At 49.0% G+C, this 70,052-nt stretch overlaps 5 protein-coding genes across 5 annotated transcripts; 1 reads left to right on the top strand and 4 right to left on the bottom strand.

Annotated features, from left to right (window-relative positions):
* Positions 1-16,723: 16,723 nt before the first annotated feature.
* Positions 16,724-18,227, bottom strand: LOC120651707 (expansin-B2-like). The gene is made up of 3 exons (XM_039929306.1): positions 17,929-18,227; positions 17,701-17,810; positions 16,724-17,510 (listed from the first exon to the last, which is right to left on the bottom strand). The coding sequence occupies exons 1-3, from the start codon at positions 18,122-18,124 to the stop codon at positions 16,995-16,997; spliced, it is 822 nt and encodes a 273-aa protein (XP_039785240.1). The 5' UTR covers positions 18,125-18,227; the 3' UTR covers positions 16,724-16,994.
* Positions 18,228-24,070: 5,843 nt separating this feature from the next.
* On the bottom strand, positions 24,071-25,943 carry LOC120651706 (expansin-B3-like). The gene is made up of 4 exons (XM_039929305.1): positions 25,656-25,943; positions 25,386-25,495; positions 25,035-25,219; positions 24,071-24,700 (listed from the first exon to the last, which is right to left on the bottom strand). Exons 1-4 carry the CDS (start codon positions 25,849-25,851, stop codon positions 24,379-24,381), a joined length of 813 nt encoding a protein of 270 aa, XP_039785239.1. The 5' UTR covers positions 25,852-25,943; the 3' UTR covers positions 24,071-24,378.
* A 6,696-nt stretch (positions 25,944-32,639) lies between these two features.
* On the bottom strand, positions 32,640-34,442 carry LOC120651705 (expansin-B3-like). The gene is made up of 4 exons (XM_039929304.1): positions 34,142-34,442; positions 33,916-34,025; positions 33,614-33,798; positions 32,640-33,281 (listed from the first exon to the last, which is right to left on the bottom strand). Exons 1-4 carry the CDS (start codon positions 34,326-34,328, stop codon positions 32,960-32,962), a joined length of 804 nt encoding a protein of 267 aa, XP_039785238.1. The 5' UTR covers positions 34,329-34,442; the 3' UTR covers positions 32,640-32,959.
* Positions 34,443-53,695: 19,253 nt separating this feature from the next.
* On the bottom strand, positions 53,696-58,342 carry LOC120648041 (expansin-B3-like). The gene is made up of 4 exons (XM_039924820.1): positions 58,034-58,342; positions 54,771-54,824; positions 54,491-54,675; positions 53,696-54,307 (listed from the first exon to the last, which is right to left on the bottom strand). The coding sequence occupies exons 1-4, from the start codon at positions 58,340-58,342 to the stop codon at positions 53,986-53,988; spliced, it is 870 nt and encodes a 289-aa protein (XP_039780754.1). The 3' UTR covers positions 53,696-53,985.
* Positions 58,343-65,971: 7,629 nt separating this feature from the next.
* LOC120651704 (expansin-B4-like) lies at positions 65,972-68,838 on the top strand. Its single transcript, XM_039929303.1, has 4 exons — positions 65,972-66,550; positions 66,676-66,785; positions 67,110-67,294; positions 67,969-68,838. Exons 1-4 carry the CDS (start codon positions 66,328-66,330, stop codon positions 68,309-68,311), a joined length of 861 nt encoding a protein of 286 aa, XP_039785237.1. The 5' UTR covers positions 65,972-66,327; the 3' UTR covers positions 68,312-68,838.
* The last annotated feature ends 1,214 nt before the right edge of the window (positions 68,839-70,052 follow it).

Genomic DNA, 70,052 nt, shown 5'->3' with positions numbered 1-70,052 from the left:
GCGTACCTGGTGGCCAGCATCACCTCGACGCAATGAAATCGAGCACCGGTCCGCCGCTTGAGCTCCGTGCACAGATGGGGAGGGGTAGGCGCGACATGGCGATGCGGATCCGGAACCTCCGCCATCCATGTACCATCATCATCGTAGATCCCCGGCCCGTGGCCGCGTAAGGCACCGTGCTAGCGTCAGGCCCGGTGGTCGATCACCGGCGCGATCCGGCAGCCCCGTGGTTGAGTGTCGCAACCGTGGTCGAGAGCGCGACGACAGGCGCCGTGCTAGCGTCAGGCCTGGTGGTCGATCACCGGCGCGATCCGGCAGCCCCGTGGTTGAGTGTCGCAACCGTGGTCGAGAGCGCGACGACAGGCGCCGTGCTAGCGTCAGGCCTGGTGGTCGATCACCGGCGCGAACCGGCGGCGTGAGGCGCCGTCGCACGCCGTGATCGCGGCAGCCACAGCGCTCGTGATAGCCGTGAACACCGTGGAAGTCCGGCACCGGCCGTAGTCGTGTGGACCAAGGAAAAGAAAAGAGAAAAGGGAAAGGAGAAGACAAAGATGGAAACCTACGACAAACATGGAAACATTAATGCCGTTGATTTCCAGCCATTCCATTAAACACTACGCGGGAGCTAAAAAATCACGTGTGGGTATAAGCAGGCGGGTAAACCGGGCCGCGGTAACAAAATATTTTCGTTTTAGGCGCAATCATTTTTTCTCTCTATTTTTTCGGTCCACCCTAATCCTGTCAAGCACCCAGCCTTACATGTGAGCCATTAAAATGTGTTTTGTGAGGCGGGTAGATAGATTAGTCTTGGTGAGAATTGTATCTCATTTTTCATCCTTTATAGTTGAAGCGTCTCCTCATAAAAGGTGACTTAAATGTGATACAAATATCAGTCCCAAGAGGCTGATAACACATTTATTATATCAGATGGTACATCACCGTACAACTCTACACGGTAGTGGGCAATGAAGCGCCACTATTGCAAGAATAAGAACTAAAACCCAAACAAGAACGTGAACCATGTCGAGGTCATCAGAGTCTTGCGTCATACGAAGCTTCCTGTAGGTGACCCTAACCACAAGCAAAGGTTGGGTGCAGAACGAAACCCCTACTCAACGTCCTCAGGAACGAATTCTGGATCTTCCTCAGTAAAAATTAAGCAAGGGTGAGTACAAACGTACTCAGCAAGTCCAACCCCACCCACGGAGGGGGATAACACAGAATACATGCAGGGGATTAATCAAGGATAAGGCTATCGGTTAATTTGCGGTAAAGCCAATTTTATGCAAGGGTTTATTTTGAAAGGAGAGTTTTCATAAAGCAATTCTTATCGTAACCGAGTAACAAAATGTGGTTGATCCTCACAGAAATCAAGTTTTAAAAGCTGCTACCGGACTCCTCATCCGTCGTAGTACACGGCACTGCTGTCCGATACTTTTCCAAAACAACGCACGCCATCCCAACCCTCCCTAGGAAAACGCTAGTTATGTGACCAAAACCGTAGCCCGCTCAATACCGTGAGCACGGCTATTCGGATAGGTTTTACACTCAGCAGAGGTTGTACACTTTACCCACAAGTGGGGTACCGTAGCACGTTTACCTTAGTGCTGGTGCAGATCCCAACAAAGTCATTACCCACGTTAGTTAAGCCTGGCTAGCCAACACGGACTCCACCAAGGGGTTAACCTACCAACGAGGTCTAACTGGGGCATAAGTCATCAAGATCTTAAGCCGTCTCCTTGGCCACCCGTTACTCTCAGCTCTCCTGATGACTAACAGACTAGCTAGTGGGATTTATGCTAAGTCGTTGCCATATACAACGGTCGAGTGGTTGCACGATGGATTGGGTTAGGCAAGACGTCACAACAACTCAGTCCTTAATTGTGACAAGATGGACATCTCCCAACCTTGCTCAACCACACTAGGTCAAGCACACCTTTTGGCACAGAAATGCCATCCATCTTGTCAAAACACATCTTTCATTTATTTTCCAACAAATCCACCTTTTCCCTCCCCACACACTCACACATTTTCTTTTATAAACAATCACACCAAATATAACAAATTATATTTAGACATTAATCTAGGTGATCACGTAATGGTTATAACAAGTCAAGGGGCGGCTATCCAACCATGTTTCATCTGTAAAAGCATATGCAATTTTATAAAACAGGCCAATAGGTTGTGTTTATAAAACTGGGACAAAATATACATCAAAGGATGAGATTGAACTTGCCGTCTTCGAAGCCTTTCAGGAGGTCCTGCTCGTGGTACGGGTCTTCTGGCTCCGGCTCGCGGTACTGCTCGGCAAACTCCTCGACAGGTTCTCCCTTGTTCACACCGTGATCTACGGCTCACACAAGCAATCACACAATAAAAAAAAGAAATAAAAATTTTATGGTTGAGCTCGAATCAGAGGAAATTAAGATATGAAGATAGGAAAAATATTTTTGGAAGATTATTGGATAGCATCGGCCAGAATATTATTGTGGTCGAGTTTCGGAATAATTGGAGAAGTTTTGGCGCATGAAATGATGTGTTAACGAGGTGTTTAAGGGCTAAACAAGGATCCAAGGGCCCATTTGTAAATAGTTTTGAGATGACAGGGGCTTGATTAGAATTTTAGAAAGTGTTTGGGCTACTCTAAAAAGAGGCAGGGGTTTATTTAGAATTATTTTCATATAGTGGAGGGACTAATTCTTGAAAAGAAATCAGGGAAGGGCTTCCCTGGAAATTGGCCTAGAGAGGTGGGAGGACTCTTAATAGAATAGAAAGAAAGAGAGGGGTCTCTGGGCAAATCTGCCCTTCTTCCTCCTCACGTCGCAGCAACCAGAGGGGTACCATCTCGGCCGCTCGGGGCACGGGGGTGGCCGGGGAGTGGGGCAAATCGGAGAAGGGGCAATGAGGATTTGATTCCCCTACCTACCTCGAGCGGGGGCGGCTTGTGGAGGGCGGGCTACTGCGGCGGGCGGAGGTCGCCGACGGCGGCCTTGGTGGCGGCGCTGCGGAGCTGGAGGGGAGACGCGCGGTGGATGGGTGGCTTGTGGTGGTCGAGGGCTGTGCGTCGGCCTATTTATAGGCGCTGGGAGGCGGTGGAGAGGGCGGGGCACAGTGGCCGGCGGCCGGCGAGCATCTCGGCAGCTATTAATGGCGCTCGCATAACGGAGCGGCGGCACGAGCCGCGAGGCGGCACAGGGCGACTGGACGGGTCAGGCAGGGGCCGAGCGGCGCGGCGAGCATCCCGGGCACGTGAAGCGCGTGGGCGCACAGGGAGCTGCGCGTGCCGCGCGTGGGCCGAGAAGGAACGAGCGCAGCTAGGGGAACTGGCCTGTTAGCTTGCACGCGGCGTGGGCATGGTGTAGCAAGCTAGAAAGCTAGCCGCGTGCCTGTTTGCTGCAGCTTGCGTGCATATATGCGTTGCTATGGCTTGCTTGCCTGTGCATGCGTAGCTTGCTCGTGGACTGGAGCGGTAGCACTGCTGGGAACATGCTGGCCGCATGCTATTGCCATGGCTAATGGTTTGCTTGTGCACCCACGTAGGTGCTGCTCGTCTGGACCAAGCAGGAAAAAAAAATTAGCAAGAACGAGGCTCTGTCGATGGATTAAGGGAAGAAAAATAATTGGATAAAGATTAAGCAAAAGATTAGAGAGGGGAAATAAAGAGAGGTACCGGCGGGATTCGCGGCAACAGTCGCGAGCGCGCGGCGGCTTCGGCGGGAAGCGATGCACGCGGAACGAGAAAAAAAAGAGCCGTGACGGGGATTGGCACTGGTGTCGGGACGGCGGGATCACCGGGAAACATTTCGGGGGATTTGGAGTTCGGACAGAAAAGAATTCGAAATGATTTGAGCTCAGCGACGAAACAAGATTTTGAAATAATTTTTAGCGAGTGATTTATCTTGGTGAATTTTTTGGGATGTTACAAACCTACCCACTTAAAAGGAATCTCATCTTCGAGATTCGGCTGGTTTCTAAAGAGATGGGGAAATTCCTTCTTCAGCGCATCTTCGCGTTCCCACGTAGCTTCTACTCTGTGTCTGCTCCATTGCACTCTGTAAATTCGTACTTCTAAGTTTCTTGTTCCTTTTGTGATAGTGTCCAGAATTTTGACCGGTACTTCTTGGTATCGCAGGTCCGGCTGCAAATCTATTGCCTCTATTAGCATGTGTTCTGTCTCGGGTACCCTCAAACACCTTCTTGATTGTGAGACATGGAACACCGGGTGTATGTCTGACATTTCTTCTGGTAGTTGGAGTCGGTAGGCTATTTTTTCGACTTTCTTTAGCACTTGGTACTGTCCAATGTACCGAGTGGCTAACTTTCCGTGTACTTGAAATCTCCGGGTCCCTCAAATAGGTGAAACCTTGAGATAAATGAAGTCTCCTGGATTGAAACTTATTTCTCGTCTCTTCTTATCCGCGTAGCTCTTCTGTCTGGACTGGGCTGCTTTAAATTTTTCACGAATTTCTGCTACTCTATCTTCTGCTTTTTTTATGAGGGCTGGTCCAACTAATGAACGCTCACCTACTTCTGACCACATCAGTTGGGTTCTGCACTTCCTCCCATAGAGAGCCTCAAATGGTGACATGCCTAAACTTGCCTGATAACTGTTGTTGTATGAGAACTCTGCATAGGGCAGACTTTGTTTCCAATCTTTACCATAGGTAAGAACACATGCCCTTAACATATCCTACATAATTTGGTTTACCCTCTCAGTCTGTCCATCAATCTGCGGATGATAGGCCGAGCTAAAATCCAATTTGGTCCCCATGGTCTTATGCAGACTTTTCCAAAACTTGGAGGTGAACTGGGTCCCTCGATCTGAAACGATTCTACTAGATACACCATGCAACTTTACTATATTATCCACATAGAGCTGGGCTAGTTTTTCTCCTTCATAGTTGGTCCGTACGGGTAGGAAGTGAGCGACCTTGGTGAGCCGGTCCACTATTACCCAAATGGAATCATAACCTTTCAGGGTCTTGGACAATCCTACCACAAAATCTATTCCTATCTCATCCCATTTCCAAACTGGGATATGCAGGGGTTGTAGTAATCATGCTGGCTTCTGATGCTCAGCCTTGATCCTTTGACATGTGTCGCAATGGGCAATGAACTGGGCAATGTCTGACTTCATTCCATTCTACCAATACTTTTGTTTTAAATCCAAATACATTTTGGTGGACACTGGGTGGATGGAATATGCCGAGTTATGAGCCTCGTCCATTATCAATTGCCGGAAGTCCCCTTCTTTGGGCACACAAATCCTATCTTTATACCACAAGGTTCCCTTGTCGTCCACTCGAAAATCCGGTGCTTTGTTCTCTCCGGTATGTTTGTGGATTTTCATTAAATCCTTGTCCGAACCTTGAGCCTTTCTGATTCTATCCTCCAGGGTAGGTTGGACACTCAGCTTGTGGCTGGAGCCTTGAGGGACAATGTGCACATTCAATCGTGCCATTTCCTCTTACAGATGGGCATCCTTGGGTCCATAAGGTTTCCGGCTTAATGCATCTGCTACCATGTTAGCTTTACCAGAGTGGTAAAGAATTTCCACATTATAATCCTTGACCAGTTCTAACCATCTTCTCTGCCTGAGGTTTAGATCTGGTTGGGTGAAGATATACTTCAGGCTCTTATGATCCGTGTATATCTCACACTTGTTTCCAATCAGGTAGTGCCTCCAAATCTTGAGGTCATGCACTACGGCTGCAAAGTCCAAATCATGTGTTGGGTAATTCTGCTCATGAGGCTTGAGCTGTCGGGAAGCATATGCAACTACTTTCCCATCCTACATAAGTACACACCCTAATCCTTGTCGGGATGCATCATAATAGATGACAAAGTCCCGATGAATATCCGGTAGGGTTAGTACTGGGGCGGTTGTCAATCTTCTCTTCAATTCTTGGAAACTTCTTTCACATGACTCTGTCCAAGTGAATTTCTTATCCTTCCTAAGTAGCTCTGTCATGGGTCTAGTTATCTCAGAAAATCCTTCAATAAACCTCCGGTAATAACCGGCTAATCCCAGAAAACTTCTGATTTCACTAACATTTGTTGGTTGCTGCCAATTGGAAACCGCTTCGACTTTCTCAGGGTCGACTGCTACTTCTTCTGCGGTCAGAATTTGACCAAGGAAAGCCACTTTCTCTAGTCAAAATTCACATTTGCTGAATTTAGCATAGAGTTTGTGTGCTCTCAACTTTTCCAAAACTACCCGCAGATGTTGCTCGTGTTCCTGGACACTCTTGGAGTAAATAAGTATGTCGTCGATGAAGACTACAACAAACTTATCCAACTCATCCATAAACACCTTGTTCATGAGGTTCATGAAATAAGCAGGTGCATTAGTGAGTCTAAAAAGCATCACGGTGAACTCAAACTGCCCGTAACGGGTGACGAAAACTATCTTTGTGATGTCACTTTCCTTAATCTTGAGCTGATGATACCCTGACCTTAGATCAATTTTGGAGAAGTATTTGTCTCCTTTTAGCTGATAAAAAATATCATCAATTCTGGGGAGAGAATACTTATTTTTTTATTGTAACCTCATTTAGTGCACGATAATCTACACACATCCTCATACGCCCATCTTTTTTTTGACAAATAGGACTGGGGCTCCCCTCGGGGATGAACTAGGTCTGATAAAACCACTTTGTTGTAACTCTTCTAGTTGTTTCTTCAGCTCTGCTAGTTCTGAGGCTGCTATCCTATAGGGTCTCTTGGCTATAGGAGAGGTTCCTGGGACAAGGTCAATGGAGAACTCTATGTCCCGGTCTGGTGGCATTCCAGAGAGTTCGTCGGGGAAAACATCAGGGTATTCATTCACAACTGGAACTCCTTTTAAGGATTTCACATCCATACTGAAAACCATTGGGTCTGGTCCACTTCCCTGAGTATGGAAGGTCACTTGCATCCCATCTGAGTTGGTTAGGTGTACTACCTTGTCAGCACAACTTATGAGACCATTGTGTAGGCTTAACCAGTCCATTCCAAGGATCACATATATTCCTTTAGACCTAAGTACTACTAGATATGCTAAAAATTCTACCCCACTTAAATTGATCCTTACCCGGGAACAACCCAGTTGACACCTGATGTCACCTCCAAGCGTTCGGGTTAATAGGGGTGTTTTTAGTAGTATTGTAGGTACATTATGCTTATCCACAAAACTTGACGATATGAATGAGTGTGATGCTCCAGAATCAAATAATACTGTTGCTAGAGTTGAGCTGACTAGGAACTCACCAAGTACCACTCCTTGTGCACCCTGAGCCTCCTGCGCGTTGATATGGTTGACGCGGGCTCGTCCGTAAGGCTGTTGGTTGTTGCTGTTGCCTTTGTTGTTGTTGCCGACGGGGACACGGTTGGCTCCAGATACAGGTGGCCTAGGCCCATTCACCGAGTTGGAGAAGGCCGATGCAGCAGGCTTATTTTTGGTATATTGGCAGTTGGCAATGTAATGCCCTGTCTCACGGCAGTTGAAACAGGCCCTAGCATTGTTGTTGGTGGTGGTGACTTGGCTGGCATTGCTCTGTGGAGCCTTCATGACGTTCTGAACTATGTGTTAGGGGCCTGGGGACCTGTCACTTGGGACTGGGTCCTATACTGTATTGGGGCCTGAGATCGTAGTGCAGTATAGCTGGAGCTTCTTGGTTTCTGGAAGCGGTCCTGCCGGCGGGCCTTGCTTTATAGGAACTTGCGCTTGTTTTCCTTCCTTTCTTCAGTTTTGGCCCTTTCTATGAGAATGGCCATGTTCATCAGAGTATCGCAGTCCGAGTAGATCTGAGGGGTAAGCAAGATCCGAAGTTCTGGGTTCAATCCCTTCTTGAACATATCCTGCTTCTTTTTATCCTTGTCCACTTTCTCTGGTGCATAGCAGGCAAGCTCCATGATCTGGTAGGTGTACTCCACCACTGACTTGTTTCCTTGCTACAGTTCACGAAAATCATCCAACTTGTGCTTCATGGTGGCCGTGGTGATATGATAGTGGCGGAACTCCTCCACAAATTCCTTCCAAGTGTTGGTAGAGGCATTTTTGGCAGCGGCACAATAATTCTCCCACCAAGTTAAGGCAATTCCGGTGAGTTGGTGAGCTGCCAGGAGGACCTTGTCTCGATCTTGGCACTCGAACGGCTTGAGCTTCCTTTGAATCACACGCAGCCAGTCATCTGCTTCCAAAGGGTTGCTGGATCCTGCAAAAGTAGGTGGCTTGGTTCTTAGGAAAGCTGTCAGCTTGTCATTCATGGTCTGCTCTCGTGGCCGCTTATTGACGAAGGCATTGGCCATGGCTTCCACTATGAGGGTCTGATTGTTTATCGCCTGTGCCAGGTCCCCGAAAGGTGGAGGTGGTGGCAGTGGCACTTCTCCTTGGTTTCCTCCTCCGTTTTGGCTCACTTCCTGTTCTTCCTGAAGAGGGTCCTGTCCGTTAGGCAGTCCTCCCGCACCAGGGGCTGCAAGGGTCCGACTGTGGGAGGCTCTTGAACCACGTCGGGAAGACATCTGTAGATTGGGTAGAGTCTTTGTGAGACTAGAATTAGGGTTAAGTGATGTTTAAGTTATTTAGTTCGTATTTTAGAAAAGCAGAATCCACCTTCTACCAAAAAGCACATGGACTAACAACAAACACATAGATTAACAAACAACAAGCACAAACAATTTCATTACTGCAAGGGGGGTACAACACTGGGGCAACGCCAAAACACGTACTACACGACCGGGTACAAAGCTCACAACTAAGGGTACAACTTAAGCCAAGGGGCTGGGAGGGCTTCTTCTAGGTTGGCTCCGGGGCATGCTACTCAAGGGGCGAGCCTTCTTCTGGGATGGAGTGTGCCTCCAGGAAAATGAGCAGTCCTTGCTCGCCATCCTCTTGGTTTCCGTTTTCCCGAGATTGCTCAGTAGGCTCTCCTTCAACGGCAGCAGTAGTCCCTTCAGGGTTCTCGAGTGGGGCTTGTGGGGTTCCCAAAAGTGGTCCACATCCTATGACGGGCGTCACAAGTAGGATATGAGTTTTCCCAATTGCCGGAACAGACGTTCCACTTCTGGTCCATTCTTGCATTCGTCGGTCATGTGTCTGCCTGAGGCTCTCCTGGGAAACCGCTTTGCTACTGACAGTGGCTGCAGCTCTTGCCTCGGCTTGGGCCACTCGGATTTGATGCATTCTTACCGCGAGCTCTGCTTGCTCGGCCCGGTGGACTTGCTCCCTTAGGATGCTGGCTTGCTTGTCAAAGAGCTGATCCAAGGAGGCTAGGTAAGTAGCTACTTGGTACAGAGGGTCCTCTTCATGGCGGCGCCATTCCAGGCTTCTCATGCGAGCTTCCCAAACTGGAGTTCTGACGTCCGGAGGAAAGAACCTCATCGGTATGGGGGCGAGGTGTCCTTCAAAAATCCGGCACAGATAATGGAGCACCTTTCTGATGACAAAGAGATAGGTGTCTTGGTACCTAAACCCCGTGGCGGTCACTCGCCATGACTGGATGTCTGGGTAGCGCTCACTTTTGGCGATGACCAGGATCACCTTGCAGCGGAGTGTACCATGGTGCTCGTACTCCCTGTTGTAGTACCTTGGGCGTTCTGTAACATCAAGACTCTCCAGGGCATGGATCAAAAGGCTGGGGAAGCCAGGTGCAGCTTGGCAAATGCCCTGGGTCCAACCATCCTCAGCCATCTGAAAACAAAGATAGGGTGAACAAGCTTTGCACAAATACTTGGATACAAAAGGGGATAGACGGTCCTTATTATTACAACATGGTGGGGTACATTTTCTATAGATACACGATTATTAGGATAGAGACTCTAGCTTAGATGTGCTACTCTCCTATCAGGGGGACTCTTTCTCGATCTGGATAGGGCGCTTCTTTTGTGGAAGACACTGCTCCAACACCTCATCTTCGGTCTGAGTACCCTTATCCCAATGGATTTCTTCGGGTTCTTCTTCTAACATCACAGCTTCTGTCCTGAGCGCCTCATAGTTTTGCTATTGGGTTTGGAGAGCGGCTAGGGAGTTCTCGGCTTGTATGGCTCTTTTCCGTTGTGACTCCATCTCTTGGATTGCCTTTTTTGCCCTGCGGATTTTGGTGTTTTAGTTGTGCTGCCTGCTCGCGGTAGAGTTGGTCCAACCCAGTGAGGTAGATGGATAGGTGGGAGACTGTATCTTCTAGTTCTTCTTCCCTCCCAAGTCCTCTCATCCGGGCAATCCATGAGCGTCCTCTTCCTCCAGTGGGAGAAAAAAAATCCCATAGGAGTCCGCTGAAGATGATGTTTATAAACCACACGCATATGTTGCATAGCTTTTCGGGCGGCCTTTCGGTAGGTGTCTGGGAAGCAAAAGCCAGTGGTGGAGATGAACCAGGGTTCCACGTCAGGATAGCGGGTGCTTTTTACCACGAAGATCATCATGTCGCATCGAAGGGTGCCCCTGGAGTCGTACTCCCGGTAGATGTACTCTGGTGGGTCCACAACTCCGACGCGTTCTAGGCTGAGTAGCAACAACTTAGGGAGGCCAGGCTCTGCGGGGCAGATTCCGCCACTCCATCTGTCGTCAACCAAAGGTAAGTGTTGTGTGGGAGGATGGCTAAGCAGGGAAAGATCTTGTGGAAAACTGGCTTAGAAAAGGTCCTCGGTCCTAAGAGTCACGTCCAACGGCTAACCTACGGCTCTGATACCACCTGAAGCGTCTCCTCATAAAAGGTGGCTTAAATGTGATACAAATATCAGTCCCAGGAGGCTGATAACATATTTATTATATCATATGGTACATCATTGTACAACTCTATGCGGTAGTGGGCAATGAAGCGCCACTATTGCAAGAACAAGAACTAAAACCCAAACAAGAACATGAACCATGTCGAGGTCATCAGAATCTTGTGCCATACGAAGCTTTCTGCTGGTGACCCTAACCACAGGCAAGGTTGGGTGCAGAACGAAACCCGTACTCAACGTCCTCAGGAACGAATTCTAGATCTTCCTCTGTAAAAATTAAGCAAGGATGAGTACAAACGTACTCAGCAAGTGAGGGAGATAACACAGAATACATGCAGGGGACTAACCAAGGATAAGACTATCGGTTAATTTGCGATAAAGCCAATTTTATGCAAGGGTTTATTTTGAAAGGAGAGTTTTCATAAAGCAATTCTTATCGTAACCGAGTAACAAAATGTGGTTGATCCTCACAGAAACCAAGTTTTAAAAGCTGCTACCGGACTCCTCATCTGTCGTAGCACACGGCATTGCTGTCGGACACTTTTCCAAAACAACTCACGCTATCCCAGCCCTCCCCAGGAAAACGCTAGTTATGTGACCAAACTGTAATCCGCTCAATACCGTGAGCACGGCTATTTGGATAAGTTTTACACTCTGCAGAGGTTGTACACTTTACCGACAAGTGGGGTACCGCAGCACGATCATCTTAGTGCCAGTGCAGATCCCAACAAAGCCATTACACACCTTAGCTAAGCCTGGCTAACAAACACGGACTCCACCAAGGGTTAACCTACCAACGAGGTCTAACTGGGGCATAAGTCGTCAAGATCTTAAGCCGTCTCCTTGGCCACCTGTTACTCTCAGCTCTCCTGATGACTAACAGACTAGCTAGTGGGATTTATGCTAAGCCGTTGCCATATACAACGGTCGAGTGGTTGCACGATGGATTGGGTTAGGCAAGACGTCACAACAACTCGGTCCTTAATTGTTACAAGATGGACATCTCCCAACCTTGCTCAACCACACCGGGTCAAGCACACCTTTTGGCACAGAAATGACATCCATCTTGTCAAAACACATCTTTCATTTATTTTCCAACAAATCCACCTTTTCCTGCCCCACACACTCACACATTTTCTTTTATAAACAATTACACCACATTTGATGAGTATAAGTCCTAACCGATTCTAACAGCGATTAATATCCAAATATAACGAATTATATTTAGACATTAATCTAGGTGATCAAGGAATGGTTATAACAAGTCAAGAGGTGGCTATCCAACCATGTTTTATCTGTAAAAGCATATATAATTTTGTAAAACAGGCCAATAGGTTGTGTTTATAAAACTGGGACAAAATATACATCAAAGGATGAGATTGAACTTGCCGTCTTCGAAGCCTTCCGGGAGGTCCTGCTCGCGGTACGGGTCTTCTGGCTCCGGCTCACGGTACTGCTCGGCAAACTCCTCGACGGGTTCTCCCTTTTTCACACCGTGATCTACGGCGCACACAAGCAATCACACAATAAAGAAAAGAAATAAAGATTTTATCATTGAGCTCGAATCAAAGGAAATTAAGATATGAATAATATGAATAATATTTTTGGGAGATTATTGGATAGCATCGGCCGGAATATTATTGTGGTCGAGTTTCGGAATAATTGGAGGATTTTTGGCGCATGAAATGTTTAAGGGCTAAACAAGGATCCAAGTGCCCATTTGTAAATAGTTTTGAGATGGCAGGAGCTTGATTAGAATTTTGGAAAGTGTCTGGCTACTCTGAAAAGAGGCAGGGGTTTATTTAGAATTATTTTCATATAGTGGAGGGACTAATTCTTGAAAAGAAATCAGGGAAGGGCTTCCCTGGAAATTGGCCTAGAGAGGTGCGAGGACTCTTAATAGAATAGAAAGAAAGGGAGGGGTCTCCGGGCAAATCTGCCCTTCTTTCTCCTCACGTCGCATCAAACGGCGTCTGGGATTCGGCCGCTCAGGGCACGGGGGCGGCCGAGGAGTGGGGCAAAACGGAGAAGGGACCGTGGGGATTCGATTCCCCTACCTACCTCGAGCGGGGGCGGCCTGTGGAGGGCGGACTACTGCGGCGGGCGGAGGTCGCCGGCAGCGGCGCTACGGGGCTGGAGGGGAGGCGTGCGGTGGCTGGGCGGCTTGTGGTGGTTGAGGGCTGCGCGTCGGCCTATTTATAGGCGATGGGAGGCGGTGGAGAGGGCGGGGCATGGTGGCCGGCGGCCGGCGAGCATCTCGGCAGCAATTAATGGCGCTCGGCGTCGTGGAGCGGGGCGCGAGCGGCGAGGTGGCACAGGGCGACGGGACGGGTTGGGCAGGGGCCGAGCGGCGCGGTGAGCATCCCGGGCGCGTGGGCGCACAGGGAGCTGCGCGTGCCGCGCGTGGGCCGTGCAGGAACGAGCGCAGCTAGGGGAACTGGCCTGTTAGCTTGCACGCGGCGTGGGCATGGTGTAGCAAGCTAGAAAGCTAGCCGCGTGCCTATTTGCTGCCGCTTGCGTGCATGTATGCGTTGCTATGGCTTGCTTGCCTGTGCATGCGTAGCTTGCTCGCGGACTGGAGCGGCAGCACTGCTGGGAACATGCTGGCCGCATGCTGTTGCCATGGCTGGTTTGCTTGTGCACCCAGGTAGGTGCTGCTCGTCTGGACGAAGCAGGAAAAAAAATTAGCAAGAACGAGGCTCCGTCGATGGATTAAGGGAAGAAAAATAATTGGATAAAGATTAGGCAAAAGATTAGAGAGGGGAAATAAAGAGAGGTACCGGCGGGATTCGCGGCTACAGTCGCGAGCGCGCGGCGGCTTCGGCGGGAAGCGATGCACGCATAACGAGAAAAAAAAGAGACGGGGATTGGCATTGGTGTCGGGACTGCGGGATCGCCGGAAAAGATTTCGGGGGATTTAGAGTTCAGACATAAAAAGAATTCGAAATAATTTGAGCTCAGCGACGAAACAAGATTTTGAAATAATTTTTAACGAGTGATTTATTTTGGTGATTTTTTTAGGATGTTACAATAGTATAATAGATAGATTCCATTAAACACTACGAGCGCGGGAGCTAAAAAATCGCGTGTGGGTATAAGCAGGTGGGTAAGCCGGGCCGCGGTAACAAAATATTTTCGTTTTAGGCGCAATCATTTTTCCTCCATTTTTTTCAGTCCACCCTGATCCTGTCATGCACCAAGCCTTACATGTGAGCCATTAAAATGTGTTTTGTGAGGGTGGATAGATTAGTCTTAGTGGGAATTGTATCTCATTTTTTCATCCTTTATAGTATACATTTAATTTGTTTCCCAATTAATCGATTTCAACCTCATATATAGCGTATCAAGCTAATCTATTATTGTATTGAACCATATGGTAGATTATTATCACATTTTTAGATTCCAATCATGATCTCTGCTAACCATAGAATCTCACAACCTCTGGTTATGATTCATTACGCTGCCAAGCTACATGCAGGGTTTTGACTTGAATTAAAAGATTTTCACCTATACTTTTCATGTTGGTATGCTCATTATAGGAAGGATGATTTTCGGGGAATCAAAGGAAGAACTTATTGTCGTAATAAATGAACCTATGAGTATGGAGGAATTGGAGGAGAATCTTTTATTTTTTGAAAAAAAAATCCATAATTGATCATAAAAAGTTGTAGTCAAGCAAACTGAGCTTCATTTGAACTTTGAACTGGGCCACGGCCTACATGGCTACATAACAATACAACACACTACAAAAAAAATTTGCCCGCATCTCATCGAACCCGGTCAAAATCAAAGTACAATCCAACCTAACCCAAAACATAGATAAGGGTACAATCTGTTTTACTAGGCTGCCGATTTCAGCCCAAATGGGTCATCACGCTAGATGTCCTCTTGTTTTAGAACTACCCCGCATCATTTTAATTTTAGAATGAAACTTTGAATCAAATATTTATTTTCAAAAAATCTTAAGATGGTGTCGACCTTATTCCAAATAACAACACATTGCAAGAGAAACTAAGTAAACCTGAAGGGAGTACTACATCCATAAAAATAACAAATGAAGCAGGTTTTCCTGCTGGGCCTTGGACTGATCTGGCCTTTTGATTAAGACCATTTACCATTTTATTAATATTTAATACATGGACCACTCAAAAATCCAATTAATAACGTTAAGGGTATTTGGTCCCACTTTTTTTTGTACTTGGTCCCATATTTTTGTACCACAAGGTACTTTAGTCTAGGTACTTCATACCTTGACCACCGTTCGATTCTGTCAGATGGACGACTCAATTTTTCTCAAATTGTAAAAATTCTCTAATAATAAATTTAGTTTTCTGTAGCGGAGTATCCACCATAGTGGTTGAAGCCTTCATGCATCACTCATGTAGTATTTAGTTTAAGAAATGATGAGGCGATTGTCATTATCTCATTCCTTATACTTTTATTATTTGGTCCAAGGAACAAAAATTAGTTGATTTTATCACCACACGTTCCTCGCGCACAAATGATTAATATAAATATGGAGATTGAAATCACCATTGCACCAAAGTCGAACAACTCATGATGTACTATCCCGCCTAGAGCAAGCGCAATACTTTTTTTATTTGTACCCCTATTATTAATATTGTGTGTAGCCCGTCCGAGATGATATATTTTTAAGATTGGACCTTTTGATCACGCCAAAAACATTAGACATAGTACTTTGTCATGTCATATGGTCTAGCATGATCAAAAAGTTAGTTTTAGAAACACTGTATTTTTTTTTAGAAGCACAGTACAGACGCAGACGCTCACAAACACGCACGCACACTTATCCCTATGAATACACGCATGCAACCCTACCCCTATGAGCACCTTCGAGAGACTGAGCCGGCAAATCCTCAAGATTGACGAGAAGTCACCACAAGTGCTTCGCTGTCGACCAGAACGTCGCCTACCACTGAAAGCACAAATGCCATTAAATCCTAAAAAATTCGCTTCCACGGGGAGTCGAACCCAGGACATCAAGTGCTACTGAGCCCTTATAACCACTAGACTACATGTCTTTTGCAGAAACACTGTATCGAGTGGATGAAAATAAAAAAACCAGATACAAAAGGGTTAAAAGTAACGAAGATACATAAGGACATGAGGTGAGTCAACAAACCAAACACTTGATGGAATAGTAGACATCTACTAATATAAAACAATGCAATGTGATTTTTAAGTGATCTAACAAGCCATATGTTGCAGGCATCGCGCCGTGAATAACTAAATATGCATCAACTTGAATAATCAGAAATATGTGATTGACAAATAATTAAGTAGTTAATAATAATCCATTGACGAAAATTCAACAAGTCGATCCAGTTTTCAACAAGTTCCGCCTACCATGCACAGTTCCTATAGGGGCAATGAGTACCAACTTCAACCAAATCATTTGGTTAGCGCGGGCACCCCAAAATGCAAATTCTTAAGTTGGCTAGCAGTTCAAAATAGAATTCGGACGGGGGACAGGTTGAGCACAAGGGGCTGGTCACATAACCCAACCTGTTCACTTTGTCGTAGATATCTGGAGACAGGAAATCATTTTTTTGTCGATTGCAGGTTCACGAGGCGCATTTGGGCCGCCTTATCCTTTTGGCTTGGGGAGCCACGTGACAAACTAGAGATGCATAAACTCGGTCCACGAGTGGTGGTCGGAGGTGGCTGCAATAAGAGGAGTTTCGCACAAGGATTTAAAATCTCTTGTCATTCTCGTATGCTGGGAGATTTGGAATGAGCATAATGCACGTATCTTCAATGGTACAGAAGCGCCTTCATTTGTAGTGGCAGAGAAGATTAAGGGAGAGGCTTCGGCTTGGATGATTTTGGCCGAAGCGAAGCACCAGGCGTGCCTAATTCATGGAGCTTGAGTTTCGCCTATTGAGCTCAAATACGGGCTCTCTATGTAAAGTGCATTTTTTTTTGTTTGTTCCAATTTTGTACTCTGGGCTTTGCTCTTCTTTTTTAATACAACACAACAGGCAGCTCTCTTGCAGGTTCTCTTTAAAAAAATCCATTGACGAGGCATACCCCACGAATTGGTTACACACTGTATCAATCTATTCATCAAAGCACATACTACTTGTATACACTTTCGTCGGTGGACGGGAGAGCATACATGAATAAAACACTCTGCCTCCTCCATTTCACACGCGACCCAAGTGCGCGCGCACAAAAGACAACATTGTCTCTTAAAATCGTCAAACACATTGCAAAACGAACTTGCAATCACACCATACCGTAGATATGTTTACGAAGTGACCGATCGCTTAGCTAAACTGGACGTAGGAGCGGTAGTCGGTGTTGGGCCTCCAGTTGGCCGGGATGACGTTGTAGGCCACCAACGTCTGGCCAGACTCGCCGCGGACGCGCAGCGAGAAGGGCGCCCGCAGCGGGTGGTTGGAGTCCAGCCGCCAGACGGAGCCCCAGGAGCGCCGCATCGGCGTCCAGTAGCTGGAGCCGGACTCGAGGAGGTCCATCTGCAGCACGGTGCCCGCCTTGTCCGCGTACTGGACCAGCACGGCGAGGTAGACGGGGTTGGAGCCCTGCTCCACGTGGAAGTTGACAGTGAGCCCCCGGTTGTCGCAGGGCACCCGCCGGAACTGGATGTCGATGATGCCGGCGTGGCGGAGCCTGTCGTTGAGGCCCGGCATCGCAAGGGCGCCGAACGCCGTGCCGCTGAGGTCGAAGTGGTACCTGGCCACCGGGTAGTAGTTCATGTCCGTGATCATCACCCGCTTGGGCTGCCCGGAGCAGGCGGGGTTGTCCTTGCTGGTGCACTTTATCTGAAGTTCAAGGCAGAACGTGAAAAGATGCGTTATGCATAAGTTTGACCTCACGAATTCAAGTACACTCGTAGTACTGAACAATGCAAAATTGTCAACTTCGAGGAAGAGATGGTTGTTGGTAGTAGTACATTTGATGATCAGAATCAAATGCTCCGGTCAAGAGGACTGGTAATTTAACCGTGGTTACCTCGTAGCATGCGCCGCAGCCCTGGCCGTCCTGGAACAGGGGCTCGTTGCCGCACGACGTCATGGACATGAACGGGTACTGGTTGGTGCCCTTGAAGCCACACGCGCCACCTGCAGAAACCGGATGCACACAGCACAGTGTTAGGCACAGCATTGCTTCTCGGATGGCATGCATGCGAAACCGGCCTGCTAGTTAACACGACAGCAACAGAGCAGCAAGCGTGCATACCGTTGTCGTCGGGGCCGGCGCCGTTGGGCGCGCCGTACCAGGTGGCCTTGGCCGGGAGCCAGCCGCCGCCGGAGCCGAGGAGTTGGCGGACGGCGGGGGAGGTGTCGTTCGCCGACTGCGCGCGGGCGCCATGCGCGACAAGCACGGCGAGGAGGAGCCCAAGAACGAGCGCAGCAGCTGCCTGGGCGGCCACCATATCGATGATCTCAGCTTCGTTCTACTACTAAGCTGCTCGTATGTATGTACTCGTTGGATGTCAGGAGGATGTGCTGTGTGTTTGCCTGCTGTTTGGTGGTGATGGAAAGGGACGAGACTGCCGGTCTTCTTATAGGAGTGCCGGGAGTAAGCCAAGGCAGAGGAGTTTGAGCATGCAGTTGGGCATCGGTATAGTAGTCGTCGTGCCGATGTTAGATGTAGATGGTCACATGGCACAGTATCCATGGAGCTAATCATGGTGGAAACCGAGTACTCGGTCCGCGTGCCAATCTGCCATTGCAAAATAAATGCGTTTCTTGGCAGTTACTACCCACATGCATCATGTTTTAGGGATCGTACGCCTCTCGGCAACCCTACCGTACGCCGCCGGTGCGGCGGCAGGCCCCCGGAGCCGGTACTGTCTCGCGCCGCTATCAGCGGAACACGGCCACCAACCTCCTCTCAAGAATCGTCGGACGGAGAAATCTGAGCCGTCAGTTCGATCGGGATCCAGACAACAACGGCCGGGACCACGAATCGGTGAAGGTGGGCCCTACGCTGCGAGTAGGAGGCTAGGAGCGCCGTGGTGCGATGCGAGCAGTTGACCTTGACTTTGGCACGCATCGGGATGCAAATAAAGTAGTGTGGCCAAATTAACTAACTGAAATCTGTCCGATCCACCAACTTAACTGATGCAGATCATTCGATTGGATTATACTGTATTATTGGCGCATCCTGGAAGTGCTGGGGGTAGTAAATCAGCATATTCGTTGGAGCACAAGCAACTGAAAACCAAACGGCTGGTGGTGATCGATCTGGTGGATCAGATACACCCTAGACAGCATTCTCCGTATCATTGCAAGCAATCATGCGGCAAATCCACCGGTCTATTGTTCTAGGCTAATTTGACAAATTTCATGGTGTACTGTAAGGATCGGGTGCTCTAGTCTAAGAGGGGGAGGAGGTGAATTAGGCACTCTAAAAATTTAGACCTATGGTTCCAACTAGTTTGCACAAAACTTAAACTAAAACAAGCTATATAGATGTGCAACTATGGTTGTTGTTCTAGTGTGAAACTCCTATCCCAAAAGAGTTTAGCAACATATAGACTTTCCTATCAAGAAACTACTCTATGAAAGTAAAAGCACAAAGGTTGCAAGTAATAAATGCGGAAGCTTAAAGAACGGGATAGGAGATAGCAAACTCTTGACGCGGGTGTTTATCCCGTGGTTCGGTTAGCCACAAAGGCACACCTACATGCACGTTGTTGTAGCACTCACTAAGAGTATTGCTACTCGGCCAACAAGTCTCTTCCGTGAACACAATCACGGTCACCTTGGCCCCGGGTTCCACTAAGGAGCTTCTCCACAAAGGATGGGGGTCTCCACGTCCCCCGCACAAAGATGTCGTCGCCGCTCCACACCAAGTCGGAGGGTCGATGACGTTGCCGGCGAGCTTCATGCTCCAAGGTGCCGGCGCACCAAGCTCTTGTTTTGGTTCACTAGAGAACCATAGCACAAAGGCTCAAGGCCTTGCAATCACACTCACTTAGAGCTAACATTTACACAACACTCTCAAAGTGTGCTAAGGGCTAAGGATATGATCTTGATGCTTTTGTATGGCTTGTAGATGTTCTTGGGTGTGTGTGGGATGTCCAACAACTCCAGCAAACTTCAAATGATCGGGGTGAGGCATATATATAGGCCACCAAGTCTTGTAGCCGTTGCTCCAACGGTCAGCTGAAAATCTACGTATCACCGGAAAAACCGATGCCTCTGGCTGAGGTAGCGTCGGTTCTTCCGGTCACTCATAACTCGAAGTAGCCGTTGAACTCCTGACAGCTGACGCAGTGATCACCGGTTGAACCGATACTTTGTACCGATGCATCACCGGTTCATCCGGTGCTTAAGAATTTTTTCCTGAGCGCTGACGTCATTGCACCGACGCAATACTCCGATGCACCGTCGGTTGAACCGGTGCTGAAGAAACTTCTCCTGGGCACTTGACATCGTCTCTGGTACACAGTAGGCCCAATGTACCGATGCCCTTTCTTGGACCGTCGGTTCAACCGGTGCCTATAGGCTGACTTGGCTTCGATTCCCTTCTGCACCTAAATTCCATAGCGTCGGTTCTTCCGACTACCGTCGGATGCACCGATGACTTTGGCGTCGGTTCTTCCGGTGCTACTGACTGAAGAGCTTTAAGGGCGCTGCCCTGAGACCCGTGAGGGGCGGCTCCCCCTCGACCCCCGTCCGCTAACCGGGTAGCGGAACCCCCGTAGGGGCGGCCCTTCGGGCCTTGCTACGCCTATCTTTTCTTTCTCTTTGTCATCACTTGAACCTAAAAGCCTGATAATGGTCATCTTAACAATCATATTAGTCCAAGTGTTGTGTTGTCATTCGATCACCAAAATCACTCGAAATGGCATAAATGGTGCCATGTTCCTTACATGTACGTATCAGCATCGTTTGTGTCTTTATAAAAAACAAGGAGATTATTTGTCTAAACACGTTTCGGTTGATGGTTTGATACACATACATGTGTACATGTCTCAAAGTGCTACGGTAGTTACAACTTACAACTTCCACATGCAAGTGTGAATGGAGAAGCCGCTGTGCACTGTGCAGGCCATACGAGCTAGGCACAACCTGCGCAGCAGCAGCTGACTTTCTCATCGACGCCCTTAATATAAATTAGACATCTATCTATCCGGCCCTCAATTCTTGAGCTGTGCATGTTCGGCTCATCGGCCACCATGTATTTTATGGTTGTATCAGCGGATTATTAGTTTATCGCCGGATCAGAGGACTCGCGCGCATCTCGTCAACTTGGATCTGTACCCGATCAGCAGGATTGTTTATTGATCGGAGCATTCTCAATTCTAGCATTTAATTAATTTTGCAACACGGGAAAAGGCCATGGCGATCGAGGGAAGAAGAAGAAATGGGGGGCAGATCCCGGGCGCCTATTGCAGCAGCAAGGAATTGCGCTCAACATTGGGGCGGCATGGAGATCCCAGATACTCCGGTGGCAGGCGCCGCTTTTATTTTCGTTATCCCATCATGCTGATCGGAGTCGAACGATCCATCGGCGATAAGCCGAAAATGCGTAGCGTAGACGTTCAGCATGTAGCCATGCACCCAGCGGAACGGGTCATCATTTGCAAATTGCCAACAACGATGTGCTGCAACTGCAACTCTGCAAGCAAGCAGGAGATGGAGAACGTGATGCTGCCTTCCTTTTCCTCACGCGCGACATATGCCGTGGCGTCCGCCCTTGCGTTCCTCGGCTGACCGTCGACGATCGTGCTGAACTGCTGATCAATGATCAGACTGGCACACTTGCTCATCAGTTGTTGGTCGTCGTTCAAACTCATTTCTCGTCCGATCCACCGGCAAACTGATCGGAAGCAACTACGGAGTAGCTAGCACGAAGAAGCACCACCCGGGAAACGGGCAGCGAAACTCGGGTTGGCCCAGCCAGAACAGAAGCTTAGGCCCTGTTTAGTTCCCAAAAAAAAATTCTACAGTATTCGTCACATTAATCGAATGTTTGGACATATACATGGAACTAGCATTACATACAGTTGAAAAAAATAACTAATTACACAGTCTAACTGATTAGCACGAGATGAATCTTTTAAGCCTAATTAGTCCATAATTAGATATTATTTGTCAAGTAACAACGAAATGTGCTACAGTACCAAAATCAACAACTTTTCACCAACTAAACGGGGCCTTAGCATGGAATGGCACTGCACATCAATTTATCTGGACAATGTCATGAGTCGCACAAACCCTCGAAACGTGCGCCGCCGGATTGACCACTGGCTGTTTGCATCTGTAGAAGATAAACTGCTTCTCACAAAACAAGTTTTATGGAAAGCTTTACCTGCAGTAATTCTACTCGCTCGTGCCCCGCCGGTAGAACCACCCCCGTCACGAACTGGCTGGCTGTTAGCTTAGGTAGCTACTAGTACTCCGTATTACGGTCACTAACTCGTAAATGATGAGAAAATGTAACGGGTCCGATACAAACCACAAATTGGTCGTCGTCATCAAATCCTCCGGAAAGCCGGCTAGATCCTATATATCACGTATTATCATCAATCCTGCTTGCTGAAGCAGAAGAAAAACAGCGCTATGTGGAATAGATAGCGCGAAGCAGTCGTCGTCATATATCCGGCGTGCTCCACTCCACGCAACCATACTTCTCGCATTCGGGCTTTCAAAACCTGGGTTGCAGGTTCCCGGTTTTTTCGCTTCCATCAGCTGCTGTTTCCTCTCCATGCCCGTCACCTTCTTCTTCAGTGTTGATCAGTAGATTTCCGATTAGTGACACAACCCCTCTCCCGTCCTCCTTCCATCACCGTCGTTGTGTCCACCGTACCCAATTTGAGTACGGCCCAATTTGAGTGCCAGATCCAGAAGGCCAGAAATCCTATGCAGGGCCTCACTCGGTCGAAGTTAACAGCCCAAGCCCATTGGCGGGTGACATTACTTTCCGCAAGCCCAAAAGGCACGGGATAATTGAGGTCGTTGTTTAATTAGTATACAGTGATCGTTGTTGTACTACTAAAAAGAGGACAACCTTAATCTCAAAAAAAAAAGAGGATACCCGGAACCTGCATGCTGATGCAGCAAGGCTAATCAGAAGCCTATTAATTTGGCCCATTGATGGAGCAAGTGCCTGCATGTGTACCCTGTTCCCTTAATTTGGCGCGAGCACTGTAAGTGACCGGAGGAGCACAGTTTGACCCCAGTAATTACGCCAAGAATCCAGTCCAGGCCAGGCCACTTTATGCGCGCTGCCGGCGGCGACCTATTCGCCGGCTTGGCCGCCTGGCTCTCATCAATAGTGGAAAAAGCGATGGATCGTTTGTGTCACACGGTAGATTATACTACTAGTAGTTACGGGGCACAATGAAAATTAAAGGGCCGGCTTTGGGCTGAAAGGGACCTGTGCTGGAGGATTAGCATCCTTTGCGTTCAACCAACGCACAACTAGCTAGTCACTGTGATTAATTAGTACTGCTTTGGCCGTTGCAGGAATTATGATGGTGTTCCTTTCCCGGATTGCCAAATCTGCGGGAATGTAGTGCCATCAGAAAAAGGGCAGAAGACTAGCAGCGTTTAGAGTTCAGAAAAAGGTGCAGGTGGTACGTGCTAGGTCAGCCGCAGAACCGTACCGTCGGTTTGGACTGCTGGAACGAAACACAGTCCTTCTAAACGTCCAAATCTTAATTGTCTGACTTGGAAGCCATAACCCACAAGCCCACAAGTCTTGTTTTTGTGTGTGTTTTGACGGAAGAAGTCACGAGTCTACGGCAAATGTATTGCCAGAACAATTTAAAAATTATTTTGGAACAAAATAAATTTGTTCTAAAATAAATTTGACTATGAGCCAATTTATTGGATCAGTTTAAGCCCAACAACATAAAATCTGTAGTGGATGACAAGTCTGCTGAGGGTTACCCGTGTGACCCCAGCAGCGCCCGTCTTTACACAGGTACCGCTGTTGTTGGTTAGCAAGTTATTATCAACTCCTCTAGTTTTCTTTTTTTCAGACGAATTTAAGGTGCAACGTCCGGCCTTCATCAGGCATGCAAACAGCTATTGAAGTCTAATGATTTACTTCTTCAAAAAAAAAAAGTCTAAGGATTTGAATCATAGTCGGTGGAGTCATGTACCCACGATTCTACCACTACACTAATAGTGCCTTTTCACACAACTCCTTTAGTGCATCTTGATTTCCTCAGGAGTCAGGAGTCGAGAGGATTCTCACATTTAAACAGGGTCTTATTAGAAAATCACAGATAAATTAAAATGTGACAAAAAAACAGCCTTTTGCTGTATAATTACACCCAAAAATGGCGCACAAAATAGTGTTGTTAATAATTATGCTGAAAATGTAAAAATGAAAGAAAATACAGAAGCACGTTTACTTACTATATAATAACACACAAAGTACTGTTAATAATTTATATTCTCGATCACACTGGTACAAAGCATTGACAATGGGCGGGAACACATGCAAACTTTGCCTCCTCCATTTCCCAGTCGTCAAATCTCCGACACAGAGACACACTCACACTCACGCACACAAACACCACACCTAATTAATCAATAACTACTAATTAAGAAGGCACATCATCAATCCCATGCAAACGATACAGTACCGTGCTAATAATGATCTCGAACTATCATCGTATCCACTCCCGTGCCCAGCAGCAGCAGAGACGATCGTCGTTGGTTGCTAGAACTGGACGATGGAGCGGTAGTAGGTGTTGGGCACCCAGTTGGCCGGGATGACGTTGCTGGCCACCAGCTGCTTGCCGGACTCGTTGGTGACGCGCAGCGAGAAGGGCGCCTGCAGCCGGTGGTTCGAGTCCAGCCTCCAGATGGATCCCCACGACTCGCGCATCGGCGTCCACGACCCGGAGCCGGCCTCCATGAGGTCCACCTGCACCGCGTCGCCGTCGCCGTCCTCGAACTCGACGAGCACGGCGAAGTAGACGGGGTTGGAGCCCTCCTCGACGTGGAAGGTCACCTTCTGCCCGGGGTAGTCGCAGGGCACCCTACACGACGAACAAGCCAGAATGTGAGACGTTTGGATTTGGATTATTATGCCTGCGAGATCAACGGCGGCCAATGAGCAAACGCCAAATTGATTGTGAAGTGGGGGAATTAATTAAGTGCTGCTAATTTTTGTTGCCATCGAATCTGCTTAATCATCAGGTCGTTGTCGTCGTTAAAGTTGGTTGGGCAAAAGTACAAGGGCTCCACGGCAGAGCAGGTAGCTAGACGGTCAAGATACGATTCTGTTCGTGCAGGGCCCCTACTGCACTACATTATTTGGTCGGTCTGTGATCGATTCCACGAAACGAGCGATGCGTGTGTGTCGTTACAGACCTCTTGAACTGGATGTCGATGATGCCGGCGTGGCGGAGCTCGTCGTTGCGGCCGGGCTTGGCCATGGCGCCGAAGGCCGTGCCGCTGAGGTCGAAGTGGTACTTGGCGACGGGGTAGTAGTTCATGTCGGTGATGATCACCGTCTCCGGGTTGCCGGAGCACGCAGGGTGGTTGGTACATCTTATCTGAAAAGATTATAGCAACAGATGAAGGAGGGTTAGGCGGGAAAACTGTGCCTAAACTTAATTAGTTTCTTCCCTCAGTCTATCTCCATTTCCGTTTCCACTAGGGCACACGACAGCACAAGCGTGCCGTCCTGGAAATAGCATCTCTGACCAAGTAATGTACTACCTGGTAGCAGGAGCCGCAGCCCTTGCCGTCCTTGAACAGCGGCTCGTTGCCGCACGACGTCATGGCCGAGAACGGCGGCAGGTTCACGTTCTTGAACCCGCAGGCGCCGCCTGCACGCACATCAAATGGAGCAAACTTAAGTTTTTTTTCAAATAGGGAATTTTTATTTATTAATTCTAAGCACTGTTACATTCAGGTGATACAACCATACTTGAAAAACTCCCAGCCTCTGCTTAAGTTGGTGATCGATATACATATGTATATACGTACCGTTGTCGTCGGGGCCGGCGCCGGTGGGCGCGCCGTACCAGGTGGCTCTGGCGGCCTCCCAGTTGGGGTCGGCGGTGAGGGCGGAGGCGTTAAAGTTCACCGGCGGCGACCTAGCGCACGAACCGTACGAGACGAGGAGGGAGAAGGTCATGATCGTCAGTGCACGGATGGACGAGCCGGCGATCAGGGACGCCATCGTCGTCGACCTTACTAGCTACTAGCTCGTTGGTTGCTAGAACTGGGCAGACAGACAAGAAGCTCTGTGTTTAGATGCTGGTCGGGGTACCTTGCTTTGCCGGGTGTATTTATAGGCGGGAAACTAAGAGAATCGAAAGAAACGCAGCGCGCGCCGGCGACGATCGCCATCGGTGGACGTTGCACCCGACGACGTGTCCTTTGGTAGGGGGTCACATGGCTCCGGAGCAAATCATGGGAGGAATGGAGGCTCCACGGGTCATCCTGCACTGTTTTAAAAAAGCAACGGCTCCTTGACAGTTATCGCATATTCGCATGTTATAGATACAGTAAGTATGAAAAGGACCTGCGTACCTGTGTTTCTTCTGAAATTTTGGTACTCTCTTCTCTTCAGAAATGCGCAGTTCTCTACCGATGATCAGTGTTAGGAAACGAAGAATATAAGGCAGGTTTGCAACCAATTCACGGCCGGGTATCATGATAATTATTGTTATACCAACGCCATCATTAGTTAGTTTGTGTACTGAATCAGTTAATCGTAGGAAGCTGCGCTGGAATTGAAGATAGGTACCTAATCCCTTTTAGTTCCCTGTAAGCAAAGTGATACTATGTGCCATGTTGATGAGATATAGTAAAGTTACAATGATGTGGTGAGTATAATGTTTAAGCTTAGCAAATCCTTGGTAGTTGAGATACCTTGTGAAGTGAATGGAGAAACCGCCTAAGATTTGTAGGACATGTGAATCAAATAAACAATTTCTTTTACAACCTTCAACTACAGAATCATTTAGCTTTCAGCCCTAAACTACTAAAATCATTCACTTTTCAACCTTGGCTCAAATCTAATGTGGTTTTGGTGACATGGCACTGATGTGGCCAATGGCGGAGCCAAGGGGGCTAGTAGGGGCCATGCCCCCCCCCCCACCCCACGCACACACAAAAAAAAGGAAATTAGGAAATGTTTGGAAGTTCTGATTTTTTTTCTATTGCACCATGAAGACTTTTCTTGTGGCAAATTAAAACCTAGCTATCCACTCATATTTGAGTCTCTGACTTAACTTTGCATGTATGTTTACATCTATTTTCTCTCTTAGTGATACTTAAGATATTCAGCTCAGTTTTTCAGATGTGCTTATATATGGCTTATATATGTACTGGATATGAGTGTTTGGGCGAAAAAACTGCAATTAAATTAAAGCTATTGTCCAGTATTACAAATAACCTAATTTTGCAGAAAAATTGTGTGCATACTTATTATGCTATTAGTACTATATATGAAAAGCTGGTGTATATTTTTCCTTTTATTTTGTGTGGTCATTTCCGTATTATTTATGATCAACTTATCTTTTGAGAGTGATGCAAAATCTTGGTTGTGTACGGTTGTAGAGGCCGTATTGTCTCATCTGTAAATTTATAAAACTTATGCCCTCTTAAAATTGCAAGATCACGGGCTGATGGTCCATACCGTTGTACTCTTGCTGGCATGATCTCCGCCACTTCCAAAGTCCAAACTGGCATGTGATGCTGCGTGCAGGATCGGACTTGGTGTGCTGGTTCCTTTTCCTTCACGCGTGACATATGCCTCGCGTGCGTGGCGCGCGTTTTCTGATCGGAGATCATTGAGCAGGTCAAGTGGCCTGGTACTGTGTGTGAACCTACTAGCACTCGCGCCCAATCGGTTTCGCGCGTTTCCTAGGCTGTTCAAACATTTCGTCCACCGGCGGACGCAAGAAAGCCGAGAGCGGCAGGGATCAGCCTCTGAAAAATAGGCAGCAATCTGGGCTGCTTGAAGATTGAATTTCTGACCGGCAACTCATTCATCTCTGCTGCGGGTACCTAGCTAGCTACAAGGCCACAGCAGGTCAGCAAGCTGCTAGAAACCTGAAATCCAGAGCCGATCCCGCTGACCGGCCGCACCCCAACAAGTCGGTATCCCATCGATCATAGCCGAAGCACGGAGCAGAGCTGCCCTGGTTATGGGATTAGCGTCGCCGCGGAACACTACTCATCTCGTGAAGCGTGCGCAGGGTGATGACGAGGAACCCATGCCGGGCCGTGCGCACGCAACCGAAGACATCCCCGCGGCTCCAGAAGTCGCCCGTCCGCCCGCAACTGCGAGGCGCCGCCACACAGGCCACGGAGCCGACGAGACCCCGGGGGACCGGCCGGGCCGCGCGGCAGTGACGCTGAGCGCTGAAACCGGGAAGCGAGAGCTCACAACCTCAGGTTCGGACAGGGCCGGCTTAAGGGGAGGGCAGCCGGGGCGACGGCCCGGGGCCACGGAGGAAGGGGGCCCAACATCTAGTATGTTGTAGGTAGTAGTATTTGGCTCAATTCGGAGTATACGAGCAGACAGGCAGACACATAGGTCTTCCATCAAATATTAGGAGTCTCACGTGTGATTGGCAATCAAACAATCACATATGACGGAATAATTTTTTATTCCGAAAAAATTATTCCATGTTAAAAAAGTGTTCCAATTTTTTTTATATTTACCACGAACTGATATATTGGGCCAATCTAACTTCTTATTTTCGACCCATCTAAGAAGAAAGTAGCTCATAATGCCTTCTGTGATGGATCCATTCGGGGTCCGAGTAGCACCTGGTCTTACGGATTTCCGCCCTTCCACGCCGCAATCGCGATTCGGTGTTTGGCGTTTCGTTTTCATCTTCTTTCGCCGGACCCAACGTCGGGTGTTCTCCTTCTCCAGACGACCCGACACTGGAGATCGGAGCCCAACGCACTCACGCAAACGCAGGCCGGCCGGCGTGGCGGCGCCGTGGCCCACACAAGCATCTGCTGCCTAGGCATTAGCATTAGCGCTCTAGCAGGTTGCAGGTAATTCTAGTTTTATGTTTCTATCATTTTCGTTTGTAATATCGGCATTATTTTTCATGAATTACATATATTATTAGAATTTATACCTTCTTTCTGCCATCACAAATGAAAAATAGCTAAACCTGAAGAGCCCATAGTATCTAGCTCGCCTGGGGCCTTTGAAAACTGTGAGCCGGCCCTGGGTTCGGAGCGGCACGAGCCGGCCAAGCGCGCGGCAACGGTAGGCGTGGCGTGGCGTGGGCGCGTGGCGACGGCGCTGGCTCTGGAAATCTGGTGCGGGAGGCCGGGGCGGGCTGTGGTGATCAGGGTTTGAAATTTCGGCGAAATTTCGCCGAAATCCGGCGAAAAATTTCGTTTTCGCTACTTACCGGGAAAAAAAATTTCGGTATTTTTCGGAAAATTTCGTTTGAAAATTCAAAATTCAAAAAATTTCGGCCAAAAGTCACCGAAATTCGCCGAAATTTACCGAAATTTCGGAACGAAATTTCGTTTCCGCTAAACACCGGGATTTGCAACGAAAACGAAATGGTTAACCCTGGTGGTGATCGGCTGCTGATCGCTGCGTTTCGCTTGCCGGCCGCTGGTTCGGACGACGGCACGGGCCCCGCACCTCACATGCGAGCAAGAATGCGGCGGAGCCGTCGGCCCGTCGGCATCCGATTCCCCCCGCGCGCACATGCGCGCTGGATTCGCCGCCGTGCAGCGTCAGTTACTCCGTCCCTTTCCTCCGTTCCGGAGATAGTACTGTTTGGACGGCCGAACTTACATAAAACGGATGGTTCGAGGCGCTCCCTTCGCGATCTCTCGACCCGGTCTTCTCTTTATGCATCATCGAGAAAAAAAAAAGAAATGCTGTCGACGGCTGAACCGCTGGACCAGCAGAGCGACACTGTTTTCTGCTGTCCACCAAGCGCCATGATGCGTATCACTTATCAGCAGCAGCTCGAGCAGCACTAGTCTCGACCTCTCGACCCTTTTTTTCGAGGGTTTTACATGTATACCATTGTAAAAGTTGATCCCGACGTCCATGCCCCTAAAAAGTTTGGAGACACCTCTATATCATCACGTTTTTTTTTTTGTTTTGACATACACGCTATTCCGTCCACCTGCTGTTAGTCCTGACAGGTGGGACCCCCCTATGGAATTGTCTATTGTGCCCATTACCAAGAGCTTATACCAATGGCGTGGGCAACAACGTCGTCCTCTGCCTCCTCCTCCTGGCCATGAGGCAGTCCCCTGCGGCAGCGCCGACGAAGAAGAAGCTGTGTCGCCGCCCAAGAGCAAGAGGAAGAAGAAGGGCGCATCCGCGCCTGTGTCCCGGCCGCCGAGGCCCCCGTTGCCAAGAAGCACGAGGCCGCCGACGCGCCCACCACCGACGCCAAGGCCGCTGCGCGGCCCCTCCCTCGCTGGCCCACACCCTCGAATCCCGGCCGCCAGGGCGGTCGCGGCGAGGGCGGCCGGGGCAGTCCGCCGCACGGGGAGGGCGGCCGTGGCGAGGGCGGGGGGTGTGGCCGCCGAGCAGCGAGGGCGGCCACGAGAGGCCGGCCGGGGGGAGGATGGCCGGGGCAGGGCCGCCGCGCGGTGAGGGAGGCCCATGGCGGCAAGCAGGGGCGACGCCCATGGCCGGCGCGGGGCAGGAGCAGCTGCGGCGAGGGCGGTGGCACGAGGGTCCGCGTGTCCGGGGCGGTGCCGAGCTCTAGGCCGGGCCCACGTTCCTCGATGCTGCCGCCCACGCTCCTCGACGCCGCCCGTGCCCGAGTCCGCCGCCGCCTCCCACTCCTCGCCTCCCTCTCCGGCGCGTGGCCCGGCCTAGAGCTCGGCGCAGCTCGGCTCTGCCGGCCATGCCGCACGCCGAGGAGAGCAGAGGCCGAGCGATTCAGGCAGCCGCGGGTGCGCGCGGATCGAGCCGGCGGTGCGCGTCCGGCGGCGACGGGGCCGGCGAGCACGTCCTCCTCCCTCCTCTCCCCTCTGCGTTCCTCCATCTCCCTCGCGCCGCCCCTCCTCCTTCCTTCCTCCCGCCCGCGCGGCGCCGCTCCTCCTCCCTCGCCTGATCCCCACGGCCATCGCGCGCGCGGGGCAGCCTCCGCCCGCGGCCCGTGGCGCGCCGGCCAGGGCGCGGCGGCGTGCGTGGCAGCCCTGGCCGGCACGCCGCTCCTCCCTCGCTGGGCGGCCTCGACCTCGCGAGCAAAGGCCGCCAGCGAAGGCATTGCGCATGGGGGGTGTCGTGTGCACCGTCGTCTGGCTGCTCAGCGAGGATCTCGCCGAGTTCGAGCACGGGCTGGCGCTTGGCCGTGCCCTTGGCCGAACAAAAGCCATCGTCGTCGACGGCCGCGGCAAGCTGCTGTGTGGCGGGCAGCGGGGCAGGGCACATAGCGTGCAGTCGGGGGCTAGAAGGTAGAAGGGTAGCAATGTCTTTGTGCATTTCTGTTAGTCTCAGTTAGTAGTCATTCTGTCCAAAATGGCGTGTATGTCAAAACGAAAAAACGCGATGATATAGATGTGTCTTCAAACTTTTTAATGGCATGGATGTCGGGGCCAACTTTTGTAATAGTATACATGTAAAAGCCTCATTTTTTTCAGGGAACCTAGTTGCTGATGCCACAATTCAGACAGGACAATCTTGTCAAACACCCACTGCTGGCAGCAGTTAGAATGCCTGCATGGAGCTCTGTAGCTCTCCTTGATTGGGTGCGGTCATTGCAAGTGACTGAAGCGTGAGAGTTTGACGCCAGTAATTACGGCGAGAATTCAGTCTAGAGGTCACTCTAAAAAGGTTGACTTGGCCAGCTCCCGCAGTGGTGAAAAGCTAGCGACGAGTGATGATCGATTCTCTGATACGGTTTTAGAATGAGCATCCTTTGCGTTCAACCAACGCACTGGCCGTTAAGTACTCATACCTCGTTCGTTGTACTGAATATGCTTTGGCAGTTTGGTCGGCGGATGAATAATGATGCCGTTCCTTTCCAGGATTGCCGTATCTTGTTGGAATGGAGTACCATCAGCAAAAGGCCTCATCAGGAGACAGGAAAGAAACCTTTGCTATGCGCTCGCAGCCCTCGAAATGTCGCTCCGAGTGTTCTTTTCGCTTTACAATTCAGAAAGGTGGAACGTGTGCACTAAAACTCTGCCCCTCCTGAACATCCATAGTCTTATTTATCTTCTGACCCTGAAATGTTTCCAAAGAAAAATTGCTGCTAGCTGCAAAGTCAGAACTGCTAGATTCCTCTCCTGCACTGCATTCTTGGGGGCTTGGACTGAATAATGAAAGATACAGGAAATGCAAAGAAAAAAAAACTATTTGTGATATGAGAATTACGCATGACCCACGGACCAATCCTGGGAGGATTATTCGGGACGAAAGAATCTCGCAGAAAACAGATTTCAGTTTCCTTAGGAATCAAGATGATTCTCACATTTCAAAAAGGGACTTGGTTATCAATAATAGGATTATTACGTTCATTTCGGCGCTCACCTGCCACGCTGAACACCATCCTTCCGTCTCGCCAGCTCTGTCGTGTCAACTAGGCCTTGCCATAGCATGCATTTTCTTGCCACTGTCACTCCGCCTACTGATGATCATGAATGTTCGGCCACGCTTAGGCCGGCGATGCCCTGCCTCAACATCTCTTCTGAGCCAGCAGGAACCAGGAGCACCCCGAGCCCGGAGCCCCCAAGGAGGAACAAGAACCTAAAAGTCGAACAAGACTCTTGGTGCTGCAATGTCCATCGTCAGCGAGGTCTAGCGGTTTCATACAACTGGTTTCCTTGGTTTGATACCAAAATGTTGGCATATGCCAATTTTTTTACCAATTTGACCAGTTTAGAATAGCACTTAACTGGGTGGGCTACTTTTTTGGCCTCAACCAAACGAGTGTGGGATTGCCCACATTTTGACATGCCAACATTTTGGAAGCGAACCAATCAGACTCTAAATTCCAGAAGGTGTGATTGCTTTTTGGTACACAAAAGTGTGTTTATAATTTATAAATCCTTGATCTCACACCATTAACAGTGGGCGGGAAAGCACAATTGCAAACTTGCCTCCTCTGTTTCCCACTCGCCAATCTCTCTTACAGACACATACAACTACTACTGCCAGTGCCAGCATAGCCGGACACCTGCTGATATCTTACCTACTACTATCTCTAGTTAATTAAGGCACCTCAATCCAATGCAACAACGAAATAGCACCAGACGAATAACCAAAAATCAATGACCGGATTATTGTGGGCATGCAAGCACCAGATGATGGGCATGGGCTACAGGGGCTAGTACTGGATGATGGAGCGGTAGTAGGTGTTAGGCACCCAGTTGGCCGGGATGACGTTGCTGGCCACCAGCTGCTTGCCGGACTCGTTGGTGATGCGCAGCGAGAAGGGCGCCTGCAGCCGGTGGTTGGAGTCCATCCTCCAGATGGATCCCCAGGACTCGCGCATGGGCGCCCACGAGCCGGAGTTGGCCTCCATCATGTCCACCTGCACCACGTCGCCGTCGCCGTCCTCGAACTCGACGAGCACCGCGAGGTAGACGGCGTTCGAGCCCTCCTCGACGTGGAAGGTCACCTTCTGCCCGGGGTAGTTGCAGGGCACCCTGCAGGAACAAGCCATGCGAGACGTTTGGAGGATTAGGCTTCAGAAATCATCAGAAGACCATTGTCGAACGATCCAAAGTGCATGCAGACGCCAAATTAGGAGTGAACTGGAAGTACTAGAATACTACAGTATGCCCTGGGTATCTATGTGGGCCCCATCCCCCCATTTAAAACCGGCTATAGTCGTTAAAATCGGTTGAGCAAATAATAAAGTACAAGGGCTCCACAGACCACAGAATTGAAACAGCCAAACAGGTAAGCTCGACGGTCGAGCAAATGATTATGTTCTGCGGCTCTGTGCAAAACTAGCAGTGCCACGCATGGTACCCACCTCTTGAACTGGATGTCGATGATGCCGGCATGGCGGAGCTCGTCGCTGCGGCCGGGCTTGGCCATGGCGCCGAACGCCGTGCCGCTGAGGTCGAAGTGGTACTTGGCGACGGGGTAGTAGTTCATGTCGGTGATGATCACCGTCTCCGGGTTGCCGGAGCACGCAGCGTGGTTGGTACATCTTATCTGAAAAAAAAAGGGAAGCAACAAATGGTGTTCTTAGTCGGAACAATTGTACCTGAATTTGCTCTCGGATCGGTACCCATTTCCACGACGGCAGACGACGAAATGGACTACGCGTACCTGGTAGCAGGAGCCGCAGCCCTTGCCGTCCTTGAACAGCGGCTCGTTGCCGCACGACGTCATGGCCGAGAACGGCGGCAGGTTCACGTTCTTGAACCCGCAGGCGCCACCTGCATCCAACACGAACGGGTGCCACGCACGGCACGCAGAGTTCATTGATCGTCCAAAAAAATATATACCTATGCGTGCGAGCGCCATGGCCGGCAATCGTTCAGGGCGGACATACCGTCGTCGTCAGGACCGGCGCCGGTGGGCGCGCCGTACCAGGTGGCCCTGGCGGCCTCCCAGTTGGGATCGGCGGTGAAGGCGGAGGCGTTGAAGTTCACAGGCCGAGCGCACGAGCCATACGTGACAAGGAGGGAGAAGAGGAGTGCTGCAAGGGCAGCTGCCTTGGAAGAGAAAGAGGAGGCCATCTCTTAGCTCAGTGCAGCAAGCACAATCCTACTACTCCAAGCCTAAGAAGGAAGGCGGCTACTGCGTACCGAGCAGACACAAGATTCGGTGTTTGGATGGTTGGGGAAGAGCACCATTGCTGTGGTATTTATAGGCAGGACGGCAGGAGAAAAGAGACGATGGAAACGAACGCAGTGCGCCGCGATCGCCATCAACGGCTGTTGCACCCGACGCTCTTTGGTAGGGGTCACATGGGCTCCGGAGCAAATCATGCGAGGAACGGAGACTTGGGGCCATGCGTGCACCATTAGAAAAGCAACGGACTCTTGGCAGTTATGGGCAGTCCAATGTTGTGTGTTGTCGTCGACAGTGCCTTGTACCTGCTGCGCACTGCATTTTTTTTTTGTGTGTGTGCGAGCTAGCCCGGCCTCTTCGATGATGGAGATTCGCGCACAGCCGGATACACGAAAGTTTGCACAGTACATTATAGAACACGGACACCATTATTGGTACATACAGGTGATGCAATCATCACTCATAACGACGATTATTCTGTGTACCAGATCGCTGATTATGTGTTGGGAGAGGCACCGTACCTAATCCGTTTCAGTTTTCTCTAAGAAAATCGATAGGCCATTCTACCAGTACCAGCACAACTGATGGATAGCAGTAGGAGTACAATGCCACGGTGAATGGCGTGCTGATTATGTCTTAAAAAATCGGAACCATGCATGGTGGTTGCAGGATGCGGCGCCCTGCAGAGTGAGAAGCCGCCCTCACATAGCTAGGACATGCGAAGCACGAAAGGCTGCCGGCTGAGCTTTACTTACTAAATTTGCGACGAATAACTGAATAAGTAAACAGAGACCTGTGGTTCCGTTACCAAAGTGTCCGGCAGCTGATAACTAACAGCGCCACCTACACAATTGCATGCATAACTATCTTCAATTCTCAACTTTAGCGCCATAGCAAACACTAGTAGTATTAGTTGGCCCGGCAACACGGATATACAGGACCCATTTTCTTTTTCCCATTGCACAAGTGCAGTTGGTACTATACTAAGAATGTTCCATTTGAATAATTTTACTATTATTAATTGGAGGCTCCTTTCAAGCTTTCACATGAAGCCGCCTAGGATCCTAGATGGACACTCTAAAAAAATAGAGAAATTTTTGAATTGTTTCTAAAAAATAGAAACATCCGGCCATCAATCCGATAACTCTAATCATAATAGTCATTGGATCTGTTGTGTTTCCTACTACACCTTTGCCAAGTAACCCTCTAATCTTTGTGTAATTTACCCACCTATGCTATTATAAAAATAATACAAATAAACCACTAAATTTGCATATAAATGGGATTGTGTCATTATTAAAAGTTAAAGTAACTTCTAAATCTGAATCAAAATTATATAATTATAATAAAGTACTAAAGTGCACCCAATATAAAATTTTAAATTACTATTTCTATCATTATTTATATTTTATTTATGCTATTGATTATATAAAAATACTACCCATAATATGTGTCACCATATATTCATAAATGATGGAAGAGATAAGAATACCGATTCATAAATAAATGATTCAATTAAATATATATGAAACACAAATGGAGGTGTAATGCAAAATGAAAAATTTATTGCAACTAGATAATGATAAATATGTATTATGGAGTATGTGTTAGAATATTTAATAGATGAAAGAGGACGTGAGATAGATAATTCTAGCTGGCTAGCTTTGATAGTTGCTATTTCCGGAGTACTCCACTAGTTATTAGGACCTTAGTTCCGCATTATTATTAGTTGGTTCCATTTGGATCTGAAATCGACTATATTATGATTTGAGACTCCGTTCCTTTATTACCACTAGTCTATCAACCCGTGCTCCCACATGGGCTAGTTAGAGACATCTAATAATTATCTATCTCACGCTCTCTTTAACCAATTAAATATTCTAATCTAGTACTATAAAAATATTTATTTATCAATATATAATTATAATAAATGTGATAGCTTTAGTTAATAATAATTTTTTTCACTTTGCATCACACCTCCACATATGTTTGATATTTATTTAATTTAACACTTTGTTTGAGCTATGTGAACAACATGAAACTTGGTACTCTTATCTCTTCTCTTATACATGAATATATGGTGACACACATTATGGTTAGTATTTTTATATAAATTATAACACAAATAAAATATTAATAATCATAGAAATAGTAATTTAGAATTTTATATTGATGCACTTTAAGATTTTATTATAATAATATAATTTTGATCCAGATTTGTGGTTTATTTTAACTTTTTATTAAATATCATTGGATAATATATATGAAAATTTAGGGGTTTACTTGATATTATTTTATAATGGCATAAGTGGGTAATTTATATGAAGATTAGGGGGTTACTTTAGATTATTTTTTATAAATGGCAGAGTTGCGTAATTTAGATACATGTTTAGGGGGTTACTTTAGTCTTTTTTCATAATGATAAATGTGGGTAATTTATTAGAAAAAATAACAGATCGACTATTATGATTAAAGTTGCCGAATTGATGGCCGGATGTTTTTGATTTTTGCAAGAATATATAGAATTTCTCTATTTTTTTAGACTGTCCACCTAGGATCCTAGGTGGCTTCACATGAAGACTTTAAAAGAAGCCTCCAATTATTAACAGTAAGATAAGATGGAGTTGATTTGTGGCCACTCTCACGTAACACTCATTGTTCAAACTTAACCGTGTGCAGGTTTGTCTCCCAGCCCGCTACTATTGATGTACTAGTTGGGACCAATCCGCGGTACAAATTGGCATGTGCTGCATCAGCATGTAGCGCGAAACGTGATGTTGCATTGCACCCTTTTTCTTCATGCGTGCATGGACATATGCGGCGCGTGCATGTGCGCGCTTGGAATTGAAGATGATTGAGCTAGCACTTGCGCCGGCCACTCACCATCGTACGTCCACTCCACCGGCAGAGAAACGCAAGAAACTTGCTAGAATCTTGTGATCAACTCCATAGAAATATCCAGCAAATTGGTTTCTCTTATATATACTATCTTTGGACGGATGGCGGCGTGTGTTTGACGTGATACGTTATCCGCCTACATACGATGCGTACAACCCAATACATATATAGTTATATACTACAACGTCCCAGAGGACGACGCCATGTCTCCTGGCCCTGCTGCGGCGCTCTTGTACGCAGCTACTAGTATTGTAGCGCACAATAATGCAACCTATAGGTAGAAGAACATCCGATCCCCCACACTGCCACGCACAAGTCAGTCGTCGGTCGGCCCCTACCCACCACGACGACGGCGAGACGCAGCGGAGCCGACGGGACCCGACGCGACACGCGAGGGGAGGAGGCTCAGCCACCACGATGGATCGGGTACCGCTAATTTACGGTCAACCGTACGGGAGGCTCCCGTACGGTCGATTTCCCGACAGTATTTTTTTTGTTTTTAGAAATTTTTTTGTCGTTTTCTGAGAAAAATAAATTCAGACGTTTTTTATGAGTCAAATAATTTTTCAAAGTGAAAAATTGGTGGGTAGAAAAAATTTCAAAAAACAAATTGGTGAGATAAAAAAATTTTACGAGAAAAATTTTGACAGAGAGAAATTTATCAAATGGAAGAAATAAAAAATGTACATCCAAAAAAAATCGGCTATTATTTTTTTAAAAAAAATTGTATGCAAAGAACAAAAAAATCTGGATCTGGGTAGGGGCGGCGCTGGTGGCGAGCGCCGCCGCCCCTGCCGGCGCACCGCGCCTCCCGCCGCCGGACCCGCCGCTCCCCGCCGCGCCCCGTCCAAACCCTAGATCCCCTTCGCCGCGGTGCGCGCGCCGGCAGCATTGCCCAGGGGCAGGCCGTCGTATGCCTGGGCCCTCGACGCCGGCACGGGCTCCGCCACGTACACCGTCTCTCCGGCGACCCTGGTGTAGACGAGCCTCGCGACCGCCATCGGCGGCGGCCCGGGGCGGGCCCCGTCGTGGAGGCGGGCCACGGCGGCGGAGGAGAAGCGGAAGGGCGGGGCGGGCGCGCCGCCGCCGGCGGCGGCGGAGGCGGCGAAGACTTGCGCAGAGCGCGGAGGAGGCGGAACGGGGGAATGGGGGGAGGGGGAGGCTGCGGGGATGGTGAGGAAAAAGGGAAGGAAATGAGAAGGAGAGGGAGTAACGCGGAAGGGGTAGACGGGGCAGTCGACCGTAAGTTGTTGAGTCTGTGGTCAACCGTAGATTCAGCTTCGCGCGATAGATCCGGCCACGGCGCGTAGGCCCGGCCGGGAAATCTGGTGCGGCTGGAGCTCGCTCGGCGGACGGTGTCTGGGCACTGCGCATTGCGCGCGCCGCCCGGCCGGCAGCGGTATTTTCAACGGCCCGGGCCCGGAGCCCCGGAGGGGGGTGGCCCGCACCTCACATGCCGGTGACACGCGACGCCGCGCCCGCGCAGCCGTCGACGTCCGGGTTCGCTCGGGCGCACATGCGCCTGGATTCCGTCGTGCGTCAGTTGCTTCGTCTCTTTCCGGCGGTTCTCAGTGTTTAGAGTTTGGACGAGCGAAAAGAAATTGGGAGATAAGATCTCTCTCTCTCTGTGTTCCAACTTCCAAATTAGTAAAAAGAAGTTCTCGAGAACTGAATTTTCAGTTTCCCTCTTTCTTGTTTGATGCATAGCAAGTGGAGTTACGTTTTGTTCTTTACTCGTGCCATAAAGAATATTTGCGATGTACTCGTGCGATGATCTCTCTTTAGTACTTCTGGCTTCTTTTACTGAACACAACTGCAGTGCATGTTTTGAAAAAAAAAACGTACATAAGTTTTGTTCAGCACAGCAGCTTACCCAAAAAGTTTGAACTAAAGGCTTTCCAAAAGGTTGAAATTGAAGGCCCGTATGAGAGGGAGTCTGTAGTTCTATACGATGCAGCTTCCGGTCCCTAGCTAAATTGGTGCGGTGTCACATGAAGTGACTGGAGTGAGACTGAAATTAAAGTTTGATGCGAGTCGCTACTGACGATCTCGGCAATAATTCAGGAGTTCAGCAAGAGGACGACTTCTCCCATAGGGATGAATTTGACATCTAAAAGGAAACTGCTTTTCGATGCAAGTGTTCTTTTCCGCTTAAAATCCAGAAAATGGTATATGCTAATAGGTCAACTACAGAACACCGTCTGTCACTACTACAAAAAAAACATTTATCGAGGAGGGCAAAAACAGTTTTCCGAGGCGGGCGGGCCAAACACCTCCGATCTATTGTCACGGTTAATCGTGGCTTTATGGAAGCGGGCTGGTGACCGCCTCGGTTAATAAAATAAATAAAAATAATAAAAAAGGAAAACCAGTGGATGAGCCCGCCGAGCCCATCCACGGGGAGTCCGCCGCCACCGGGAAGCGCAGATCTGCCGCCGGCGGGACCGGATCCGCCGGCGGGAAGCCCAGATCCACCACCGGCGGGGCCAGATCCGGCCTGCAGTGGTGCTCGGCGACCTTCCCTGGCGGTGGATTCGGCCCCAACACGCCGCGCTCGCACCGAGGCCCAGGGCCACGCCCCCTCCACGACGAGGCCAAGGCCACGCCGGAGGAGACCGGCGGCGGCGGATCCGGCCCCGTCCTGGCACCGCCCTCCTCCACGCCCAGCCCCGAGGCCGTGCCGGAGGGCCGTGCTCCTGGGCGAGGGCCGCCTTGCGCCGCGTTCCGCCAAGCGCCGCCGGTCCAGCGTCGGAGGGAGAGGAGGAGGGGCGCCGGCAGGCCCCCGCGCGCCGCGGGGGGGGGGGGCGAGGAGGAGGGGCGCTGGCGGATCACCACGGCCGCCGCGTGTCGCTAGGACGAGAAGGAGGGGCTTCGGCGGCGCGGGTGGGGAGGAAGAGGGGCGCCGGCGGCGCGGCGAAAGAGGAGGATGGGCGCCGGCAGCGCGGGTGGGGAGGGGGAGGAGGAGGAGATCTGGGAGAGGGAGGGTGAGAGGGAGAGGGGGCGGCGGCGGCGGCTGTGGAGAATGAGAGGAAGAGATAGTGAGAAATGTGGACTCCCAATCCGAAGAGCTAGATATATACTTGTGCTTGCAACTGGGCCATTTGGGCTAGCGGGTTGGACTTTTTTTACCGAGGCGGTTGAGTTGCACTGGTCGCCTCGTTTAGCCATTAACCGAGGCGGTTATATTAGTAGTGTCCATCTCGGTTATCGATTTTGCGAGGCAATTTTTTGTAACCGCTTCGGTTAATATAAAATAACCGCCTCGGTTAATGCTGGGCATTAACCAAGGCAGTTAAAAATTGTGCCCGCCTTCGAGCCGATTTTCAAGTGTCTCGCAAAATAGAATTTTATAGTAGTGTGTACAGAAACCATGACCTTTCTGAATCTCTAAATCATAGACACTAGAAAGGCCCGCGGTTTTGCCGCGCGGGACCTGTATCCCGTGTCGTAGTATTGTAGTTGATGCGAGCTTAGTTGATACATGTAGTAGTTTCCGTCGCTTTATTTTCGCATAGGTGTCATGGTCTGCAGCCCGTTGTTGCACTTGGTATATATTTTGGACATTTTATTATCGTGACACTATTGTTTAAGTATATTATTTTGGGTATCAAAATGGAGCTACGACATTTATTGATGTATTTATTGTGGTGAAAGAAGGGGTAAAATAATTTACTAGGGAGGGCGGAGCACAATTAATCGAAAACTTAATATATTTGCAGAATCATGTTGCAATTAAAAGATGTATTATTTTTTAAGTAAGTAGTTGTTATATTAAAATATGACGCATTATTGTGGAGGTAGCATAAGAAGCCATAAAAGAAAGGTGGTATGATTTTATATTTTTAGCAAAAATAAGATGTTATGTTGAACTAATTACGAAAACAATTTGAATTTATAAAACTTTTCTATATAGTAAAGTTGTAGATTTTAAAATTCTAGACAACGGTTGTCTTGATCACTTTTTTATTTGAAGACGTTTTTTGTATTCAAATTGTAGGTATAACGGGTCGCATGTAAGCATTTGTGCAAATGAATTGCGAAAGCGTTTTGAATTTTAAAATTTACTCTATAATAAAGTTGTTGTTTTTGAATTTTTTTTATCAAATTCTATGTTGGGAAATTTTTTTATTCCAATGTGTTTTAGTGTTCAAATTGTGCGTATAATGTTGCTAGTGTAGAAGTAACAGATGGAACGGATTGCAGTTTGATTTTGTTAAAATCCGAGTGTTTTTCTACAAAAATCCTGACAGAGGACCAGGATGGTGGGTTGATTTTATGAAAACTTAAGATTTTCTTTGCAAATCTCTATATACCTGTACTGTTGGACTGCGGGTTGATTTCAGGAAACATTGAGAGCTTTTTCGCAAAATTTTTTGAGAGAGGAGGCCGAATCGCAGATTGGTTTCTTTAAAGTTCGAGAGCTTTTTTGCAAAATGACCGAGTAACGCAACATATTAGGCTAATAGTGATAAATTCACTTTCATTCTTACGTGTATACATATTATAATTATTTTTTACATGAATAAATATATAAATATGTATACTTAATTTGTTACATGCGTCAATATATATACTTGATCTCTAACATGCATAAATTTGTTAGAATGCTTATTTTTAAAGTCATGAACATGCATATTTTGGTGATATAATACAAAACTATTTAGTCCGGTTCATTTAACCTTGTTTAAACACCATATAAACCATGTAAACGCTAAACAAAGTGTGACCAATTTTTTACCATATAGCGAATAGGATAATGCTATGTATATTTCTTTGAACGGAGATGAGAGGGTATTTCAACCCATAATTGTTGTATTCCTTGAATCTAGCTAGCAACCATCGCGCTTAGACCCTAAATAACAAGAATTTTTTTGTTAATTACATGGTTGGGACACTTTGGTTTATGATAAACTAGTCTATCAAGTGATACTCCGCTAGTAACTTTAATAGACATAAGTAATAGAAATTCATAGAAAATATTAGGACCATAGCCAATAATCAAAATTATTACATCAGAACATTTGAGTTGCCCACGCCATGATTCATATGGAAGTCAACTTGGGCATATTTTTTACTATTGCCATTAGAGTATATTTCTATGATTGCCTCTAGCGCATATTTCTAACAGCCGGATCGGCTGCGCTCCCACGCCGAGCCGGTGGAGCTCCACCGGCTCCAAGCCATTCGGCGCCGGCGTGTAGGCGACGTTGAGTTTGGAGCCGATCCAGGTATAAGTTTGACTGCTCCCTCCAGCCTCTCCAGGCGCTCGGCTTCGCTCTTAGGTTTGAAATTTTGAATCCGTGTCTGCTTCTCCAAACTGTCTCTGCTCTTGCGATCTCTCTCCTCTTCCTCACCAATTTTGATTGCAGGGTGCTGCAGACCGCTTGTCGTCCTCAACTTATCCAGGAGATCCAGCACCCAGATTGAGGTCGGTTTTTGATTGCCCATCCTCTTCGCTTTTAGGTTCAAATTTTGCAACCGCGCCGTTCTTCTGTTCCTCGGGCTTTTCAATTTTTTACTGCAGTTTGCTTCAGTCCTCTCGCCATCGTCAACCTTTCCTCGGAGATTGTGCACCCGCTTGAGGTAAGTGGTTGATTGCCGCTAGGTTTTGGTGGGTCCTGGCCCGTTTTATTTGGGGAATTTTGCCTCCAGATGCATTTATGAGAGTTAATGGCATGATAGCTGTGAGGTTTTGGCCCCTTGACTTGTGGAAATGTTGTGTGTTACCGTGGGCTGGAGGTGACTGTCGTTCTTTTGTTAAAAATTGTAGTGCATGTTTTGTGTTATGATCAATATTTAAAATAGCGGGCTAAACTATTTAGCGGTTGGTGTTTGTAAAGACTAAGAAAGACTATAGCGGACTATAACCTAGATAACCCATTTAGTAGTTCTGTAAATATAAGTATTGAGAGATCGGCGCCCCTAACCTTTACACCGACTTCCGAGCAGCTATTCCAAAATAGGGTGATACCACGTCTTCCGTGGACTCTATACCCACAATACATGAGCACATTACATGAAGAAGACTTTCACCTAGACACTAATATATAAGATATCAACTCTATATAAGAACTCAACTCTTTATTCACTATACTTAGTACAACACAATATTTATACTCTTTATGTGGCTATTCTACCATGACACTACTACACTACATGGCAACCTTATCATCTCCTACTTGAGACCTCCATTGGTACTTTGCAACGTCACGAATAAAATCCGCAAGTGCACGGATACCGCTGTAGCTTTCACCCAAAAAGTATTCCAGGATATCGTATCCACTAATAAATGTGAGTACGCTATCTACGGGTTCAGGCTCATCCAAGGACACACACGCCGGTGTGGAAAAGATAGAAGAGAGGACTTTCTAGATCTAGAATCTATGCCTAGAAGAAGAGATCACGTCGCCGTTATACTTCGAGCTACTGGTTTCGACCGACTTATACAAACCGATAGTTCAATAATACGTGCTCTATCCAATATCAGAACGTGGAGGATTAATAGGGCTCGAAGAGGGCTGTCACCACCTGCCGGCTACCTCTACAAACCATGGAACTATCGGACAACTGAGTGGTATAGTCTAGCCTAGGCACCACGTCTACGTCTTTCCCTACTAACCTTAACCCTGGCCAAGACTACCCTTTTCTATCCGGGATCTTAAGCTAAGATCAAATGCTACTCGCTAAGCATATACATCAACTAATATAAGGCAGAGATGATAACTTGCGATCTAAACTCTAATTCTAGATAAACAAAGAAAGTCTCGAATATTTACAACTGAATAAGCATCCATCGGGTACAAGCGGAGAAGAGTGCCGACAGACCTGGCACTTTCCCCGACTCCTCACTCTCCTCCTCTTCTTCTACACCTCCTAGACTACCTAAGCATATAGGATGAAGGCCTCAAGCTCTAAGGGAGAAAGGTGAGTTGAGTTGGGTGTGTTCCATTTCCCCACCCCTCTTCTATATTTATAGGAGGGAGCCACGGCCAAGGAGAGCATCTTCTGCAGCTAATTCTCTCCAAACCGACCTATGCATCTAATGAGCTTCCTCCACGTGGCAAGGTTAAGTTGGTGGGCCCACGGCAGGTCGGCCGACCAGGCTGGTCGGCCGGCCTCCCAGTGGGCCCACCGACCTTCCCTTTTGGTCCATGAGTTCCTTCCTGGGCCCACTTGTCATTAGCTTTGGTATTGGCTTTTGTCATGTTGGTTTTTTTGCTCTGGTGGGCCTTCTACTCCATATTCTGACACGTGTCGCGTCCTGATTCGCTGGAACGCTGTGTCTAGGATCAAACCACACAATTATGCTGCAAAATTAGCTAGAAATCACCTGCACACATTCTAGAATATCATCTGTGGAATTTGTTAGTAAATAAGTCTATTTAGCATTTATTCCACATTATGGTTCATTTTTGTGCAGGAATTGACGGTCAGAATAGGTCGTTAGTGACCATCAACAACCTCTTATGCCATGGCATGGTAAGAGAGAGAGGAGCACTCCTATATATAGGGCAGGCTCCATCACTACAACAAAATGGCCATGTAGATACGTTTGCTTTGTAACGGATTCAATATCGTGCCTAAATTTATGTCTGAGCCAGTGCTAATAACAACTTTTAACACGGTTTTAAAAGCGTATCAAGCTAACAGCGTTGGTACCAGCTTAATCCTCTAGATATATGGGCCTATCAATATTTTGGGTCCACCACTCTTCTCCTCACCTGAGTCCGTTAGAATTCTGCCCCTCTCATCTCTCTCCTCTATGCACCAGATCTAGGGAAGTTCGATGCTCTCACATTTCCCGGCCACCGCCATCGATCTACACCTGCACCGCCGTTCTCCCATCAGACTATCAGAGCGCCCCCACCCCCACCGCCCCACTCCGGCCTCATCACCTTCTGCGACTGTATATCACTTATTCCTTGTGCCACCCGCCTCGAACCCACCAGGTCACCGGCACTAGCCCTAAAGATCCGGCTCTCCAGCCTCGCTGTGTGCGTATGGCCTCCGAGCCCAGCGCGGCGACTTCCTCCGCGGCAAACGGCGGTCCATGTTGCGGTGGTTCATGTCAAGGTGTTCTTCTACCCTACCTCATAGGACCCGTACTCCGGTCCACCTTTTAGATTCAATTTAAACAGTTATCTTATCTGTGATACATGGGGATGCATGCGACAATAAAGATGTGAATATTGGTTTCTAATTTGTTAGATTACACTAGTGGGATATTATAGTAATCTGACCTAAGATTTGTGTGACACGTTTCTTCTCGTTCTATTCTTTTGAAGCAACAGATATTGTCTCTGTGAATTAAATTTTTTTTTGTAGAAAGCCTGGAATACGAGATGAACGATTGTTGGATGGGTTTTGGTGTATGGATTCTGATTTTCTTATTATACTACTAGGGCTGCTACATCCTTTTCTTTATAGTGTTGCAAACAGTTAAGTATGCTGTATGTCTGTATTACATAATGGTCTCAGCTTTATACATATATAAACAAATGTACTTTAATATGTGTACTAATTTCCAGCTAACTGTCTGTAATAGGTTGAATACCCTGTATATTGGATACTAGATTAGATACATTGTCAGCTACAAATTACTTACAGTAATTCATATTGCTATATTAGCTGTCTATTTCGTGCTCTAATTTTTAGATTCTTTACTCATCCAGATTTGTGTGCTCAAAGAAATTTCCTAGAAGTTTGTTTCTTTCATTGATCCAAGGTTAACTATCTTACATTTAGATGAATTGCAACACAAATTTGGTTTCACTTATTCAAAATCTTTCTCTCTGCATATCAGGTAAACTTGTTCTTGTAAATTCAGGGTAAACCTGAATAACTGGAGATGAATGTCAATTCTATGGCAGAGAGACAACTGAAATGTACTCTTGACAGCAGCTTGTAATGCATCTTTGTTTTCTCCATAGTGTAAACAGTGCTCAGGCAAGTGCTCGATTAATCTACTTATTTGTCTTTCCTTTGAATATCCAAAGCATTTTTCCAGTATTGACAGGAGCTTGGAATGCATCTTTTTTGTCCTCTAAAGTGCAAGCACTTGTCAAGCAAGCGCTCATTTAATATATTTGTTTGTCTTTCCTTTGAATATAAAATGCAGTTTTTCCATTGTTGACAGCAGCTTGGAATGCATCTTTGTTTTCCTCAACAGTAAAAACACTGTTCAGGCAAGTGATCCTTTATTCTACTTGTTTCTTTCCTTTGAATATCCAACGCATATTTTCCGGTGTGAGGGCTTTATTTTCTGCACATGCATACTTGTTGATTGAAGGTGATTTCATTTGAAGTACAAGTGTCAAGCTAATGGAACTCAGATCAGCTAAGATTTCAGAATTAGAGGAGAAATGGGAATCTGATAGTACAAGATTGAATGTATCAGATCTTCATAGTAAAAATTTTAGTCACCCATTATATTTCCATTTTATTTGTAGTGATATGTTGTCATCAAACATGATTGTTTGTACCAGAGTATACTCACAATGCAATTTGATTGAGAAGGGTGTGTTTGAGTGAACTTTATAATTTGACAGCACTTCTAGGCTAATAGATTGGTTACAGTATCAGTAAAGAAATTCTAAGAGCTATCTATATTTTTAAATACATAACAAATTGTAGCAATACATATAATCAATTCTAGTACACATGAAACCGAATGCGCTTGAAAGCATATATACAAGCTTAGGCACGAACTCTAGCATCTCTATAAAACGTCTTGTGCATTCTAGACACGCTTAACAATTCGTATCAATGTATCCTGACACGGTCTATGCGGAGACGCTTCAGATACGCTTTATGAAAGCATATCTACATTGAGGTAGTGATGAAACAAAGTGTGTCTAACCAATAAATAAAGCATTACTAGAGGAGTGTTTTCTTGTAGTGCATGGTTCAAATGATTTTGCCATGTGTCCATGTTCTACACACTTTCTTACAAAATATCTAACTCTAGAATTTCCTCATACTTATCTAACCATATAAACATCTAATTTCTTAAGTATTCCATACTTCACCATAAAATATGGTAATTATGGTTCATGCATACTCTCTAATCTTCTGGAATATTCTCACAATTATGCATTTCTAGTTCAATACCATGCATAAATCTATGAGTATTTTTCATATAAACATGAAATCAAAAAAATATATATAATGAAGTACGTCTTGAGCTTGATTCCCTTGTTATATTGTTGAAAAAATACTAAATTTTGTGAAATACGAAGTTCAATACTAAACTAATAAAAAATAAAAACTAGTTATATGATTTAGCTGGCTAAATAACCCTTAATTTAGTGGCTATAGCGGGATTTAGCCAGCTATTAGCGGATTTAGTCTTCTAGAGCTAAGAGATGGATATCCTAACTTTCTTCTCTCTCAAAAACTATAGTAGGATATAGCGGTGGTGGCTATAGCCGGCTATTTAGAACCTTAGTCCTTATATATATTGAAATCGATCAGCCTGCTGACTTGGTTGAAAACTCATGCATTATTATATTCTCTCTAGGGAATTGCACGCTGTTGTGTTATGATACCCATGATGAGTCCTGAGTCTATCCCATAATAATTTGTCTCATGTTTCAGGTTGGTTATGATAGGATACTCTTTTTTGTGTGATCATCTTTTGCATATGTAGGCATAATTTCTACATTTAGAGAACCTGATATGATAAGCTGGCAGAAATGACTTTTGAATTCCCTAAAAGAAACTTCTGAGGTTTCGTGCTCCACCCACTAATGACGGTTTTATTTGTTCCATACATGCAGCTGTGCGATGAAAGTGTGAGGTACCCCCTTGATGTAGCTATTCCATCAGCTAAATGGAAGCTGTTCAGATTTTTTTTTTTTGGAACAACTGGTTCCTCCTTTGCATTTTCAAATGATTTTGACTTTTTTTTTTCAAATATCAGTCTGAATTGTTTCTATTGTCCTCTTTTGCTGTCACGGCAGGTCATCGAAAGTAACATAATCCACATTTTTTTTCTGTCCACAGGCTATTTACCAGCAGTATTCTTCTATTCTTAATATTATGGTCGTAAGTATTCATGTGCTGTATCAATTAATTGGCCCTGATCTGCTTCATGCGGCCTAGAGAATGTAGCTTATTCTAACGATAAGGCTACAAAGCTTAACATATATACATGATTTTATAGGCATGCTTCTCCTAAATATATTTTTCTGGAAAAGAGAAACTTTAGTTATTTCAAGAAGAATACATTGAGGTGATACATTGTCTTGAAAATTTTCCGACCTCTGCCAAAGTGTACACAACCTATAAAAGTTTGACAAGAATCCTGACACACTAATAATTGTCAATCCTAAGAGTAGACCGCCGCCCATGTGCCTGGGCAAAAAAGTCCTTGGCCACCTGTGCCAAAAAAAAGAGATGCCGCTACAAGAATATCCTGCGAAGTATGCCACTGAACAATAGCCCACGTGCAAATCCAATGCGTAGTCGAGATGATGACCTGCAAAAAGAAAGATTGTTTGTTATAAAAAATTATTGTGTTTTTACAGAGCCAAATAGATCAACACAAGGATGTCGTGCCCACAAGAACTTGTTATTTAATTTTTTTGTAATCCATTTAGCCAGCTCCCAAACATATTGGACACATTGCGAGGTTTGGGTATGCCCCAGGCCGCATAGACTGAAGCCCATACCATTTGCGTGAATCGGAAGTTGAAAAATAGATGTTGTATCGTTTCATTTTCATGACAGAAGCAGCATTGTTGATTTTTTTGCCAATTCTGTTTAGCTAGATTATCTTTTGTAAGAATGACAGCTCGCCTAAGATACCACATAAATTTTTTTTTATCTTGAGTGGGGTTTTCAATTTCCAAATTCTCGTTAGGAGTTGTGGATTAGTCCTAGATAATGTGATTTTACTGTAAAAATACATGTCTGGTCTAAATTTCATTTGAAATCATCTCTCTCTTGGCTTTAGTACCACTATTGGCAGACATGAGACCAGATTGTTCCACATCGCCAACTTGTTGCCAATGAGATCTCTGCGCCAAGATAGATTTGGAAACTGTGTACGTAGTTCCTCAGCCATCGTATTTTGTTTTTTCCTGACTATGTTATATAGTTGAGGATATTGGTCTCATAGAGATCTATTACCTAACCATATGTTTTTCCAAAATTTTACTTGAGACTCATCATTTATTATGATGGTTCTAAATCTTAGGAAGTTTCATTTAACCTATATTAAATTTTCCCAAAAATATGAATCCACACTCTTTCATTGGACACGCACCAGTGCCTTAGTCCCTAGATATTTATTACGTATGATTTGCTGTCATATACCATCTGTCGCGAACATATGATATAGCTACTTACTAAGCAAGGCTATATTTTTTAGTTCTAGATTATGTATCTCTAGTCCCCCTTGGTCCTTTGGTTCACATAGGATATCTCACTTTGCTAGCTGATATTATATTTTGCGTTCGTCACTTTGCCAAAAAAATCTAGAGCGGAAGTAATCCAACTTTTTGCGAACCCCTTTTGAGATTTCAAAGAAGGACATCATGTACATGGGTAAACTGCTAAGAACAGAGTTGATAAGTTTTAAGCGACCTCCAGTTGAAAGATTTTTACCTTTTTAACTATTGAGTCATTTTTCAACCCGTTCTTGGATCTTCATCCAATCGCTATTAGACAATTCCTATAATGGATTGGAATGCCTAAATAACGAATTGGGAAAGTGCCTGAATTGCATCTGAACAGTTCCATGTACTAACTTTCATAATTCTTTGCTTCACCAAAGTAGAAGATTTCGCTCTTATTAAAATTGACTTTTAGACCCGATAGCTACTCAAACGCACAAAGAATGGTCTTCATGTTATAAGCATGCTCCAAGTTATGGTGCATAAAGAGAATTGTATCATCAACGTACTATAGTATATAGAGGCCGCTATCTATAAGGTGTGGCACCACACCACTCTTCTGATCTGCTGCTTTTGCTCCGTTGATAAATAGTGCTAGCATATGGGCTACGATACGATAATTTTCACCCGGACCAGTAAGCGCGGATCACTTGATTTTGTGCTACCACGAAGATCCAAAGAAGATAAATTAGCATGTACAGAACAGGACTTTATCGTAAAATTTTCGTAATACGTACCAGGGCTATTTATTATTAGAGTATGTCAAATTGGTGGCCCGATATTTTCTTATTATTGTGAGAATTTCTGGAATCTATCTTTTCTTATCGCGCCTGAAATTAAAATTTCAACAAGCCAATCACGTAAGTGCATTTTGCATGGACATTTTTCTAAACTTTGCCGCTGAATGCACACGAAGTTTAACTCGTTTTTTCATATAAGCAACATCGATGTGTCAGGCAACCCATGATTGCCAGCGCCAATCATCACACAGTTTGACGACATGGCACGAGGTGCTGCTTGACCTGCTGATGATACGTGCAACAAACAGGCGGTATGGCCTGCTTCTGTATTCTTCGTGAAACATACGCCGCGCCCGCTCGGCAAGCAGCCCATTCCGCCGTGCTGCGCGCACAACCGGCCCGGCCGAAACATCCCCACAATGCCACGGCTCCACCGGTCGCCTGGCATCCGGAGACACCGCGGACGATGGGGCAGCCGAGTGAAGGGCCTCGCTAGTTTGCGGGCGACCGTAACTTTTGGTCAATACGGTCGATTTTTCGACGTGTTTTTTTATAACTTTTTTGTCGTTTTGTGATAAAAAAAATTCTGTAAAACTTTTCAAGAGAAAAAATTGAGGAAAGGAACAAATTTGAAAAGAAAATTTGGAAGAAAAAATTTCAAGAAACAAAAAAAATTGACGAGAAATTTTTTACATTCAAAACAAAAAAAACTTTGATAAAATATTTTTTGCATCCAAACGAAAAGAAAAAAAACTCGAATAAAAAAATTCATCCAAAATCAAAGAAATTCAGAAAAAATTTGTAGAAAAATTTTGCAAAAAAAATCACTTACCTGCCCGCGGCGAGCCGCTGCACCGCCTCCCCGCCGCTCCCCCGCTCCGCCGCCGCGGCCCCGCCCGAGGGCTCCGCTCCGCCGCGGATCCGGCGCCGCGGGCCGCCGCGGGCCCAAGGAGGCAGCGCGCGCCCACACAACCCAGCAGCGACGGCGGCGGGGAGGCGTGGCGGCCTAGGGAGGCGGCGGGGGAACGACGGCTTCAGGAGAGGAGTGCGCGGCCCCAAGGAGGCAACAGCGGCCGCAGCCAGCTGCCCCATGCCGCATCCCCCGGTCGCCAGAGGAAGGGGAAAGAAGATTGAGGAAGGGGAAAAGAGAAGGAAGGAGTGGGGAAAAGAGAAGGTAAGGAGCGGGTGGGTAGGATCGACCGTGACTTGCAATGTAAACTCAACATTGGGGTTTGCGGATGGCCGGACGCACGCCTGCTCACGGTCGACGCCCGGCCCCATAAGCACGTGATTCTGTCGTCCCCTCGGCTTCTCTCTCGGCGCTTCTCTCTCTCGCATTTTCCCTTTCCTATGTCTTCTCTATCCTTTCCTTTCCTCTAGATCCTGTTTCCTTTCCTCCAAATCCCGACAGGCAGAGCCTCCGCCCGGCGAGCGGCGCGGCGAGCTGGCGGCATGGAGGTGCGACGCGGCGTCGGGCTCCGCCCCTCAGAGTGCAGCGCGGTGGAGAGGCGGGGCACGGAGGCGGGGAGCAGCGTGGCGGCTGCGGCGGGCCTCTGAGGGAGGCGCGGCGGCGGCGGGCTTCCAGGGGAGGCGCATCGGCGGCGGCTGCGGGAACCTCGCCCCGGGTGCTCTCCCCCGGCGGCGGCGGCGAGCTCCACCGTGTAGTTTTTGTTTTTTGTTTTTTTTCATTTTGATTTTTGGATGCAGATTTTTTCACAAAATTTTTTCCCCAAACTTGTTTTCTAGTTTAGATTTGGATGTAAAAGTTTTCTTCAAATTTTTTCCAAATATTCTCAAACTTTTCTGTTTCAAAGTTTTTCTCATCAATTTTCTTTTTTCTCTCTTGAAAATATTTTTCTTGAAATTTTTTCCAAATTTCTTTAATTTAGATTTGGATGCAAAAGTTTTTCGAATTATTTTGAAATTTTTCTGTTTCAAATTTTTTCTCATCAAAATTTTTCCTTTTTTCTCTTGAAAATATTTTTCATGAAAATTTTCTTTGAAATATTTTTTGTTCCAAAACGACAAAAAAATACTAAATAAGGAGAAGAAAATTTGGTCGGAAATCCGTAAATTAGAATGCCCCCCAGCCGAGTGCCCGATTCCCATGGACGACGGGGCCAGCCAGCCGGCAACGCCGGACGCGAGTGCGGCAACGCCGGACGCGAGCGCGGCGACGCGGGCCTAGAAATCCGCGCTCGCTCGCTCGGCGCCTCCATGGCGATGGATGGCGAGAGCTCTGCGACTCTGCGTGCCGCCGGCCACTGGGTCGCAGTCGCTCGACAGCCCGGGCCCGGCGGCCGTTGCCTTCGCGGCGATGGCCCGCACCTCACATGCAAATGTGCAGCGCAGCGCTGCGCGGCCGTCGGCATCCGGCTGCCCGCCCTCGCACATGCGCGGGGACACATCACGCGTCAGTTGCCTCTGTACCTTTCCGGAGCTAACTGTTTTTTTTTTTTTGGAGCGAGCAGAATAGCCAATCGGGATGGGAAAATTATTCAGGGCCCTCCTTTTTTCTCTTGCGTCCTTATCTTCTCCGTGTCCGGGAAAGAAAACTCGTCGACACCTGAACTACTGCTCTAACTCTACTAGGCCAAGCACAGATGCTTTTGCTGCACAGCGAGCGCGACTGCGCTTAAGGAGCATTTAGCATCGAGGACCATCTTGATGATGGCTTCGTGCTAATTAATCTCATAATCTGTTTCTCAAAAAAAAATTAATCTCATAATCTGTAAACTCTAGTTGAACCTCCACATGCACAGATACTTCAGACTCGAGATACTTTAAAGCCTACTGGAGTATATGGTGCATGTACTGACTTCCCCTCAACAGGTACATGTACATGTTTGCAACAAAGAAATCGCACAAGAAAAAAGAGAGTGTATAATAATAGAAAACTAGTAATTCCCCGTTCCCCACGTACTGAACAATAGATTAAGAAAAAGTACACCTTCTAGTCCTGAACAAGGGGAAAATCCACTTTAAGTTGCGGTTTGGACAAGAGGCCATATATAAGGTCTTCCAATTTCCAAAACACCATTTTGAAATTTGACTAGTACTGACTGTTACGAAATTAAACTATTTTCGAGATAAATCTACTATATAGTTTTGAAAGATCCAGACTTGATACAGAAGAAAAAGTAATAGTTATGATTGGATGGAATAGTAAAGTAAACTGTACCCGCAAAAAAAAGTAGAGTAATCTGTGCTGAATAAAGGTTTTTTTTATAGCCAACTTGTGGCGAACAATCGAGAGGAGCCACAAACAAAAGGGTATGGAGAAGCATGTCCGTTCTGAATGCCACACAGAACCAGTTTTCCAATTATAGACTTGATGATGATCACACTGAAAATTACATTGGCACCGGGCGAGAAAGCACATCCAAACTGGCCTCCTCATCTCCTACTCATCTGCCAACCTTGCTGAGACACAACACCTACGGCATTGCCGGGCTTCTGGCGTCTCACTTAATTACTGGATTGCTACCTAGTAAACGCAGCGAAGATATACAATTAAGCCGGCCAATGACACCGGAATTACAGAGCGCATGCATCCATTTGCAGGGCTAATACTGGATGATGGAGCGGTAGTAGTTGTTGGGCGCCCAGTTGGCCGGGATGACCCGGCTGGCCACCAGCTTCCTGCCGGACTCGTTGGTGACGCGCAGCGAGAAGGGCGCCTGCAGCCGGTGGTTGGAGTCCATCCTCCAGATGGATCCCCAGGACTCGCGCATCGGCGCCCACGACCGGGAGTTGGCCTCCATCAGGTCCACCTGCACCACGTCGCCGTCGCCGTCCTCGAACTCGACGAGCACCGCCAGGTACATGGGGTTGGAGCCCTCCTCGACGTGGAAGGTCACCTTCTGCCCGGGGTAATTGCAGGGCACCCTGCATGTGGGCATGTTTCCATTAGTCTTGTCACCATCAGGCCTCCAAAGATTAGGAGCAGGTACAGTAACTGCTGAAAATTTAAGCGAATCTACAGGGGCTCCCCACATGCAGATTGATAGTGGCCGTGCCTATATTCTGCTCAGGTGGGACCTAAAAGATTGTGCGGCGCATGTTACCCACCTCTTGAACTGGATGTCGATGATGCCGGCGTGGCGGAGCTCGTCGTTGCGGCCGGGCTTGGCCATGGCGCCGAAGGCCGTGCCGCTGAGGTCGAAGTGGTACTTGGACACCGGGTAGTAGTTCATGTCGGTGATGATCACCGTCTCCGGGTTGCCGGAACAGGCAGCGTGGTTGGTGCATCTTATCTGAAAAAATGGAAACAAAACAGAGTAGGTCAAGACTCATAACTGTGGCTGAGCTTTCCGTTTCCATTACGGCCGATGACCAATTAATCTAGTACCTGGTAGCAGGAGCCGCAGCCCTTGCCGTCCTTGAACAGGGGCTGAAAATTGCCCTAAAAATTGGAACACGCTAAGGTCTGAAAGCTCTGCTTATCTCCATTGCAGTTCCTATTTCTTGGTTCGGGATGTGTCAGTCAATTTGACATATAATTAATAAAGAAAAGAAATTTAATTAGTATTCATCTAGGATTCTGAAGAGTTCCAAGGAAAAGCATATATACCGAGGAGATGCATTATTAGAGCTATCGGCTGAGAAGTCGATTCATAAATGACAGCTGGAGTTAAAAATAAGTCTAACCGTAAACAAATGCATCTAGCTGATTAAACTCAACTTATCGTCACCATAAGTCGGTTTTGACCTAACCGAGGCAGCACTAACAACCAGAGCGATAAATTAAATGAAACTCGCCCATCAATCGAATTACATCAGAGTTTATTCTAGATTCACATTCGTGATCGGCTAGAACAACGGATTAGAATTCCAAGTTATCTTCACCTTACTTCTTTTATAGAAAAACGAACCAAACTGATAAGATTTAATTAATACCACTATTCAAAGATCGAACCTAAATGAGATAGTCTGAGACAGTGAAATTAATTAAAACGAACTAGTCAATAAGATTAACTATAACGAGAAACATGATTCAAATGTGTGACGAGGATCGTAAACACTATCATCTATCAGGATGCTGCAACAAAAGGATAAGATAAAAACCGATAGATCCAAGTTTGTCATATGATAAATTGTGAAATCTATTAAGAATAGGTAAGAGATCGAACAATGCAGAGAACTTGAAAGAATAAATCAATAACAGGTGAAGTCGATTAAAACTAATAAGAGATTGAAGCAATTTGCAGCCTTGTTTGATTTAAACAAGATCGGATAACTTGGTAGTTAAATTAGATAAAACTACAGCGATGCATCGATAATTATAGCCTAGAGAATCTGGTAAGACAATGCTTATGAGCGAACTGAAGATCAAATCGATGTAGCCATATTCAATGAAGAAGTCGTCAAAAACTACTGCTAATGCTACTTCTACTCCTAGGGTTTTGGCGTTGAGCCAGAAAAAGTTATTGATGAGTTTTGATTGATATATTTTCATATGGCACAATGACCAAGGGCGCCAAGTGTGCTTATCAATTTAATAAATGCAACATAGACCTTTTTGTTGGTCCTCCAATATTTTAACTGGGAATTTCTCGTTACTAGTGCTATTTATTGTCATATCCCATGCCAATAATAAATATAGTTATCATTTTTGAACAATTGATTTTTTTGAAATATAGCTATCAAAAGTAAATGGAGGGAGTATTTATACTCTGAAAACTAAAGACTCCTATAGTCAATCAAGACGCAACAAATTTGATCAAAAACAAAACTACTTAGAACTCACAATACACGCACACTCACCCCTACGAATGCACGTATACAAATCCTACCCCTATAAGTATCTTCGAAGGCTAAGCCGGTAAATCCTCGAAATTGATGAAGTCATCGCAGGCGCCTCGCTATCGACGGGAACGTCGCCTACCGCTGAAAGCACAACGCTACTGAATCCTATAATATTCGCTCCCACTGAAAGTTGAGGTCAGAACATAAGGTGCTATCGAGATTCTTATAACCACTAGACTACATGCCACGTTATCTCCTAGCCCGATTCGCACTGCATCCAACATCGTCCTTGACCGACCCCTTGACCATGTGTGCGTTAGCTTTGACCGGACCTCTAGAGATTTTTGACCAAAATGACTATTGGTCTTCCCGGGGACTCTTCATCGGCTTCCACCATGTTTCCAAATTTAGCTTTGTACAAAGCGTCAACGAGAATATTGTGAATTGCACAATAACGACAACTCGTGCAACGATTTATAAAAATATTGATCTCATAGTTCTAAATTTTGGCTTATACCTAGAGGTGGTAAAGAGCCCTAGATTTTAGCCTAAAAAATCTAAGAATCGAGCTCTAAAAGGATTGTGCTCTAATTTTATACAATTGTGAGTTAAAATATTTAAAAGTCTTCTCGGGCTGTGAAGAGGCCACTAGGGCCATGGCCCATTACCACCCCTACTTATACCATATTTTTGTCTCCCCGCACCATAAAAGGTTAGAATTGCATGAGAGGGCCAATACAAACGTAATATATCTGTCCAATATAAATTATTCTAGCAGTTCTATGACAGATTGATGAGGAAGTGAAATGAGCGTGCTTGCCTTTATTTATTATCTATAATTGATACTATAATTGATTCTAGCATGCATATGCATTTTTTAAATAGAATAAAATAATTTATTTTCTAGGATAAATTTTGAACTAGAATATTTTTTTTGAACAGAGAGAGATATGGAAACATGCATGACAGAAGTAGAAAAAGGATGAGCCGTTTTCACCCCACCTATGGTAATCCATCACGCCGGGGAACCTAGAGAACATCTCGTGTTACCGTCCATTAAAGTGTTATCGTATTACCAACTCTAATTACATCTAAATTTGTGCATTTAAAATTCCAACAAAAATATAAATGGATAGAGCATGCAGTATCTACCATCATGCAAAATTTGAGATGCAACTGAAATTTGTGCTATGAGAAAAAAAAAGAAACTAATTGATTCTCCTTTTGCGGGTAGGCACTAATTGATTTTTTTTCATGCACATGTATTTTCTAAACAGGTAAAATAATTTATTTTTTGAAATAAAATTTGAATTAGAATGATTTTTTTGGGAACGGAGAGATATGGAAACATGCATGACACAAGTAGAAAAAAATCGGCCCCACTGTTCAGCCCAAACTAAAATCTGAGCTCGTTGTTAGGCCCAGACCATGTTACGCACCAGAGTGCACTAGCCCATTAGGCCTGAAACGGCCCAAAAGTGAACTGACTTCAGAGTGGCAAACCGCAAAGAGTTCGCGTTCTTCCAGAAGAATTAAAATACTGGAGTTCACGTACTATTGGGTGCATCACTTAAAAGTTTCCAAGCTGAGGATGTGATGAGGCCAGCAGCCGCAAGCTGCCAGCAAACCATCCAAGGGCGAGTGGCCAGGGCCTAACAGGCTAACACAATTGCTCGCTGGAGGCAGAAATCCGAAAGCGACGCGGCAGGGTGTTGACTTGCTGACTCGGATGAAATTTGCGGGGCCACCCTGAACTATTTGGCGGGACGGAGGGGTCGTGCGGATCGAGCAGCAGCACGAAACGAAGCCAGCTGAAAAGAAAAGTTGCTATTTTTCAAAAAAAAAAAAGTGGCGTCCCGACACGACCAAGCAAAGCATCGGGAGCGCGGGAGGCCAGAGCGAAAGGAAGCAAGTCAAGAGCCCGGCGGGGAGCCAAAAGAGCCGGTCGTCCCCCGCGGCCAGGGGCACGGCGGTTTCACATGCGCGGCTGACACCGCCGCAGCAACCACCACGTTGCGCTGCTCGCCATCGCGCTCTCGCATCCCGGCGCCACGACGAGGCGAGGGCCACGCCGGAGCGGAACCACCCCCACGTGGCCCCCGCCGCGCCGGCGCCCCCATGTGACCGTGCGTGCGCCGCGGCAGCGCTGGGCCTGCTGCCCCTCGGCCGCGGCATCGTCGGGCCATCCCAATCCACTCCATGCATCCATCCGGGAAAGCCACCGACGTGTGAGGCCGCCCGCGCCCCTATTCGCTCCGGCGACGTGTCCGCCGGCCCCAACGGCTCGCGTTTCCCTATGGTCCGGATAAGAAGGGGGGCCAAGCTCGGCGGACCCGCGCTGTCAGCGAGACATCGCCGGCAAAATATACATGCTCGCGAGATGTGCCAGCGGCCAACAACACTCAATCCCCCCCCCCCCCCCCCCCCCCCCCCCCCCCCCCCGGGCGTTGGATGCGTGTGTGCGAGTTATCAAGATTCTCCACGAACGTGCACCCACGTGCCGTGCGCGCGGATGGACCCCGTTCACACATACCCTGTTCTGCTCTTCACTCACTCCTGAGCATCGTTCTAGGTTCTCTTTATCTCCACACGACATGCTCGCTTGACCCCTGCCAGAGACTAATCTACAAACCGGCACAGGTCAATGCTAGCTGGGGCGTCCAATTTTTTTCCTTTTCTTTTTTTTAAAGAAAAAGAAATGGGGAACCCTTCCTCCACGGCAGCAGTAGTGTGTGCACTCCTACATTACCCCGATACTTCAGAGGAGGTGCGTATTGTATCCGATACGTATCGGATATCGATACGCGGCAGATATGCAACGAATACGTATCGGAGAAGTATCCATAAAAAAATAAATGAAATATAAATCGGATACTTATTTGGATACGTATCCGTCAGCGCAGATATGGCCCAACCCATCTAAAACCCTACCCGGGAGAGAGAGAGGAGGGCGCTGCATAGGCCACCCGCACCGGCCGTCCGCGGCGGCGGTCGAACTCGAGGTAGACAGGGTGGAAGGGCGGTGGCGGCCAGACGCAAGGAGGAGGGGCGGACGGGCAGCGGCGGCCGAACCCGAGGTGGAGGGGGTGGACGGACGGCGGCGGCCAGACGCGAGGAGGCGGCGCGGACGGGCAGCGACGGCCGAACCCGAGATTGAGGGGGCGGACGGGCTGCGGCGGCCGGGCGCGAGGAGGGGGGACGGGCGGCGGCTGCCGAACCCGAGGTGGAGGGGGCCGCGCCGCCGTGCGGGTTGGGCGCTGGGGGGCGGCGGCCGAACGGAATCCAGGGGAGGTGGGGGAAAGGAGGGTCGGTCTGGCCAGTGAGGGGACCGGGGAGTTGTGGATAAGGCAATGGTGGACTGGGCTGGGCCGTATTGTCTAGTTTATTGAGTTTATTTACATTTGGTCGACTGCTGCAATGTATAAATCGATTGTTATTTTGCTCTCTGTTTGATTGGGATCAACACTGGAGCTGTTCTAAGGAGGTGGGTGGTGTTGTAGTGGACTTTTACATTGGATTGCTAGTTTTTTATTTAATTAATATGTAATATTATTTGTTTCTAAAAATATTAAAACGTATCCGCATATCGAATATTAGGGAAAAATGATGTATCCGTGTATCAGTATTCGTGCTGTGTAGGTGCACTCGCATTGATTAAGCCGGTGGTCTCCAGGCCCGGGCCGACACGTACGCACCCGGCGCGAGGGAACCATCCAGATCACCGCCGGGGCGTACGCCGTGCACCGGCCACCGGCCATCGATGGCGGAATTTATTCGGCGGGGCGGCGAGACCACCTCCCGCCCCCGCCATAAATCTGCCCAGCATGGGCGCAGCGCACAGAGGTTCGCATGCGCCGCGGTCAAGCCAAGCCACGCTCCAGTTACTTTTACTATTGACTTCAACTTACCAGGCCTGGCCGGGCCTTTACCGGGGGGGACCCGGCGAGCGGTGGGGGTGGTGGGCGGCGCGCGAGCGAGCGAGCGGCGTGCGTTGAGACAGTTTTTCTCGTTAGAGTGGGAACAGGATAAAGGCAGCAAGGCCCCAGGCGCAGGCGCAGGCGCCCGGCCCAAGAAAGGGAACCGTTAGTGGTGGCCCGGCGCCGGCGACGGGCGGACCACGGTCTCCCACCTCACGTCCTCACCTCAGCTCATGTATCCGCCGTTGATCTCTTTCCCAGCACCAGCTTCGTGCCGCTGCTAGCCGTCCGATGCAGCGAGCAAAAGTCCCCGCGGCGCTCCATCATGGCCTCGGTCGAACCGGTCGCCCCGTTCTGTGGCTGCCATGTGGGCCGCCTACTGGTTTACCCCACGCATATGCTGCATGGCCCGGTAAAGCAAAGAAGCCGGGCCGGCCATTGCCTTGCTAGATCTGCTCGCTGCCGCCCTCAGGCAGACGCACCGTGAATCACGGCCGGGTGCCCGGGTTGGTGGTGGTGCATGTCTGCTGGGCCCAACGGAGAAAATTGCCCACCCTCGAGATGCCCCCATATCCGGGTAGGTCTTGGGAAATTGCTCGGCCTTGGCGACGATTTTATCCGGCCATCTGTTGTCCTTTTCATCAGGCCGCATAATTGGGGATGTTTGGGTTGGGTAAAGTCAAAGCAAGGGCTAACAACAACTTTTTCCCTGCTAGTATTATGCCGGAGTTTGCTCTGGTCCCTTGCCCCCCGGCGCAGTGCAAGAGCAGAGAGCTCCGTGGCGGCCATGGCAAAGCACCTCGGCCGCATTCGTGCTCCCCCATTGACGTCCCATTATTATCCAGCTCCTGCTTTCCCGGAGCAACGAGGAGGACAAAGCGAAGCGCCTGTCTCCACGACGACGCCGCCCAAGCCAATGCCCATCCTCCCGGCGCGGCAATTCAAGCAAGGATCCCGTAGTTGGAAAAAGAAAAACGATTTTAACACGGCCACGTGTCCCCGCTGCACTCCCTGCAGTCATTCGCTCACGAGCCCGACGAGCCCCTCGTCGTCCTGTGCTCAGGTCCTCTTCGAGCCCTGCGACGTGCGTGAGGCAGGGGCACAGTGCCAGTGTGGCACTGGAGCGGAGTGAAACTGTCACGCTGCTCTCGAGATACGAGGAGCAAGGGACAAGGGGGGTTGCAGCGGGCGCACGGAGGACAAGCATCAAGCAAGCATCATCCTGCGTCCTTTTGTTGCGTATTGCCGCTATTCAATGCTTCAGTTACCAGCTGCACCTGTACCAAAAAAAAAGAAATTCAATGCGAGGCTCGACAGCGGCAACTACTGCCGCCACCTCCCGGCAACCTGGTGGCTCGTAGCGACGGGGCGACGACAGGGGTTTCGTCCCGTCGCGTGAGAGCAACTACTCCACCAGATTTTCCAAATCATATTCTCTATATTTACTTTTACAAAATCATTTACCAAACCAATGAGCTTGTGAAAGGGTGGGGTATCCAACAGTCTGTCTAAATCTTTGACTCTGCAAATCCCCCTCCACACACTGACGCGTGGGCCCTGCATGTCATCAACTTCTTTTCTCACCCATCCGCTTCTTTTCTCTCCCCGACGGCCCGACCAAATCGGCGACGGCGGCGCGCTCGGCGGCGACGAAGCAACAGCAGCGGCGGCAGCCCTCTTCGATCTCCTCTGCTCCCTCCCTTGCCGAGCCCTCCTCCACCACCTCGCTCTGCTGTCCACGGCAAGCAACATCAGAGCAGGCAGCAGCTCCCCTCCTCTGCCTTTTCCTCACGAGATAGCACAGGGGAAAATCCCCATGGCTTCCGGGGAGACCGGCGACTGCGTCGCGGAGCTCCCGGCGGAGGGAATCGGCGACAGACAGACGACACGGAGGTCCTCATCGCCTCCGTGCTGAGCTCGCCGCCGCCGGGCGGCAGAGGTGCAGACGACGCGGAGCAGAGCGTCGCGGCGACGAGCAAGGTCAGAGGTCCGCGCGCGCCGATCTCCATGGCCGGCCGGCCGGCAGAGGTGCAGACGGCAGAGGGATCGAGGAGAGGTGGGGCCGGGAGCGGATGGCGACCCGGATGGATTCGGGATGTTTGCCGAAGGAGGGCGTCTTTTTTTTCCGAACGGGATGCCGAACCGAAGGTGATAGAGAATCCGTTGGAACCGAGTTTTTAGGTGTTCTCTTTTTTTACCTATTCAAGGAGTTTTACAACATCTCTTGGAGTTGCTCTGATGAGATCACGATTTAGCAGTGGATCGCAAAGTACAGAGCACCTCTCCAGCTTACAAAACTGAAAAAGGATCAAATCAGGCCAGAACTGTCTGTCCAATATATGCACTGGACGAACTGGGGGACTGCGTACACGAAGCTATAGCCCGCGACCTGTGCGAAATTTGAACTTCGTCGCTAGCTCGTCGCCAAACTCTACCTGCAGCTCGTCGCCGCCAGCTGCTCTGCCGAAAAAGACGAGTGAGGTCTATTTAGTTGGTAAAAAGTTGTTGATTTTGGTACTGTAGCATATTTTGTGGTTATTTAATAAATAATGTTCAATTATAAATTAATTAGATTTAAAATATTCATCTCGTGCTAATCAGTTAAATTATATAATTAGTTATTATTTTTAATTGTATTTAATGCTCTATGCATGTATTCGAACATTTGATGTGACGGATACTGCAGAAAATTCTTTGTGAACTAAACCTGAGGCTCGGATCATTTCCTCTGCACTGTTACACCGTAGAAAAAACCGGCCGATCGCCACCAGCTACCCTATACGTCAGGTTGACAAAACCAGCCCCTGGCTACTAGTGGAGATGCCTCCGTTGGCGTCGGGAGATGAGAGGCGTCATGTGAATCGTCGTTTGGCACGTCACATGCGCCATCCGCTTGCCCCCAGCCACGTTAGAACACCGCTCTCGCGGACGAACCGTGGACGCATCCGGCGCGCGCGTATCCGGCGGTGCGTATCGGCATCGCCTGTCTCACCCAGCGCCATGTGCGCTTCCCTTCCTTTCTTCTCCTTTCGCCCCTTCGGGCGTCGCGATCATCATGTCCACGCAGAAAGGGTTCGCGGCTGGCAGAAGAACATGTCCCCGTTGCGGCATTGCGTGCTGTAAAATTCTTACTAACTACAGCTGCCGTCCTGTAGCCATATGTTGCGTGCCCGGGATGCGGCCGCTGCTGGCCCTGCCCCGTTGTGGCAATGATACGAGGCCAGCCAGCTCCAGCTCGCCGGGCGTTGATGCACCGGCACGCACGGACACGTCGCATAATTCGGCGGCAGGCAATGCGAGCGCTGCGCTGTGCCGCCGACAGCAGCCAAGGGCGCGGGCATCGGCTGGCATGGGCGGTGCCCGTGTGCCACCGCGCATCATTGCCGGGTGCAGGAGGCTGCTCTGCTCAGTATTATTATACAAAGTAGTAAGTGTGCTGGAATCGATACTGTTCCTGTACGCACGGCTGTACGCAAACAGCCAGCCATGCCGTGGCATCATTCGCGCGCGCGCGCGGCACGGCGGCGTTGCGCCCTGCATGATTGCCGCCGCCACCGACCAGCAGGAGCAGTCCTCGCATGCATCGCGTGCGCCGGACTACTGCCGGAGACCGAACCGGAGAGTCCAATCATTCCTCGCGCGACCCCTCCCGCTCCGGCCGTCGATGCGCGGGCAGAGGCAGGTATCCAGATTCCAGATCTGACCGACCCAGCAGAGGCAGCTCCATCCATCCATCATCCATCGGCTCAGCAGACCCCCTGCCCCGTGCCCGGCCGCCGCTAGAGTGTTGCAGCGACGTGGCCTATTTATTGAACCGTCGGGATCAGGATCACGCGTGGACGACGGTGGATCGTCCAAGAGCAAGCACCAGAGTCCAGAGCGGCGCCAACGCTGCTGGTTAGTGGTTACTGTCTACGTAGCGGCAGCCAAGCCAGGGGCGGTCGAGCAGTGAGAGCGTGAGCATTATTGCTGCTCCAGGGAGTTGCAAATGAAGGCTTCGGGTGCCTGTGATCCGCTCGGAGGGAGGCCGTATCATTGCTCGCACCCCGGATCATAACGATCGAGATCGAGATCGCTCCCGAAAAAAAGAGGCCGGAAAGCGACCTAACCGACACACACACGCCTTATGCCATGCTCGCGAGCTATACATGCAAAGATCGCGAGCAATTTCCGTGATCGACGCGGGCGGCGAGATAATCATACGTCGTGTAGCAGGTGAAGTGCTACGAGCTAAGCTAGCAGCTGCTGCCCGCCTCGCCTGGTGATGGATCTCCTCTCCTCCCCCTCCCCTGTGTGTCCTTCAAGCATCGTCGCCGACGTCGCGACCCATGCCTGCCGGCCTGCCGGGTCAGTTCGGGCGCGCGGCGGCGGCCGGCCCGGTTTTAGAGGGTTGGCGGCGCGCATTGATGCCGTAGACCGGGCCACTAGTACAGTGTAATGTACGTACACGTACTACGTACCCACCCAGGTATAGCCAGGTGCTTGCGTCGCCGGAGGAGGGTAGCCCATCTGCTCGCTCACGACGGACGGCATCACGCGTGACGCTCGGCGAGTCCGTCCGCCTAACACCACTGTTTGCCAGCCAAATTAAGCTCCCGGCCCGGGTCAAACCATACGTTGCGGCCAGTTACGGGCACGTGGGATCACACGCACGCTGCGGGACCGAGGACAAACGGGGTCAAAAAGGCAAGGCGGCGCGGGGGGACGTGCTCTGCTGCTTGCTCTCGGGCGCAGGGCACTGAGCACTGACCACCACCCTCTCCCTCTGGATGATCGGCGGAGCTGTCACGTCGAATTTGGGCGGGCATTAGCAAGGAGCTCGCGAATTATTGCGCGGGGGAGGGATCGGATGGTGAACTGGAGCGCAACGCGGAGCCCCAGCGCAGCCCAGCAGGGCACGTTGCGTAAAGGGGGCGTTCAGGCGGCGAGCACCGGCAAGTGAGGCTAGCTGTCAGGTTCCGAAGCTTTTGGTGTCTGAACACGAGCGGGGTAGTTAGGGAGCGAACCGGATGCGCCCCCCAGCCGGCCAGCCCATCCAAGGCGGGGCTGCAAGAAAGCTTCGTTCGCCTGTTCGTGCTCACGGAAAGGATGTCCGGCCAAGTAACGCTTGCTTGTAGAATGCAGGCATTTCAGCCTAAAACTGCACCTGAAGAATACTAATACCGTAGCAGGCTTGCACGAGTACCGCATTTCGGTCTGTCGCGTTGGGCTGCCAACGGGCGGAAATGCCAAGTCCAATCAGCCACATTCCGCCCCTTGTCCCCACCACACATCCCGGGGCGGGAGACCAAGCTCAACGGGAAAAAGGACCCCAAACCACATGCAGAACAAGCTAAAGACCCGCACGGCCGCACGCATCCATCCATCTCCCGGAAGGAGCAAGAAGCCGCGGCCGCGCGCGCGAGAAGCGGCCAAACGGACGAAGGTGAAACCAACGAACGCCAGGAATCTGCTCCGACTGGACGCGGTAGCGCGCGCCGGACAACGCACATTGCCCTGCGCGCAGGTGGGGTGGAGGCGGGAGGCCCCGAGCACCCGAGCCTTTCCCGTGGCGCGGGCACATGCCGACAGCCCGAACAAGTCATCTTTCCTCGGGGGAGCTCCGGGGGCCGAGGTGGGAGCGCGAGCCTTTTGCCCTGTTCCGCCCTGGTCCGTTCTGCCTGACCGGCCGTCTCCTTGGCCTGACCGGCTGACCGGCGACCTGAGCTAAGCTAGCTGTCCTGGCCCATGGCAGCTAGCTTAGCTCTACCTCCACTACTAGTACGTAGCGAGCGAGCAGGGTCCGTCGTCTCGTCCGTCTCCATCGATCCACCGCCCGGGCCCCGGCCCCAACCTTCACCAGCCAGCTTTTATAATACGCGCTGCCGTGGCAATAGCAAGACGAGTAGAGTGAGCTGAGCGCCAGTAGAGCTCAGCTAGGCCGGGGGGCTGCTCGGCGGCTCAGTCGAGTAGTCGACTGAGCCCACAGCCCAGGGGGCCATGTGCGCCCCAACATAGCACGTTCTCCCTCGCTTCTCTCTCTCTGCTCACTCACTGCGTCCACACACACAGGGTTCACCGGTTCGGGTTCTCACTCCTCGCCCCCGTTAGCGTGCCGGTGCCCATCTGGCTTATAAATAGGCCCACACGGCTCCACGGCCTCCACCACCCACCACCTGCTTGCACTCGCTTCGCTTTCGCTCACTGCCCCCCCAGCCCGCGCGCAGCCAGCCAGGGAAGCCGGAAGGGCGAGCGAAGGCGGCCATGGGCGCCCCCTCCTCCCTCCCCGCCGCCGCGGCGCTCCTGCTCCTTATGAGCCTCCTCGCCGGTGGGCACTGCCGAGAGGCCCAGCTCGACGTCGGTGGCGCCGACGCGGCCGGCGCCGAGAACTACAACACCAGCGACGCCGCCGTGTACTGGGGCCCCTGGCAGAAGGCCCGCGCCACCTGGTACGGCCAGCCCAACGGCGCCGGCCCAGACGACAACGGTGAGCACCGGCATTCCGAGATCTCTCCATTCCCCCTCCCGCGGCCTCGCCCCGCTACCGTTTCTGGTGCCTTGTTCGTCGATCCGGGCAATGCGGCTCACGAATCCCATCACGAATCTTGCTAGGCGGTGCGTGCGGCTTCAAGCACACCAACCAGTACCCGTTCATGTCCATGGGGTCCTGCGGCAACCAGCCATTGTTCAAGGACGGCAAGGGCTGCGGCTCCTGCTACAAGGTAAAAAAAACATTTAGTATCAGATTTGTTTTGTCCATCCTTTCTGAAGCACAAACTGTAAAATGTCTTTCTTTTTTGTTCGCCGGATCAATTCTACGAGGAAATGTTTAAAGAGTAGTACCGCACTTTTATAATGAAAAAAAAATCTAGAGTAGCAGGCGGAGTGACTGTTAAAGTTGGACGCTGCCGTACAGTCCCGTCCGGTCCTCCGTTAAGCAGGCGGTCCTCTGGGCCCCGCGGGGCATGTGCGACCCCCCCGATCTCCGTGACGGCGTCATTCACTGTGCATTGACGCTTGCCCGGCCGCTCTCGCGGATCTCGCAGATTCGGTGCACCAAGGACAAGTCCTGCTCCGGCAAGGCGGAGACGGTGATCATCACCGACATGAACTACTACCCGGTGTCCAAGTACCACTTCGACCTCAGCGGCACGGCCTTCGGCCGGCTCGCCAAACCCGGCCTCAACGACAAGCTCCGCCACTCGGGCATCATCGACATCGAGTTCACCAGGTCGGTGCCGGTGCTCCTGCTCTCTCCTTTTATTTATGCTCTGCTGTTCTGCTGCCACTGGATGTAGAAGAGACACCTCTCACTCACACTGCAGTAGTAGTAGTTTACCATGTAGGAGTACTAGAACTGCAGAAGTAGTGGTGTCCGTCAAATTGTTACCGGTGGTGGTGCTACTGCTAGTAGATGTAGAATTTGCAGTTTCCCTCTCAAATTCTCTGTTGAATTTGGGGGCGCGGCAAGTGAAAAGTTTGGTAGTGTGGGGCGGGGGGCCATCGGCCCAACCGCGCGCATTACTGCTGCGCGCCCTCCTCTCGCCGGACACCGCATGTGCGGCAAAGTGGCACAGCTGACAAAGGTCACTTTTTATTGCGCTGCCGCGCAGCGCCCCCCAGCATGCTCATTTTCGGCTACTAGTGGGCGCACCCCTTTTGCAGCCCGGCCCGGCGTATCTGCGCGCACTGTTGCAACACGCCACCGGCCAACCCGTTTCCCTTGCGCTTTCCCTCTGTATTGTACTGGTACCTGCTGGCTTGCTGCTGCTGTTAAACATTAGAAAACAGGAGAGATTCCATTGCAGCAGAACAAGATTAGCAGGCAGGTTCAGATGGCAAGACAAGATTAGCAGCGGGCGCTGATGATGTTTTCCTTTTTTTGTTGTTGTTGTATATACGCAGGGTGCCGTGCGAGTTCCCGGGCCTGAAGGTCGGGTTCCACGTGGAGGAGTACTCGAACCCCGTCTACTTCGCGGTGCTGGTCGAGTACGAGGACGGCGACGGCGACGTGGTGCAGGTGGACCTGATGGAGTCCAAGACGGCGCGCGGCCCGGCCACGGGGCGGTGGACGCCGATGCGCGAGTCCTGGGGCAACGTCTGGCGCCTCGACACCAACCACCGCATGCAGGCGCCCTTCTCCATCCGCATCCGCAACGAGTCCGGCAAGACGCTCGTCGCCCGCAACGTCATCCCCGCCAACTGGAGGCCCAACACCTCCTACCGCTCCTTCGTCCAGTACAGCTGATCAGGCCCCGCGCCCGCAATTGGAGCTGGCGCGCCCGGTCGTCGTCGTCGTCTTCTCTACTACTACTACGCTACTACCACCACTAGACTACTGCTTCTACTAGTACGGCGGGCGGGAACGGAACGGCTAGTCGTCGAGGGTTGTCTCTCTGGTCATCGTGTCGTTGCAGTTGTATTATCATGAGTCGGGGTCCGTCCGTTGCATTTGGGTGGGCGCGCTTGGCTTTTAGGTCGAGCGCCATGTGCGGGTGTTCTGTGTGAGTCATCAGGGAGGGGGATGGCACGTGACGTGCCTGCCACCCACGTGCCATCCCCCTAGCCGCGGACGGGCGTGAGGGTGGAGGGGGGAAAAATTTAAGCCGTGTGGGAAAATGGAGGAGGCAGGCGTACAAGGTACGCTCTCCCGCCCACTCTCGCTTTATAATTTATATCATCATCGTCATCATCTCCATTTCGGATCAGTGATTAATTAATCGGAAAGTATATTGTACTACTGTATAAACGCAGTTTTTCCCGAGCTTGAGCGGCTGAAACCCCCTGTTTTGGTTATCTGGTGCATGTTCTCGTATTTCCTCCTTGCGTTTTCCTGCTCGGGCGATATGTGGTGTGAATGTACAGCAATTGTGCTGTGGTGTCTCCACTCCAGAACCAAGAATTATCGATGGAACAGAGCAGGCAGTTCTAACCTGTACATTCTGACGGGAAAGCCAAACCGTTTCCATGGCAGCCTGAAAGTTGCAGTTGGCGCGCTGGGAAAGCAAACCATAAAACTGGGCTGCTGCGGCCGCTTTCCCGCGCGCGGTAAAATTTGAAATCCTTATCCGTGACCGTGAGACACGACTTTACCAATGGTCGCCCCTGCTTTTGTGGATAGATTCCCGTCGGTTGCTCGCATGATTGGGTGCCGGTAAAGTGGTAAAAGCGCAAAGGCACGCGGCCAAATCACCCACCGGCCAAACCTCCTCTCGCTCGCATCCGCCAGTTGCAGGCATCGCGGCCTTCCATAAAGCTAAACCATTTCTTTTCTAATCCTATCTGCTAGTAGTATCACCCTATCAGCCTATGCGGCGGCCGATCGATAGCTAGCCTCTCACCAGGGTTTGCCATTTCGATGCGTAATCAAGGGCAGGCAGCAAAGCTCCCGTCCGTCCGGTGCGCCGCGGCAGCCCGCGGTCAAACGGAACGGAACAGGAGCAGGGCCGCCTACGCGCGCATCGATTGACAGCCGCGTCGATGATGACGCGCAGCGCCGCCGCCGCTCTGGGCCGTGATGCGATCATAAAATACTACTACTCGGTTACTACCAACCAGCGCCAAGCATCGATTGATCACCTGCCTGTGCCTGCTCTGATCACAGGGGGTGGTGGTAGTAGAGCGGTGGACTAGCAAGCGGGGGCACTCGGGTAGTTGGCCGACCCAGCGACATCCGTCTTCTTTCGGACGCGCCTTTTCCACCCAGACGGCTCTTTTTTCCTTCTTTTATCCGCCGGGGATCGAGCTGCTGCCTCCTTCCTCCTCTCTCCCCCCGCGGTCCGTGGATGTCGCTGGCATGGCCACCGATGCGCGGCGGTGCGGTGCCCGGCCCGATGGAGTCAAAAGGCTGCGGCAGCGCCCTGTACCCGGCGTCGCCTGCCCAGTACGGAGCCATGGCCGCCGTGTCGCTACGCAGCCCATGGCTGGCGGCCAAGTGTCCGGCGAATCCACCCCTCACCAGGGTTAAAAAAACCGGCCGGAACCGGTTC

The sequence above is a fragment of the Panicum virgatum genome, chromosome 9K, assembly GCF_016808335.1.
Source record: "Panicum virgatum strain AP13 chromosome 9K, P.virgatum_v5, whole genome shotgun sequence".
Lineage (NCBI taxonomy): Eukaryota > Viridiplantae > Streptophyta > Magnoliopsida > Poales > Poaceae > Panicum > Panicum virgatum.
This window is presented reverse-complemented; position numbering and strand designations above follow the sequence as displayed.

Bases quoted from the DNA above. Each gene is read 5' to 3' on its own strand.
- LOC120651707 (XM_039929306.1), bottom strand. From the start codon at position 18,124: ATGGTGGCCGCCCAGGCAGCTGCTGCGCTCGTTCTTGGGCTCCTCCTC. The intron at 17,811-17,928 runs GTATGCACGCTT...CGGTTTCTGCAG, and splicing joins CGCCGGCCCCGACGACAACG to GTGGCGCGTGTGGCTTCAAG. The intron at 17,511-17,700 runs GTAACCACGGTT...CTTGAACTTCAG, and splicing joins GCTGCGGCGCATGCTACGAG to ATAAAGTGCACCAGCAAGGA.
- LOC120651706 (XM_039929305.1), bottom strand. From the start codon at position 25,851: ATGGCGTCCCTGATCGCCGGCTCGTCCATCCGTGCACTGACGATCATG. The intron at 25,496-25,655 runs GTACGTATATAC...ATGTGCGTGCAG, and splicing joins CGCCGGCCCCGACGACAACG to GCGGCGCCTGCGGGTTCAAG. The intron at 25,220-25,385 runs GTAGTACATTAC...TAATCTTTTCAG, and splicing joins GCTGCGGCTCCTGCTACCAG to ATAAGATGTACCAACCACCC.
- LOC120651705 (XM_039929304.1), bottom strand. From the start codon at position 34,328: ATGGCCTCCTCTTTCTCTTCCAAGGCAGCTGCCCTTGCAGCACTCCTC. The intron at 34,026-34,141 runs GTATGTCCGCCC...TGTTGGATGCAG, and splicing joins CGCCGGTCCTGACGACGACG to GTGGCGCCTGCGGGTTCAAG. The intron at 33,282-33,613 runs GTGGGTACCATG...TTGTTCCTGCAG, and splicing joins ATCGACATCCAGTTCAAGAG to GGTGCCCTGCAACTACCCCG.
- LOC120648041 (XM_039924820.1), bottom strand. From the start codon at position 58,342: ATGCCGCGGCCGAGGGGCAGCAGGCCCAGCGCTGCCGCGGCGCACGCA. The intron at 54,676-54,770 runs GTACTAGATTAA...CCATTTTTTCAG, and splicing joins GCTGCGGCTCCTGCTACCAG to ATAAGATGCACCAACCACGC. The intron at 54,308-54,490 runs GTGGGTAACATG...GCCCACATGCAG, and splicing joins ATCGACATCCAGTTCAAGAG to GGTGCCCTGCAATTACCCCG.
- LOC120651704 (XM_039929303.1), top strand. From the start codon at position 66,328: ATGGGCGCCCCCTCCTCCCTCCCCGCCGCCGCGGCGCTCCTGCTCCTT. The intron at 66,551-66,675 runs GTGAGCACCGGC...GAATCTTGCTAG, and splicing joins CGCCGGCCCAGACGACAACG to GCGGTGCGTGCGGCTTCAAG. The intron at 67,295-67,968 runs GTCGGTGCCGGT...GTATATACGCAG, and splicing joins ATCGACATCGAGTTCACCAG to GGTGCCGTGCGAGTTCCCGG.